Here is a 72,089-nt window from a genome sequence, read left to right on the forward strand (position 1 = left end):
TGAAACTATTTGTGAAAAGATGAAATGTGATTTTAGCTTCTTAGTGGGAGAACGGTTTGTCATAAGAGTAAACTGCTCACTCAGAGGCCCCGTCCAAGTGAACAGACATTGGTTGTAAACTTTGAAACACGCCCTTCTCTTCACCACGATATAAACCCGTTGACGAAAATCCAACTATGTGTTCCAAGGATGAGAGGACGACGGTCCCCACGTTGAAAGGGCTAAGATAATAACCTAACGAAATTAGCATCGAATTTAAACGTGAAGATGACGATCGACACGCCGAAAGGATGAATTTTGACTATACCAGTTAGTATATAGCATGAGCTTAAAGTGTGGCAACTTGGTATAAACTTTGAACTCTTATTCACTAAAGAAGTGATACCTCCTAGCCGATTGAGTTAGTGTGGGCTATGAAAGGACGAACGACATATTTGTTCTACCACACGACGACGGTACTACCAAGTATCCGTTCTACCACAAGAGATCCATGACAGACAACTCGGCCTCTATCTACGACCAATCTACCGAAGCGCAGCTCAGAGTAAATATTTATTGCATTTTCCTTTTTCAAATGGGCGGTTATTTAGAATGCATAAGATACTGTATTTACGATAGAATCGCTGCCTACGGCCCGGCCCGATAGAGACAAAACCTTTGTGTTCCTCAGTCTTCCCGCTCTTTCATTCAAAACCCAACCCCCTTTCTTTGTGTAACCAGCCGTCATACATGTTCCGTCCGCTAGGGACGGTTTCCTTTATGACATCATTTGTAATCAATGTATGATCCACTCTGTGTAGATGTAATTCTGTGTGATTATTTAGGTATTTAGTAAATAAATAATTTAATCACATTTTGTATTGCTGATTCAACTTGTTTCGTGAAGATAACCAAGAATTAACAACTTTCAGATGAGACTGAATGTGACGATTAAATATTGACTGCTATTGAGGTAAAATATTACCAGGTCTTTAAGAGTTTATTCGGAAGATAACAGCTCTATAAATATTATTTTGTGGTGCCCCGACTCTCTAGTTAATTACATTTACATGATTAGCTCAATCAGGTAATATTAATTACAAAGACATTATTTGATAGAATAGCATGTCATGTCACTTAATCCGGCATAGCCAAAGTCACGACATGAGTTATTATATGATGGTATGGATGGAAGGTCTGTGTAATAAGTTACATGACCCAACATCTGAAAATAAAATGTCTAAAATGTGCTTTTGATTCCTCATACCTACCGTAAGAGACAGTCTTCAGCAGCCCCTCTCCCCCGTCCTATCTGCAGTCGCATAGGTTGGGAATGAGACAGAGAGAGTCACACACAGCCTAGAGAAACCATTAACCTGGTGAGTCATCAAACGCTGTGAGCGTCCTCGAGTTCTATTTCTAGGAGCACCGTTTATAGCCTCTGTCCCTATCCCTCGCGCCTCTCTCTCCCACCAGCCTCTCTCTCCCTCGCGCCTCTCTCTCCCACCAGCCTCTCTCTCCCTCACGCCTCTCTCTCCCTCGCGCCTCTCTCTCCCACCAGCCTCTCTCTCCCTCACGCCTCTCTCTCCCTCGCGCCTCTCTCTCCCACCAGCCTCTCTCTCCCTCGCGCCTCTCTCTCCCTCGCGCCTCTCTCCCCCTCGCGCCTCTCTCTCCCTCGCGCCTCTCTCCCACCAGCCTCTCTCTCTCGCGCTTCTCTCTCCCTCGCTTCTCTTCAAGCTGCTTGAAATAACAAGGTCATGTCTCTACTTCCCTTCAGAAGTCCTCTTCCTGTGTCTTTACAGGATGTTGATAATAGCAGATGTTATGTAAGACAATAACTATATATTACGATAATAAAGAGCTTAAGGACAGAAAATGGCGGACAGAGATGAGACAGTTGATCAGAAAACAGAATCGTCACCAGGAGTAAGCTGCTGATAATTCCAAGTTGAATTTATTATGTTACATGAAAAATAGACATGTAATATATAGGACAGAGTTATCTTTGCTCGTTCCTTCTTTCTCTGACCCGGTAGAATCCATTTGAGAACAAATATGCCCTTAGCTTTAACACAACTATTCATCTGTCATATTTTGGAACCAGGTTTTTTTTTTTTTTTTTTAAATACAGGTTTTCAATTTACTCCATTAACAAGTAATTATAAATGTATTCACAACATGGCACTATATGGAAACAACAAGCCAAACTGACCACTCAGAAGTGACTGGCATAATCACTGTTACATGTATCTTTAGTTAGCTAGTGATGTTATTCTCATTGGTTTTGTTTTGTAGCTTTATCTCACACCCGATGACTTGTCTTCTATAGATGGACATGTTGGTTACCTCGGTTACGGGTCAGTGGAGGCTGGTGTGTGGAGATGTAGTTAAGGACAGGCTCGTCGTCACGCGTTTTCATACCGCTCCGTTTTATCCCGTTCCAGCCGTTAACAACGTGAGCCCGTCCTCCGATATCTACCGCTCCCACCAGCCTCCAGTGCTCCAGGTGAGGTGTCATCGTTAGCTACAGGCGATCTCTTGTTTGTCTGTTCTCACACCTGGTCTGTGTGTTGCGTCTAGTACAGGACGAGTTTGGATGATGTCATCTCTCACAGGGGTCAGGGGTCAGGGGTCAGGGGTCAGTTTGAATGTGAAAGGTCAGTTCATCAGATCACACACTATGATACTTGGTTTTTTCACAAACATGAAAATCGAAGCTGATATATTCATTTGAAGAGAAATTGATCCAAAAGGTTAAAGAAAACTGCAACACAGAATCTTCAGCTCTATCAACTTGTTATGTCCCTGATCACCTGGGGTTTCTCCTACAAACAAAACATAGCAGCTTTTAGTCTCCATTCCATCCCTGCTACGGGAATAACTAGAGCTCCGTTGTGTCTGAACTGACAGAACAGTAGTCTAGAGTAATGTGATGTACAGTGCCTTGCGAAAGTATTCGGCCCCCTTGAACTTTGCGACCTTTTGCCACATTTCAGGCTTCAAACATAAAGATATAAAACTGTATTTTTTTGTGAAGAATCAACAACAAGTGGGACACAATCATGAAGTGGAACGACATTTATTGGATATTTCAAACCTTTTTAACAAATCAAAAACTGAAAAATTGGGCGTGCAAAATTATTCAGCCCCCTTAAGTTAATACTTTGTAGCGCCACCTTTTGCTGCGATTAAAGCTGTAAGTCGCTTGGGGTATGTCTCTATCAGTTTTGCACATTGAGAGACTGAAATTGTTTCCCATTCCTCCTTGCAAAACAGCTCGAGCTCAGTGAGGTTGGATGGAGAGCATTTGTGAACAGCAGTTTTCAGTTCTTTCCACAGATTCTCGATTGGATTCAGGTCTGGACTTTGACTTGGCCATTCTAACACCTGGATATGTTTATTTTTGAACCATTCCATTGTAGATTTTGCTTTATGTTTTGGATCATTGTCTTGTTGGAAGACAAATCTCCGTCCCAGTCTCAGGTCTTTTGCAGACTCCATCAGGTTTTCTTCCAGAATGGTCCTGTATTTGGCTCCATCCATCTTCCCATCAATTTGAACCATCTTCCCTGTCCCTGCTGAAGAAAAGCAGGCCCAAACCATGATGCTGCCACCACCATGTTTGACAGTGGGGATGGTGTGTTCAGGGTAATGAGCTGTGTTGCTTTTACGCCAAACATAACGTTTTTGCATTGTTGCCAAAAAGTTCAATTTTGGTTTCATCTGACCAGAGCACCTTCTTCCACATGTTTGGTGTGTCTCCCAGGTGGCTTGTGGCAAACTTTAAACAACACTTTTTATGGATATCTTTAAGAAATGGCTTTCTTCTTGCCACTCTTCCATAAAGGCCAGATTTGTGCAATATACGACTGATTGTTGTCCTATGGACAGAGTCTCCCACCTCAGCTGTAGATCTCTGCAGTTCATCCAGAGTGATCATGGGTCTCTTGGCTGCATCTCTGATCAGTCTTCTCCTTGTATGAGCTGAAAGTTTAGAGGGACGGCCAGGTTTTGGTAGATTTGCAGTGGTCTGATACTCCTTCCAATTCAATATTATCGCTTGCACAGTGCTCCTTGGGATGTTTAAAGCTTGGGAAATCTTTTTGTATCCAAATCCGGCTTTAAACTTCTTCACAACAGTATCTCGGACCTGCCTGGTGTGTTCCTTGTTCTTCATGATGCTCTCTGCGCTTTTAACGGACCTCTGAGACTATCACAGTGCAGGTGCATTTATACGGAGACTTGATTACACACAGGTGGATTGTATTTATCATCATTAGTCATTTAGGTCAACATTGGATCATTCAGAGATCCTCACTGAACTTCTGGAGAGAGTTTGCTGCACTGAAAGTAAAGGGGCTGAATAATTTTGCACGCCCAATTTTTCAGTTTTTGATTTGTTAAAAAAGTTTGAAATATCCAATAAATGTCGTTCCACTTCATGATTGTGTCCCACTTGTTGTTGATTCTTCAAAAAAAAATACAGTTTTATATCTTTATGTTTGCAGCCTGAAATGTGGCAAAAGGTCGCAAAGTTCAAGGGGGCCGAATACTTTCGCAAGGCACTGTATGTCCAGTGTCTGGTGCATCTGATGTCCTCAGCAGCCCAGTGTCTTTATCACCCTGCCTTGTTAGATATAGATTCTATGTTGTGATTTATAACAACTGTCTATAGATTCTATGTTGTGATTTATAACAACTGTCTATAGATTCTATGTTGTGATTTATAACAACTGTCTATAGATTCTATGTTGTGATTTACAACAACATGACACACGGTGTGAAGCCAAGTGAGGTAGTGACAGAGCAGATTTTAAATATAATATTTATCCTTTAGAGATGTTTCAACTGTTTGATTAAACCTAAACCTATATATTCTACCTCATCTAGAAACTGAGGAGGATTCAGTTTGTTGTTTATTTTGTACGTAAATAAAACAACAACACAACCACAGTATCAATCCCCGTTGTTATTGCACCACTGTGGAGCACAAATCCTCTGTGTTAAAGGCTTTTTCTCCCTCTGTGCGCTTCCTGTCCGCTGTTACAATGAGCTGTGTTACTTTGAACTGAGTAGGAAATGAACATCAAATCACAAGCTAGTTACACCACAGCTGCTGTTGGTTACACCACAGCTGCTGTTAGTTACACCACAGCTGCTACTAGTTACACCACAGCTGCTGTTAGTTACACCACAGCTGTTAGTTACACCACAGCTGCTGTTAGTTATACCACAGCTGCTGTTAGTTACACCACAGCTACTGTTAGTTACACCACAGCTGCTGCTAGTTACACCACAGCTAGTTACACCACAGCTGCTGTTAGTTACACCACAGCTGCTACTAGTTACACCACAGCTACTGTTAGTTACACCACAGCTGCTGCTAGTTACACCACAGCTAGTTACACCACAGCTGTTGTTAGTTACACCACAGCTACTGTTAGTTACACCACAGCTGCTGTTAGTTACACCACAGCTGTTAGTTACACCACAGCTGCTGTTAGTTACACCACAGCTGCTGTTAGTTACACCACAGCTGTTAGTTACATTACAGCTGCTGTTAGTTACAACCACAGCTGCTGTTAGTTATACCACAGCTGTTAGTTACACCACAGCTGTTGTTAGTTACACCACAGCTGCTGTTAGTTACACCACAGCTGCTGTTAGTTATACCACAGCTGCTGTTAGTTATACCACAGCTGTTAGTTACATCACAGCTGCTGTTAGTTATACCACAGCTGTTAGTTACACCACAGCTGCTGTTAGTTACACCACAGCTGCTGTTAGTTACACCACAGCTGCTGTTAGTTATACCACAGCTGTTAGTTACACCACAGCTGCTGTTAGTTACACCACAGCTGCTGTTAGTTATACCACAGCTGTTAGTTACATCACAGCTGCTGTTAGTTACACCACAGCTGCTGTTAGTTACACCACAGCTGTTAGTTACATCACAGCTGCTGTTAGTTACACCACAGCTGATGTTAGTTACACCACAGCTGCTGTTAGTTATACCACAGCTGCTGTTAGATACACCACAGCTGCTACTAGTTACACCACAGCTGCTGTTAGTTACACCACAGCTGCTGCTAGTTAAACCACAGCTACTGTTAGTTACACCACAGCTGCTGTTAGTTACACTACAGCTGCTGTTAGTTATACCACAGCCTCTGTTAGTTATACCACAGCTACTGTTAGTTATACCACAGCTACTGTTAGTTATACCACAGCTGCTACTAGTTATACCACAGCTGCTGTTAGTTACACCACAGCTGCTGTTAGTTATACCACAGCTGCTGCTAGTTACACCACAGCTGTTAGTTATATCACAGCTACTGTTAGTTATACCACAGCTGTTAGTTATACCACAGCTGCTGTTAGTTATACCACAGCTGCTGTTAGTTACACCACAGCTAGTTATACCACAGCTGCTGCTAGTTACACCCCAGCTGCTGTTAGTTACACCACAGCAATTATAGAACAACAGTCGGCAGCAATTGCTTAGGCTCAATATAGATATTTTTGGGGGAAAAAGGGTACTCCATTCTTTCAATTCTTCATTGCTGAAGATGACACTCATAAATCCAGTCAAGGTGGAAAACCTACGCTAGACAGTGACTGACTGTCCCTAATAAAGAGTTAAATCAAAGGAGCTGTGCGATTACCTCTAGCCGTTAGTGGAGACAAAAGATTAAGAACACCTTCCTAATATTGAGTTGCAAGACAGCCTCAATTCGTCTGGGTTCACTGACTCCACAAGGTGTCGAAAGCCTTCCACGGGGATGCTGGCCCCTTGTTAACTCCAATGCTTCCCACAGTTGTGCCAAGTTGGCTGGATGTCCTTTTGGGTGGTGGACCATTCTTGATAAGGTTGAGCGTGAAAACCCAACAGTGTTGCAGTTCTTGACACATTGAAACTGGTGCGCCTGGCACCCACTACCATACCCCGTTTAAAGGCACTTAAATCTTTTGTCTTGCCCCATTCACCCTCTGAATGGCACACAGACACAATCCATGTCTCAATTGTCTCAAGGCTTAAAAATCCTACTTTATCCTGTCTCCTCCCCTTCATCTACACTGATTGAAGAGGATTTAACAACTGGCATCAGTAAGGGATCATATCTTTCACCTGGATTCACCTGGTCAGTCTATGTCATGGAAAGAGCAGGTGTTCTTAATGTCTTATCCACTCAGGACATGTCCTCTATATTAGCGGTTAGCTACCTTTTTGTTTACTGCCTACGTTCTGATGAGTCTCCCCAGAAGTACCCCCTCATTTGAGCAGTAGGCCTACGTTCTGATGAGTCTCCCCAGAAGTACCCCCTCATTTGAGCAGTAGGCCTACGTTCTGTTGAGTCTCCCCAGAAGTACTCCCTCATTTGACCAGTAGGCCTACGTTCTGATGAGTCTCCCCAGAAGTACCCCCTCATTTGACCAGTAGGTCTACGTTCTGATGAGTCTCCCCAGAAGTACCCCCTCATTTGAGCAGTAGGCCTCCGTTCTGATGAGTCTCCCCAGAAGTACCCCCTCATTTGAGCAGTAGGCCTACGTTCTGACGAGTCTCCCCAGAAGTACCCCCTCATTTGACCAGTAGGCCTACGTTCTGATGAGTCTCCCAAGAACCCCCTGTGGATAGGATAAGTACCCCGTGTGGATAGGACAAGTACCCCCTGTGGATAGGATAAGTACCCCTGTAGATAGGATAAGTACCCCTGTGGATAGGATAAGTTCCCCCTGTGGATAGGATAAGTTCCCACTGTGGATAGGATAAGTACCACATGTGGATAGGATAAGTACCCCCTGTGGATAGGATAAGTACCCCCTGTGGATAGGTTAAGTAACCCATGTGGATAGGATAAGTAACCCCTGTGGATAGGATAAGTTCCCCCTGTGGATAGGATAAGTTCCCACTGTGGATAGGATAAGTACCCCATGTGGATAGGATAATTACCCCCTGTGGATAGTATAAGTACCCCATGTGGATAGGATAAGTACCCCCTGTGGATAGGATAAGTACCCCTGTGGATAGGATAAGTACCCCCTGTGGATATAATAAGTACCCCATGTGGATAGGATAAGTACCCCATGTGGATAGGATAAGTTCCCCCTGTGGATAGGATAAGTACCCCCTGTGGATAGGATACATACCCCTGTGGATAGGATAAGTTCCCCCTGTGGATAGGATAAGTTCCCACTGTGGATAGGATAAGTACCCCATGTGGATAGGATAATTACCCCCTGTGGATAGTATAAGTACCCCATGTGGATAGGATAAGTACCCCCTGTGGATAGGATAAGTACCCCTGTGGATAGGATAAGTACCCCCTGTGGATATAATAAGTACCCCATGTGGATAGGATAAGTACCCCATGTGGATAGGATAAGTTCCCCCTGTGGATAGGATAAGTACCCCCTGTGGATAGGATACATACCCCTGTGGATAGGATAAGTAACCCCTGTGGATAGGACAAGTCCCCCCTGTGGATAGGATAAGTACCCCCTGTGGATAGGATACATACCCCTGTGGATAGGATAAGTAACCCCTGTGGATAGGACAAGTCCCCCCTGTGGATAGGATAAGTTCCCCCTGTGGATAGGATAAGTACCCCATGTGGATAGTATAAGTACCCCTGTGGATATAATAAGTACCCCATGTGGATAGGATAAGTACCCCATGTGGATAGGATAAGTTCCCCCTGTGGATAGGATAAGTACCCCATGTGGATAGGATAAGTACCCCCTGTGGATAGGATACATACCCCTGTGGATAGGATAAGTAACCCCTGTGGATAGGACAAGTCCCCCCTGTGGATAGGATAAGTTCCCCCTGTGGATAGGATAAGTACCCCATGTGGATAGGATAAGTACCCCATGTGGATATGTAAGTACCCTAGGGTGAGACCCACTGCTCTATACAGTGAGTCTGTTAGTTTCTTGGTCTAGGTACATGATTGTATCCCAGCCAGTAGATTTACATGAAAGGAGCTGTGTGAAACCTCCTGCAGCCTTAATTACACAGCGTTACATGAAAGGAGCTGTGTGAAACCTCCTGCAGCCTTAATTACACAGTGTTACATGAAAGGAGCTGTGTGAAATCTCCTGCAGCCTTAATTACACAGCGTTACATGAAAGGAGCTGTGTGATTCCTCCTGCAGCCTTAATTACACAGCGTTACATGAAAGGAGCTGTGTGAAACCTCCTGCAGCCTTAATTACACAGCGTTACATGAAAGGAGCTGTGTGATTCCTCCTGCAGACTTAATTACACAGCGTTACATGAAAGGAGCTGTGTGATTCCTCCTGCAGCCTTAATTACACAGCGTTACATGAAAGGAGCTGTGTGATTCCTCCTGCAGCCTTAATTACACAGCGTTACATGAAAGGAGCTGTGTGACTCCTCCTGCAGCCCTGAGTGTAAGTGCTGGAAACACAGGGTTTGTAAGGAGTAGTACTAAGATGACATAAGCTGACCTTTAGAAGGGTTAGGAACAAGGACACATGAACACCACTGATAATCTACCTCTCACCGCTACATTGACAACTGTTATGTCTCTGAGTTGGGCTGGACACTTTGCACTTTAGACAGGGTGACAGGGATCTTACTCTCCCCCGGAGTAGGGGCTCTGGTGACGGGATGGACCGTATTCTGGATATCAACCAGCCTCTCCTTAAACTTCTGTTGCAGGTACAGCTCCTCCTTGGAGTAGCTCTTAGAGAAGGCTGAGAGGAGGAGACCTACGGCCATCAGGCTGCCACCCACGCAGAACAGAACGGCGCCCGTCAGCTTGCACACGTCCAAGGCTCGGTTGAAGAGGACAGCGTGGCTGTCCACGAAGAGGAGCTCGTCTTCCCCGAATGCTTCGATCTTAGTCGGGGTGGCGTAGCCCACCAGTAGGACAATGAGGCCTGTCACCAGAATCAGGGTTCCTAACGCTAGACAGACCTGGGGGAGGGAGAGACAGGATCAGGGTTCCTAACGCTAGACAGACCTGGGGGAGGGAGAGACAGGATCAGGGTTCCTAACGCTAGACAGACCTGGGGGAGGGAGAGACAGGATCAGGGTTCCTAACTCTAGCCAGACCTGGGGGAGGGAGAGACAGGATCAGGGTTCCTAACTCTAGACAGACCTGGGGGAGGGAGAGACAGGATCAGGGTTCCTAACGCTAGACAGACCTGGGGGAGGGAGAGACAGGATCAGGGTTCCTAACTCTAGACAGACCTGGGGGAGGGAGAGACAGGATCAGGGTTCCTAACACTAGACAGACCTGGGGGAGGGAGAGACAGGATCAGGGTTCCTAACACTAGCCAGACCTGGGGGAGGGAGAGACAGGATCAGGGTTCCTAACACTAGCCAGACCTGGGGGAGGGAGAGACAGGATCAGGGTTCCTAACGCTAGACAGACCTGGGGGAGGGAGAGACAGGATTAGGGTTCCTAACTCTAGACAGACCTGGGGGAGGGAGAGACAGGATCAGGGTTCCTAACTCTAGACAGACCTGGGGGAGGGAGAGACAGGATCAGGGTTCCTAACACTAGACAGACCTGGGGGAGGGAGAGACAGGATCAGGGTTCCTAACACTAGACAGACCTGGGGGAGGGAGAGACAGGATCAGGGTTCCTAACACTAGCCAGACCTGGGGGAGGGAGAGACAGGATCAGGGTTCCTAACGCTAGACAGACCTGGGGGAGGGAGAGACAGGATCAGGGTTCCTAATATTAAACAGACCTGGGGGAGGGAGAGACAGGATCAGGGTTCCTAACACTAGACAGACCTGGGGGAGGGAGAGACAGGATCAGGGTTCCTAACACTAGACAGACCTGGGGGAGGGATGGATGAGAGACAGGATTAGGGTTCAGGATCAGGGTTCAGGGTTCCTAATGCTAGACAGACCTGGGGGAGGGAGAGACAGGATCAGGGTTCCTAACACTAGACAGACCTGAACAGGCAGATGTTTACAGTAACCTGGCTCAATACACTACCCAGACCATGTCAGGATGTTTACAGCACCATGACCCAATACCCTCCCAATATCTCTTCTCTCATATATATCATACCTTCCAGAGGACAGAGCTCCACCGACTAGGCGATCTCTGAATCTGAAAATCTTCATCGCGTTCCCAGATGGAGGCAGTACACTCCTCGTAGAACTGGTGGAGGTATGATCTGACGCCGTATCTCTGGTCGTGCTGCGTCTGTTCAGCGTAGTCTGACCCACAGATCTCAGCACAGGCTGAAGCCATCCTGACCCTTTCACCTCTGTCAGCTCTGTCTAGAGAGAGAGAGAGAGAGAGAGAGCACCACACTAACCTCACACACACCGGGTGCCACTGCCTGCACACAACACACACACACACACACACACACACACACACACACACACACACACACACACACACAAACAGTTTTATTATGGAGAGAGATACAATGCTGAATGATCAGCCACAGTGTTGCTCACATTTTGAATCACCCATCTGTTCCTGTTCAGGATATCAGGTTGTGTTACTGCCTGCTACCTGTTCAGGATATTAGGTTGTGTTGCTGCCTGCTACCTGTTCAGGATATTAGGTTGTGTTGCTGCCTGCTACCTGTTACCTGTTCAGGATATTAGGTTGTGTTGCTGCCTGCTACCTGTTCAGGATATTAGGTTGTGTTGCTGCCTGCTACCTGCTACCTGTTCAGGATATTAGGTTGTGTTGCTGCCTGCTACCTGTTCAGGATATTAGGTTGTGTTGCTGCCTGCTACCTGCTACCTGTTCAGGATATTAGGTTGTGTTTCTACCTGCTACCTGCTACCTGTTCAGGATATTAGGTTGTGTTTCTACCTGCTACCTGCTATCTGTTCAGGATATCAGGTTGTGTTGCTGCCTGCTACCTGTTCAGGATATTAGGTTGTGTTTCTACCTGCTACCTTCTAACTTCTACCTGTTCAGGATATCAGGTTGTGTTGCTACCTGCTACCTGCTACCTGTTCAGGATATCAGGTTGTGTTGCTACCTGCTACCTGCTACCTGTTCAGGATATCAGGTTGTGTCGCTACCTGCTACCTGCAACCTGTTCAGGATATTAGGTTGAGTTTCTGCCTGCTGCCTTCTACATGCTGCCTGCTACATGCTACCTGTTCAGGATATCAGGTTGTGTTTCTGTCTGCAACCTGTTCAGGATATTAGATTGTGTTTCTACCTTCTACCTGCTATCCTGCTTGTTCAGGATATTAGGTTGCGTTTCTGCCTGCTACACGCTGCCTGCTACATGCTACCTGCTATCCGCTACTTGTTCAGGTTATTAGGTTGCGTTTCTGCCTGCTACATGCTGCCTGCTACATTTCTACCTTCTACCTGTTCAGGATATTAGGTTGTGTTTCTACCTGCTACCTGCTACTTGTTCAGGTTATTAGGTTGCGTTTCTGCCTGCGACATGCTGCATGCTGCCTGCTACCTGTCCAGGGATATTAGGTTGTGTTTCTACCTGCTACCTGTTCAGGGATATTAGGTTGTTTTTCTACCTGCTATCTGCTGTTGCTGCCTATTACTTGCTACCTGTTGCTTGCTACCTGCTGCCTGCTACCTGCTACCTTCTACCTGCTGCCTATTACCTGCTATCTGCTGCATATTACCTTCTATCTGCTACCTGCTATCTGCTGCCTGCTGCCTGCTCCCTGCTGCCTGCTGCCTGCTCCCTGCTGCCTGCTACCTGCTATCTGCTGCCTGCTGCCTGCTCCCTGCTGCCTGCTGCCTGCTGCCTATTACCTTCTATCTGCTGCCTAGTAACTGCTACCTGCTGTCTGCTACCTGCTGGATGTTATGTAGACTCTCTCTGAATGAATAACACTTCTGTTGTCTACATGTAGTCAGTGTTGAAGGATGTTATGTAGACTCTGAATGAATAACACTTCTGTTGTCTACATGTAGTCAGTGTTGAAGGATGTTATGTAGACTCTGAATGAATAACACTTCTGTTGTCTATATGTAGTCAGTGTTGAAGGATGTTATGTAGACTCTGAATGAATAACACTTCTGTTGTCTACATGTAGTCAGTGTTGAAGGATGTTATGTAGACTCTGAATGAATAACACTTCTGTTGTCTACATGTAGTCAGTGTTGAAGGATGTTATGTAGACTCTGAATGAATAACACTTCTGTTGTCTACATGTAGTCAGTGTTGAAGGATGTTATGTAGACTCTGAATGAATAACACTTCTGTTGTCTACATGTAGTCAGTGTGGAAGGATGTAGTTGTATTTTTTGTATTTGGTAAATGATGTGTAAGCAGGGCTTATCTGTGAAAGAGACCTTGGTCTTTAAAATAGAGGTCAAATAAAATCGAATGTGCATATGGCAAAATAATGACTTTAAATATTCAGCATTTAGTATTATGCAAAATGCTAATAATGAGATATGCAATATGTATAGTTTGTGTACTCATTGACAATCTCTGTCATACATAACAAATATGTCTCTGAAGAGCCCACAGCGTCATTTGTTCCAATCCAATGCTTTGATGAGTAATATTTAATATAAACACAAACCTAGTTGTCAAGTCAACAAATACAGAAACGACAAACGTATCCGAAATATAATAACCTCTGTCATACCAATTATAAGGTCACGTGGATGCCAGTGGTCAAAACACCTGATCTTGTTTTGATCATGTTCTCTCACCGATTGGAACCCAACACATTCTAGAATCTCAAATAATTAACATTTAAACCGAAACACGAAGGAAAGTAACCCGGCAAAATGCGACCTTATTTTATAGCTCAATGACTGCGACGACAGAGCGAGAGAGAGAGAGAGAGATATCGCTGTCCATGGTGCTGAATGTGAATCCGCTCTACCCAAGGAGGCAGAGACGTAAGACATGACGCCATACTGCTCTGACACACACGTCCTTCCTTCGTCTTGCTTTCACAGTCCCCTTGAGACATCTTTTATCTAAGATAATAGCATCAAACCATGTAATCGATTAGGCTACAAGCTGTTATCGTCAAAGTAAACGGATTTGCTTTGGATTCTAAGCCACACCAGCCGCATGCTATAGGCTAAATAAAGTTGAGATTGGGAAGTCAACTGTCTATTTACAAAACTACAAACACTATTGATCTGAGTCTGACAACACGTCTTCTGTCTAGTTCTTTCAAAAATAAATACATAACTCGACAGTTAATCACACCCTAAATGTTGAGACAGTAGATCAAGACATTTTCTCGTTTTAAAGGTTACTTCCAGATGTTGAAAAGCCATACAGCCAATCATATTTCCACCACTATTATGTAATCCACAATCAGATAGCCCAGTACAGTCGTTTCCACTATAAACCCGTTTTAAAAAAAACGTTAAAGTGAATATCCGAATGCATTTAAGGCTGAAATATACCTGTCATAACCGGCTTGGAGAGTGATCACTCGCGGCTGTTCCTTCACTCAGGTCCCATCACTCTAGATTCTTAGCTCCGACAGTCGCCCTATCGATGATTCAGACTCACGCTGGCTTCTGCGCAGGCGTTAGATCCATGTCTTGTCGACTTGCCCAATAGAGGATAACAGTATAATGGCGTCATTTTTGTAGGCACTAACTACTCCGCCATGGTTCGTCGGACAAAGTATATGGGAAATAAGTTTTTTCTTAAATGATAAACGCTGAAACTAAGGTATGTGGTAAACACAGGCGTTGGAGATCTGATATGTTTTGTTCGGTGAGACAGTTTTCGTCAGTTTTTGTGAATTTTGAACCATTTATGTAATGTAAAACAACAACACATAAACGACATATAGGCTTCATAATTCATAAAGGTCATGTTAGTTGACTGACATTACCTCGTCGAATTTATAAGATGTCCTAAGCCTGTCTTAACTGTCTTAACCTCAGACCTAATTTTCGCCGTTTATCCCAAAACCATATTCTTTCCCCATTAATTTCTCTAGAGGTTACTCATTTCCGGGTTTTAGGACTACAAGCCGGTGATCCCTGTGGCAGATAGAGGTGGGGCGGTGTGATGATTGGTTGCGACTGGAGGTAGCCTGGGTTCATAATTCTGATGTTTTGAGCAGTTGTGTCTCGAAGTGCTTATACAGAAACCCAGCCTAAAAGAGCAAGCAATACAGAGGCAGAAGCACATGCAACGTGTGTATGATATCAGGGATTACATTTAAGATAAAAACTAAAGGTTGGTACATAAAACCTTATCCTGACTGTTATAACCTGAAGACCTAAAGCATTATCCTGACTGGGATAACCTGAAGACCTAAAGCATTATCCTGACTGGGATAACCTGAAGTCCTAAAGCATTATCCTGACTGTGATAACCTGAAGACCTGAAGCATTATCCTGACTGTGATAACCTGAAGACCTAAAGCCTTATCCTGACTGTGATAACCTGAAGACCTAAAGCCTTATCCTGACTGTGATAACCTGAAGTCCTAAAGCATTATCCTGACTGTGATAACCTGAAGTCCTAAAGCATTATCCTGACTGGGATAACCTGAAGACCTAAAGCATTATCCTGACTGGGATAACCTGAAGACCTAAAGCATTATCCTGACTGTGATAACCTGAATACCTAAAGCATTATCCTGACTGTGATAACCTGAAGACCTAAAGCCTTATCCTGACTGTGATAACCTGAAGACCTAAAGCCTTATCCTGACTGTGATAACCTGAAGACCTAAAGCCTTATCCTGACTGTGATAACCTGAAGTCCTAAAGCATTATCCTGACTGTGATAGCCTGAAGACCTAAAGCATTATCCTGACTGGGATAACCTGAAGTCCTAAAGCATTATCCTGACTGATAACCTGAAGTCCTAAAGCATTATCCTGACTGTGATAACCTGAAGACCTAAAGCCTTATCCTGACTGTGATAACCTAATGTCCTAAAGCATTATCCTGACTGTGATAACCTGAAGACCTAAAGCATTATCCTGACTGTGATAACCTGAAGACCTAAAGCCTTATCCTGACTGTGATAACCTGAAGACCTAAAGCCTTATCCTGACTGTGATAATCTGAAGTCCTAAAGCATTATCCTGACTGTGATAACCTGAAGTCCTAAAGCATTATCCTGACTGGGATAACCTGAAGACCTACAGCATTATCCTGACTGGGATAACCTGAAGACCTAAAGCATTATCCTGACTGGGATAACTTGAAGTCCTAAAGCATTATCCTGACTGATAACCTGAAGTCCTAAAGCATTATCCTGACTGTGATAACCTGAAGACCTAAAGCCTTATCCTGACGGTGATAACCTGAAGACCTAAAGCCTTATCCTGACTGTGATAACCTGAAGACCTAAAGCCTTATCCTGACTGTGATAACCTGAAGTCCTAAAGCATTATCCTGACTGGGATAACCTGAAGACCTAAAGCATTATCCTGACTGGGATAACCTGAAGACCTAAAGCATTATCCTGACTGGGATAACCTGAAGTCCTAAAGCATTATCCTGACTGATAACCTGAAGTCCTAAAGCATTATCCTGACTGTGATAACCTGAAGACCTAAAGCCTTATCCTGACTGTGATAACCTGAAGTCCTAAAGCATTATCCTGACTGTGATAACCTGAAGACCTAAAGCCTTATCCTGACTGTGATAACCTGAAGACCTAAAGCCTTATCCTGACTGTGATAACCTGAAGACCTAAAGCCTTATCCTGACTGTGATAACCTGAAGTCCTAAAGCATTATCCTGACAGTGATAACCTGAAGTCCTAAAGCATTATCCTGACTGGGATAACCTGAAGACCTAAAGCATTATCCTGACTGGGATAACCTGAAGACCTAAAGCATTATCCTGACTGGGATAACCTGAAGTCCTAAAGCATTATCCTGACTGATAACCTGAAGTCCTAAAGCATTATCCTGACTGTGATAACCTGAAGACCTAAAGCCTTATCCTGACTGTGATAACCTGAAGACCTAAAGCCTTATCCTGACTGTGATAACCTGAAGTCCTAAAGCATTATCCTGACTGGGATAACCTGAAGACCTAAAGCATTATCCTGACTGGGATAACCTGAAGACCTAGAGCATTATCCTGACTGGGATAACCTGAAGTCCTAAAGCATTATCCTGACTGATAACCTGAAGTCCTAAAGCATTATCCTGACTGTGATAACCTGAAGACCTAAAGCCTTATCCTGACTGTGATAACCTGAAGTCCTAAAGCATTATCCTGACTGTGATAACCTGAAGACCTAAAGCATTATCCTGACTGTGATAACCTGAAGACCTAAAGCCTTATCCTGACTGTGATAACCTGAAGTCCTAAAGCATTATCCTGACTGTGATAACCTGAAGACCTAAAGCCTTATCCTGACTGTGATAACCTGAAGTCCTAAAGCATTATCCTGACTGTTTTAACCTGAAGACCTGAAGCCTTAACCTGAAGACCTAAAGCATTATCCTGACTGTTATAACCTGAAGACCTAAAGCCTTATCCTGACTGTTATAACCTGAAGACCTAAAGCCTTAACCTGAAGACCTAAAGCATTATCCTGACAGGGATAAACTGAAGACCTAAAGCATTATCCTGACTGGTATAACCTGAAGACCTAAAGCATTATCCTGACTGTGATAACCTGAAGACCTAAAGCATTATCCTGACTGGGATAACCTGAAGACCTAAAGCATTATCCTGACTGTGATAACCTGAAGACCTAAAGCCTTATCCTGACTGTGATAACCTGAAGACCTAAAGCAGTATCCTTACTGGGATAACCTGAAGACCTAAAGCATTATCCTGACTGGGATAACCTGAAGACCTAAAGCATTATCCTGACTGTGATAACCTGAAGACCTAAAGCCTTATCCTGACTGTGATAACCTGAAGACCTAAAGCATTATCCTGACTGGTATAACTTGAAGACCTAAAGCCTTATCCTGACTGGTATAACCTGAAGACCAAACCATTATCCTGACTGGGATAACCTGAAGACCTAAAGCATTATCCTGACTGGGATAACCTGAAGACCTAAAGCATTATCCTGACTGTGATAACCTGAAGACCTAAAGCCTTATCCTGACTGTGATAACCTGAAGACCTAAAGCATTATCCTGACTGGTATAACCTGAAGACCTAAAGCCTTATCCTGACTGGTATAACCTGAAGACCAAACCATTATCCTGACTGGGATAACCTGAAGACCTAAAGCATTATCCTGACTGGGATAACCTGAAGACCTAAAGCATTATCCTGACTGGGATAACCTGAAGACCCAAAGCATTATCCTGACTGTGATAACCTGAAGACCTAAAGCATTATCCTGACTGTGATAACCTGAAGACCGAAAGCATTATCCTGACTGTGATAACCTGAAGACCTAAAGCATTATCCTGACTGTGATAACCTGAAGACCTAAAGCATTATCCTGACTGGCTTGCATTGCTAACACAAATCGTCAGGTCTCAGACAAGGTTATAGTTCACTGAATGACGTCCATTAAATATGCAGTGGGCTCCGAAATTATTGACACCCTTGATACAGATCAGCAATAATGACTGAGCTATATTGTATGCTCCAAAAATGTGGTGAATTATATTATTTTATACTAATACAATTGCTCGGAGAAAGAGATTTAGTTTAAAAATAAATATATTTTTTTCCCAAAAAGGTAGGGGTCAAAATGATTGACCCCCCGCTAACGATTCTTATAAATAAAGTGGCCAAATGTTTAGTATTTGGTCCCCATACTACTGACATGCAATGACTACATCAAGCTGGTGACTTTACAGACTGGTTGGATGCATTTTTAACAATTATTTTACCTTTATTTAACTAGGCAAGTCAGTTAAAGAACAAATTCTTATTTTCAGTGATGGCCTAGGAACAGTTCGTTTTGGTTGTGTTTCTGATTGTTTTGAGCCTAATAGAAATTAATGATACAAATTAAAAGTCCACCTCTATTAAATATACCTGTATGGCTCTACGGTAATGACCACCTCTATTAAATATACCTGTATGGCTCTACAGTAATGACCACCTCCATTAAATATACCTGTATGGCTCTACAGTAATGACCACCTCTATTAAATATACCTGTATGGCTCTACAGTAATGACCTCTATTAAATATACCTGTATGGCTCTACAGTAATGACCACCTCTATTAAATATACCTGTATGGCTCTACAGTAATGACCTCCTCTATTAAATATACCTGTATGGCTCTACGGTAATGACCACCTCTATTAAATATACCTGTATGGCTCTACAGTAATGACCACCTCTATTAAATATACCTGTATGGCTGTACGGTAATGACTACCTCTATTAAATATACCTGTATGGCTCTACGGTAATGACCACCTCTATTAAATATACCTGTATGGCTCTACAGTAATGACCACCTCTATTAAATATACCTGTATGGCTCTACAGTAATGACCACCTCTATTAAATATACCTGTATGGCTCTACGGTAATGACCACCTCTATTACATATACCTGTATGGCTCTACAGTAATGACCACCTCTATTAAATATACCTGTATGGCTCTACAGTAATGACCACCTCTATTAAATATACCTGTATGGCTCTACGGTAATGATAAGTAGATGGTACAACCAGCCCTGACTGGATGTGTGTTTCCATAGGAACTAGGGATGTAATCGTGCCAATCCTCCACAATGAGACAAGCAGTCCGATATCAACAGTTTGATTGAGGCCCAGAAACAGGATAGAACAAGCAGTGAGATCCCCTTTGCAACACCTCTCTGTTTTTGGACAAGATCTTGGACATGTTTCTAAATAATGATGTAAGAATCAAACAACTCCTATAAAGGAGAATGGACTGGAATTTAAACCCACCGATCAGGGTGGGATTTCACACACAACAACCTTACCTTACATTCTACAAAGTTGACATCTTCCATTGATTCTCGAACCCCTGACCAATCCCTCTGAATTAAATTCCCGTCAGCTTATTTATAGCTTCATTTTATTTATTTTTTTACTTGGCAAGTAAATTAAGAACATATTCTTATTCACAATGATGGCCTAGCAACAATGGGTTAACTGCCTTGTTCAGGGGCAGAATGGCAGATTTTTTTCACCTTGTCAGCTCGGGGGGATTCGATCAAGCAACCGTTTGGTTACTAGCCCAACGCTCTAACCGCTAGACTACCTGTCGCCCGTTGTGAGGGCGGACCAGGCTGTCTTAGATCTGAAATGACTCATCTGTGTGAGTCACACTGCATCATGGTACACGGAACACTTCCAGCTTCTGCAATTAACATGTAACACTGAGCAACACTGCTACCAGGAAGACAACACATTGACGTAGCGTGTGAAGCCAGCATTTAGGCGTCAGTCACTGGTTCCCGTTTCTCTCTTTTAACTGGAGCTAACAGACGAGGGAGAGGTGAGAAGAACACAAAACACCCAAACAGGATTCCTTTTTTACAAACACCTAATCAATTTAAAACAATCAATTACTATAATGAATCAACCCGTCTAGCAAATATGTGACCAGATTCCACTACGCAACAAATCAATTTATAAATGTCCATGTTGTGCTTATGATTCTGGTTTCTCAAGGCCAAATGATGAAAGGCTTACCTTCAGTAACACACAGTAACACACAGTAACACCTTCAGTAACACACAGTAACACACAGTAACACACAGTAACACCTTCAGTAACACACAGTAACACCTTCAGTAACACTAAGTAACACTAAGTAACACCTTCAGTAACAGACAGTAACACACAGTAACACCTTCAGTAACACACAGTAACACACAGTAACACCTTCAGTAACACACAGTAACACCTTCAGTAACACACAGTAACACCTTCAGTAACACACAGTAACACCTTCAGTAACACACAGTAACACCTTCAGTAACACACAGTAACACCTTCAGTAACAGACAGTAACACTAAGTCCACAACAGGACCACTGTATGTTGGTGCCTGACATCATCCTGGTTAATATAGTCCTGAACAGATGTTGTTTATCACCATGTGTTCCTGGTGGGTAAAGGCCTGTGTTGTCTTCCTGGTAGCAGTGTTGTTCAGTGTTACATGGACCAAGATGCAGTGTGACTCACACAGATGACTCATTTCAAATCTAAGAGTTCACCCTCACTATCAACACATTGTCTGTCTGGGGTCAATACTATCCTTCCAGCCTTGTTCACCCTCACTATCAACACACATTGTCTGTCTGGGGTCAATACTAACCTACCAGCCTTGTTCACCCTCACAATCACTACACATTGTCTGTCTGGGGTCAAAACTAACCTACCAGCCTTGTTCACCCTCACTATCAACACATTGTCTGTCTGGGGTCAACCTAATCAAATCAAATCATACAACAGGTTTAGACCTTAAAGGGAAACGCTTACTTACAAGCCCTTTAACCAACAATGCAGTTTGAAGAAAATACAAACAAAAAAGTAAGAAATAAGAAAAACAAATAATTAAAAAGCAGCAGTAAATAACAACAGCGGGGCTCTATACAGGGTAATACGGTACAGAGTCAGTGTGGAGGCTATATACAGGGTAATACGGTACAGAGTCAGTGTGGAGGCTATATACAGGGTAATACGGTACAGAGTCAATATGGAGGCTATATACAGGGTATTACGGTACAGAGTCAATGTGGAGGCTATATACAGGGTATTACGGTACAGAGTCAGTGTGGAGGCTATATACAGGGTAATACGGTACAGAGTCAGTGTGGAGGCTATATACAGGGTAATACGGTACAGAGTCAGTGTGGAGGCTATATACAGGGTAATACGGTACAGAGTCAATATGGAGGCTATATACAGGGTATTACGGTACAGAGTCAATGTGGAGGCTATATACAGGGTATTACGGTACAGAGTCAGTGTGGAGGCTATATACAGGGTAATACGGTACAGAGTCAGTGTGGAGGCTATATACAGGGTATTACGGTACAGAGTCAGTGTGGAGGCTATATACAGGGTAATACGGTACAGAGTCAGTGTGGAGGCTATATACAGGGTATTACGGTACAGAGTCAGTGTGGAGGCTCTATACAGGGTAATACGGTACAGAGTCAATGTGGAGGCTATATACAGGGTATTACGGTACAGAGTCAATATGGAGACTATATACAGGGTATTACGGTACAGAGTCAGTGTGGAGGCTATATACAGGGTAATACGGTACAGAGTCAGTGTGGAGGCTATATACAGGGTATTACGGTACAGAGTCAGTGTGGAGGCTATATACAGGGTAATACGGTACAGAGTCAGTGTGGAGGCTATATACAGGGTAATACGGTACAGAGTCAGTGTGGAGGCTATATACAGGGTATTACGGTACAGAGTCAGTGTGGAGGCTATATACAGGGTAATACGGTACAGAGTCAGTGTGGAGGCTATATACAGGGTATTACGGTACAGAGTCAATATGGAGACTATATACAGGGTATTACGGTACAGAGTCAATATGGAGACTATATACAGGGTATTACGGTACAGAGTCAGTGTGGAGGCTATATACAGGGTATTACGGTACAGAGTCAATATGGAGACTATATACAGGGTATTACGGTACAGAGTCAGTGTGGAGGCTCTATACAGGGTATTACGGTACAGAGTCAATGTGGAGGCTATATACAGGGTATTACGGTACAGAGTCAATGTGGAGGCTATATACAGGGTATTACGGTACAGAGTCAATGTGGAGGCTATATACAGGGTATTACGGTACAGAGTCAATGTGGAGGCTATATACAGGGTATTACGGTACAGAGTCAATGTGGAGGCTATATACAGGGTATTACGGTACAGAGTCAATGTGGAGGCTATATACAGGGGGGTGTACCGGTACAGAGTCAATATGGAGACTATATACAGGGGGTACTGGTACAGAGTCAATGTGGAGACTATATACAGGGTGTACCGGTACAGAGTCAATGTGGAGACTATATACAGGGGGTACCGGTACAGAGTCAATGTGGAGGCTATATACAGGGGGTACCGGTACAGAGTCAATGTGGAGGCTATATACAGGGGGTACCGGTACAGAGTCAATGTGGAGGCTATATACAGGGGGTACCGGTACAGAGTCAGTGTGGAGGCTATATACAGGGGGTACCGGTACAGAGTCAATGTGGAGGCTATATACAGGGGGTACCGGTACAGAGTCAATGTGGAGTTTATATACAGGGTATTACGGAACAGAGTCAATGTGGAGGCTATATACAGGGTATTACGGTACAGAGTCAATGTGGAGGCTATATACAGGGTATTACGGTACAGAGTCAATGTGGAGGCTATATACAGGGTATTACGGTACAGAGTCAATGTGGAGGCTATATACAGGGTATTACGGTACAGAGTCAATGTGGAGGCTATATACAGGGTATTACGGTACAGAGTCAATGTGGAGGCTATATACAGGGTATTACGGTACAGAGTCAATGTGGAGGCTATATACAGGGTATTACGGTACAGAGTCAATATGGAGACTATATACAGGGAGGGGTACCGGTACAGAGTCAATGTGGAGGTTATATACAGGGTATTACGGTACAGAGTCAATGTGGAGGCTATATACAGGGTATTACGGTACAGAGTCAATGTGGAGGCTATATACAGGGTATTACGGTACAGAGTCAATATGGAGACTATATACAGGGGGGGGTACCGGTACAGAGTCAATATGGAGACTATATACAGGGGGGGTACCGGTACAGAGTCAATATGGAGACTATATACAGGGGGGGTACCGGTACAGAGTCAATATGGAGACTATATACAGGGGGGGGGTACCGGTACAGAGTCAATATGGAGACTATATACAGGGGGGGGTACCGGTACAGAGTCAATGTGGAGACTATATACAGGGGGGGGTACCGGTACAGAGTCAATATGGAGACTATATACAGGGGGGGGTACCGGTACAGAGTCAATATGGAGACTATATACAGGGGGGTGTACCGGTACAGAGTCAATATGGAGACTATATACAGGGGGTACTGGTACAGAGTCAATGTGGAGACTATATACAGGGTGTACCGGTACAGAGTCAATGTGGAGACTATATACAGGGGGTACCGGTACAGAGTCAATGTGGAGGCTATATACAGGGGGTACCGGTACAGAGTCAATATGGAGGCTATATACAGGGGGTACCGGTACAGAGTCAATGTGGAGGCTATATACAGGGGGTACCGGTACAGAGTCAGTGTGGAGGCTATATACAGGGGGTACCGGTACAGAGTCAATGTGGAGGCTATATACAGGGGGTACCGGTACAGAGTCAATGTGGAGTTTATATACAGGGTATTACGGAACAGAGTCAATGTGGAGGCTATATACAGGTTATTACGGTACAGAGTCAATGTGGAGGCTATATACAGGGGGGGGTACCGGTACAGAGTCAATGTGGAGGCTATATACAGGGTATTACGGTAGTCAGAGTCAATGTGGAGGCTATATACAGGGGGGGGGTACCGGTACAGAGTCAATGTGGAGGCTATATACAGGGTATTACGGTAGTCAGAGTCAATGGGGAGGCTATATACAGGGGGGGGGGTACCGGTACAGAGTCAATATGGAGACTATATACAGGGGGGGGTACCGGTACAGAGTCAATGTGGAGACTATATACAGGGGGGGTACCGGTACAGAGTCAATATGGAGACTATATACAGGGGGGGGTTCCTGTACAGAGTCAATATGGAGACTATATACAGGGGGGTGTACCGGTACAGAGTCAATATGGAGACTATATACAGGGGGTACTGGTACAGAGTCAATGTGGAGACTATATACAGGGTGTACCGGTACAGAGTCAATGTGGAGACTATATACAGGGGGTACCGGTACAGAGTCAATGTGGAGGCTATATACAGGGGGTACCGGTACAGAGTCAATGTGGAGGCTATATACAGGGGGTACCGGTACAGAGTCAATGTGGAGGCTATATACAGGGGGTACCGGTACAGAGTCAGTGTGGAGGCTATATACAGGGGGTACCGGTACAGAGTCAATGTGGAGGCTATATACAGGGGGTACCGGTACAGAGTCAATGTGGAGTTTATATACAGGGTATTACGGAACAGAGTCAATGTGGAGGCTATATACAGGGTATTACGGTACAGAGTCAATGTGGAGGCTATATACAGGGGGGGTACCGGTACAGAGTCAATGTGGAGGCTATATACAGGGTATTACGGTAGTCAGAGTCAATGTGGAGGCTATATACAGGGGGGGGTACCAGTACAGAGTCAATGTGGAGGCTATATACAGGGTATTACGGTAGTCAGAGTCAATGTGGAGGCTATATACAGGGGGGGGTACCGGTACAGAGTCAATGTGGAGACTATTTACAGGGGGGGGTACCGGTACTGAGTCAATATGGAGACTATATACAGGGGGGGGTACCGGTACAGAGTCAATATGGAGACTATATACAGGGGGGGTACCAGTACAGAGTCAATATGGAGACTATATACAGGGGGGGTACCAGTACAGAGTCAATGTGTGGGGGTACCGGTTAGTTGAGGTAATATGTACATGTAGGTAGAGTTATTAAAGTGACTATGCATAGATAATAACAGAGAGTAGCAGTGGCGTAAAAGGGGGGGGGGGGGGGCAATGCAAATAGTCTGTCTGGGGAGCAATTTGATTAGATGTTCAGGAGTCTTATGGCTTGGGGGTAGAAGCTGTTTAAAAGCCTCTTGGACCTAGACTTGGCGCTCCGGTACCACTTGCCATGTGGTAGCAGAGAGAACAGTCTATGACTAGGGTGGCTGGAGTCTTTGATCATTTTTAGGGCCTTCGTCTGACACCGCCTGGTATAGAGGTCCTGGATAGCAGGAAGCTTGGCCCCAGTGATGTATTGGGCCTTACGTACTACCTCTGTAGTGCCTTGCAGTCGGAGACCGAGCAGTTGCCGTGCCAGGCAGTGATGCAACCAGTCAGGATGCTCGCGATGGTGCAGCTGTAGAACTCTTTTGAGGATCTGAGGACCCATGCTAATCTTTTCAGTCTCCTGAGGGGGAATAGGTTTTGTGGTGCCCTCTTCATGACTGTCTTGGTGTGCTTGGACCATGTTAGTTTGTTTAGTGATGTGGGCGCCAAGGAACTTGAAGCTCTCGATCTGCTCCACTACAGCCCCGTCATTGAGAATGGGGGCGTGCTCGGACCTCCTTTTCCTGTAGTCCACAATCATCTCCTTTGTCTTGATCACATTGAGGGAGAGGTTATTGTCCTGGCACCACACGGCCAGGTCTCTGACCTCCTCTCTATAGACGGTCTCATCGTTGTCGGTGATCAGGCCTATCACTGTTGTGTCATCAGCATGTAATGATGGTGTTGGAGTCGTGCCTGGCCGTGCAGTCATGACTGAACAGGGAGTACAGGAGGGGACTAAGCACGCACCCCTGAGGGGCCCCCGTGTTGACGATCAGCGTGGCGGATGTGTTGTTACCTACCCTTACCACCTGGGGGCGGCCCATCAGGAAGTCCAAGATCCAGTAGCAGAGCGAGATGTTTAGTCCCAGGGTTCCGTCCCTTAGTTTAGTGATGAGCTTTGAGGGACTATTGTGTTGAACGCTGAGCTGTAGTCAGTCTCATCTCTCTCTAATCCTACCCTCTTGACTGTTTACCCATACATTAGCTTGTTTGTTTGCTGGAGAAATTGCTTTTGACCATAGCCCTAGATTCTCTGCGTGCAAGTTGTGCTACCTCATTAAGGCAGTAATCTCTCTCTCTCTCTCTCTCTCTCTCTCTCTCTCTCTCTCTCTCTCTCTTGCCAAAGTGTACTTTGGAGATGAACTGATAAATCTACAATATTAACATAATTAAAATAAGACTAAACACTGTTGTCAATGGGACAATCAGTAACAACAACAATCAAGGGTCAAAATGACCATACGTCAAGCAATGACAATAACAATAACAATAACAATTACAATAACAATTACAATAACAATTACAATAACAATAACAATAACAATTACAATAACAATAACAATAACAATTACAATTACAATTACAATAACAATTACAATAACAATAACAATAACAATTACAATATCAATATCAATTACAATAACAATAACAATGCCAATTACAATGACAATAACAATTACAATAACAATAACAATTACAATGACAATAACAATTACAATTACAATAACAATAAGCATAGAGGACATTTGCAAGTTGGTTGGTCTGTCAGACACTGTCCTTCATTTTATGTCAGGCAGAAATGTGGTCTGCTGCCAACCCACAGCTCTCTGCGTCTTCCCCCAACAGGATGGGTAGTCTATTCTCATCAGAGAGGTATTTGAAACCTTGAATAAGGGGTTTCAAATTTGGGGAAATGACACTCTCTAATTGTTTTATATTTTTTTATATACTCTCTGTCTCTCTCTCAATTTCTCTCTCTCTCTCCCTCTCTCGTGCTCTCTCTCTCTCCCTCTCTGTGTACAAGCTGCTCCCCGAACGGTGAGGATGGTTTCTATGGTTACCGCCATTGGAAAGGTCACCTTCAGGAAGTTCCCAGTGAGTGCATGCAGACTCCTACCAGGAAGTCCTCAGTGAGCGTGTGCAGAATGCTAGCAGGAGAATCACCCTGGCCTGTAATTGCTGATAAAAGAAGATCTCATTAGACCAGGGGACGTGAGGAGGCTGTTATGCTGCTAGCTCAGACTCTTTGTCTCTTTCTGTGTCTCTGTCTCTCCCCCCCCGTCGCTCCTCTTCTATCCAGACATTCATTTAAATTGGTAAGGAACAACAAACTACCATTGAATTGGTTTATTATCACATTTTATTATGAAGGGGAAGTGGGATTTCATGAACTTCCATTACACAGTCTCTCTCAGATCCCCTCCAGCTCCTCCTCTCCTCTCCTCTCCTCTCCTCTCCTCTCCTCTCCTCTCCTCTCCTCTCCTCTCCTCTCCAGGCAGTAATTTAGATTGGGAAGGAACAACAAACGACCACTGGATTGGTTTATTATCACATTTTATTACGAAGACATATCTTTTATCTTCTTGTTGATCCAATATAAATGATAGTGGTGGAAATTGATCTTTGAATGTGAATGATAATGGCTGTAGGGGCAGTAAGTCATAAAATATTTCAGAGCCTCTCTTGGCCCATCCTTCCCATCTGCTAGGCCTAGTGTCAGAGACAGGCAGGGTGAAGGAGAGGGCCTCTCTTGGTCCATCTGCTAGGCCTAGTGGTCAGAGACAGGCAGGGTGAAGGAGAGGGCCTCTCTTGGTCCATCTGCTAGGCCTAGTGGTCAGAGACAGGCAGGGTGAAGGAGAGGGCCTCTCTTGGTTTCATCTGATAGGCCTAGTGGTCAGAGACAGGCAGGGGGAAGGAGAGGGCCTCTCTTGGTTTCATCTGATAGGCCTAGTGGTCAGAGACAAGCAGGGGGAAGGAGAGGGCCTCTCTTGGTCCATCTGATAGGCCTAGTGGTCAGAGACAGGCAGGGGGAAGGAGAGGGCCTCTCTTGGTCCATCTGATAGGCCTAGTGGTCAGAGAAAGGCAGGGGGAAGGAGAGGGCCTCTCTTGGTTTCATCTGATAGGCCTAGTGGTCAGAGACAGGCAGGGGGAAGGAGAGGGCCTCTCTTGGTCCATCTGATAGGCCTAGTGGTCAGAGACAGGCAGGGGGAAGGAGAGGGCGACTGTTATTCTAGTGCTTGACCCAGACATAGATATCGTATTAAATTACTATTCTAATTACTATTCTAATTGCTAATTCTAATTACAATTCTAATTACTATTCTCATTCCTATTTCTATGGTTCTGAATCACATTTCACTCACAAATTCGGTAGGTTTAAATAGGGTAGGTGTGTGGAGTAGACTAACTGTCATAAACTTTATATTACCAATGGGGACCCCTTGTGGCCAGATGTCGTATTGCAGTTTCCACATCCACTGCACATAATACCATCTATCCCCTTGCCAAACTGATTTATTTGTTCAACTGTGAATTACTTTCCCGGACAGTTCAATAAGAGATGTCATTAGGATGATAGATGGAGCGACATGCCGTGGGAAAGTTATCCATCACATGACCTTACCTTCTGATGTTGTTTTCATTCTTCAACATATTGATCCTGTCTGTCATTCTCAGACCTCCGGAGGAAGAGAGCAGGACTGAGGACAGAACGTATCTGTCAATATCTGAAGAGAGGTTTGTTGATGCTGCGTTGATGAGGACCAAGGGGTTACTTGGGGTCAAATCACGTTTTCATTTCAGTCAATTCAGAAAGGTCTATTGAAGAGAGAAGTGGAATATAAATAATTATTCACTTGGTGAATTGACTGACATTAAAACTGAATTGACCCTAACTCAACACTGTGAAATGTCACAAGTCGTCCAATCATTTTACAGAGTTACCCCGCTGTTCAGAGTTGGGGACATTCCCTTGGCTAAGCGAAATAGCAACTTAACAATTTAACTGCTTTTTACAATTTGCGCATTAAAAATGTAATATAAGCATAATGTATTCCCCTTTCTTAATGATAGAAAAAGATTGTTGCCCGAAGGCTGTATATTTTATTTGCCCTTCACAAATCAGGTTATGAGAGCCTTCAAGAGGCTTTCCTAACGGGTCTTGTAATAATTTAATAACAGACAGAAAAGCCCTCCAGGATATGAAGTAATCAGGCTAACACCTTAAGCAACCCCATTTTAATTTCAACAATTCTAATGGTATTTCTGAGTGGTCATCTGTCAGCACTATGACTTGACTTGACGTCCCCAATGGCACCCTATTCCCTATATAAGTGCACTACTTTTGACACCCTATTCCCTATATAGTGCACTACTTTTTGACCAGAGCACTATGGAAATCCTATGGACCCTGGTCAAAAGCGGTGCCATTTGGGATGCAGATATGATGTATAGAGGTGATATCTAATAGGCCGCTCCGCTCCGGCGTTACCGGGCAGAACATTAGTTATTAAGGTCGGACCAAAACAATTCATCATACAGAAAGGAGTTTTTCTTTAGCCTGTACGTTATTGATAAAGCTAACTGCTGGATGACTACTGTACCTGCTGGATGACTACTGTACCTGTTGGATTAATACTGTACCTGCTAGATGATTACTGTACCTGCTAGATGATTACTGTAGCTGTTGGATGATTACTGTACCTGCTAGATGATTACTGTAGCTGTTGGATGATTACTGTACCTGTTGGATGATTACTGTACCTGTTGGTTGATTACTGTACCTGTTGGATGATTACTGTAGCTGTTGGATGATTACTGTACCTGCTGGATGATTACTGTAGCTGTTGGATGATTACTGTAGCTGTTGGATGATTACTGTAGCTGTTGGATGAGTACTGTACCTGTTGGATGATTACTGTCACTGCTGGATGATTACCGTACTGTAGCTGTTGGATGACTACTGTAGCTGTTGGGTGATTACTGCAGCTGTTGGATGATTATTGTAGCTGTTGGATAATTACTGTAGCTGTTGGGTGATTACTGTAGCTGTTGGGTGATTACTGTAGCTGTTGGATGATTACTGTAGCTGCTGGATGATTACTGTAGCTGCTGGATGATTACTGTAGCTGTTGGATGATTACTGTAGCTGCTGGACGATTACTGTAGCTGTTGGGTGATTATTGTAGCTGTTGGATGATCACTGTACCTACTGGATGATTACTGGGCATAGTACCATTACCAAACACTACACTTACCAAATGAACACTCATTCATTAGAAACATCTTTATATCCATCCATCCTTTCACACAGTCCTTCCTCTTCATACTTACATTTGAAGAAAACCCTCCAAGCCCATCCCAGTCCAGCTAGTCCAGTCCAGCTAGTCCAGTCCAACCAGTCCAGTCCAGCTAGTCCAGTCCAGCTAGTCCAGCCCAGCTAGTCCAGTCCAGCCCAGTCCAGCCCAGCCCAGTCCAGTCCAGCCCAGCTAGTCCAGCCCAGCCCAGCCCAGCCCAGCCCAGTCCAGTCCAGCCCAGCCAACCAGTCCAGCCAACCAGTCCAGCTAGTCCAGTCCAGCCAACCAGTCCAGCTAGTCCAGTCCAGCTAGTCCAGTCCAGCTAGTCCAGTCCAGCCCAGCCCAGTCCAGCCCAGCCAGTCCAGTCCAGTCCAGCTAGTCCAGCCCAGCTAGTCCAGCCCAGCTAGTCCAGTCCAGCCCAGCCCAGTCCTGAAACCCAAAGGCAGGTGTTAGATTAGACAGTATAGAACATGAAAGAGACTCCAATCCTGTGATGGGACTGAAGAGGCAGAGGGAGGCAGGTGCAATGCGAGGCACACAAACACAAGCATGTAGGCACAATGAACAGCAACAGAATCCTTGGCTTTGTTTGTAAGGCGGCAGGCAGACAGACAGTCAGACAGGCAGGCAGAACGCCCCAACTCTTCAGAGAATGGTGCCTCCTGGCAGACAGTCCTGTAATTAGAGAAAAATGGCCAAAACCAAGAGTGGATGTCGCCCAGCAGCCAGCCATGTGTGTGTGCTGCCTGCCTGCATGGCTACCAAGGTAACGGAGGGGTGCAGAGAGAGAGAGAGAGAGAGAGAGGCTCCCGGATGCTTTTGTTGTCAAGAAAGCCCCAGAGATCCTCTTATCATGATGGGACTACTGCCTCTAAGCCTCTATCAAATAAATGAGCAATTATAGCCAGAGGAGAGAGAGAGAGAGAGAGTGAGAGAGAGAGAGAGAGAGAGAGAGATAGGGGGGTGGGAGAAATAGAGAGCGCAAGAATAAGATGCAGAGAAATACAAGCCACTATCCACTCCTACATAACTGTACTGATATGCAGTGTAAACTATTTATAATGATCAAATCAAATCAAATAGCACGTGTGTGTCTGTCTGTGTGTGTCTGTCTGTGTGTGTGTGTGTGTGTGTGTGTGTGTGTGTCCGTATGTGTGTATGTGTGTGTGTGTGTGTGTTGGAACCCTCTCAGAAGCCTGTTGGACTGTAGTCAGGCCCAGTACCAGAGAGGCAGGGAGGCATGAGGCAGGTGCAGGGCCTCTGGAAGTGTCTTTGAGCCCCACCCCAGTGATTTCACACAGCCAGACAGCTTCCATCCACACCGCCAGACAGCTTCCATCCACACCGCCAGACAGCTTCCATCCACACAGCCAGACAGCTTCCATCCACACCGCCAGACAGTTTCCATCCACACAGCCAGACAGCTTCCATCCACACAGCCAGACAGCTTCCATCCAACACCGCCAGACAGTTTCCATCCACACAGCCAGACAGCTTCCATCCACACCGCCAGACAGCTTCCATCCATCCACACCGCCAGACAGCTTCCATCCACACAGCCAGACAGCTTCCATCCACACCGCCAGACAGCTTCCATCCACACAGCCAGACAGCTTCCATCCACACAGCCAGACAGCTTCCATCCACACAGCCAGACAGCTTCCATCCACACAGCCAGACAGCTTCCATCCACACCACCAGACAGCTTCCATCAACACAGCCAGACAGCTTCCATCTACACCGCCAGACAGCTTCCATCCACACAGCCAGACAGCTTCCATCCACACCGCCAGACAGCTTCCATCCACACCGCCAGACAGCTTCCATTTGAGACAGCTTCCATCCACACAGCCAGACAGCTTCCATCCACACCGCCAGATAGCTTCCATCCACACCGCCAGACAGCTTCCATCCACACAACCAGACAGCTTCCATCCACACAGCCAGACAGCTTCCATCCAGCACCGCCAGACAGCTTCCATCCAACACCGCCAGACAGTTTCCATCCACACAGCCAGACAGCTTCCATCCACACCGCCAGACAGCATACATAAACTAGAGGAGGAGGAGGAGAAGTTGTTCGGTCTTATTAGATTTGAGAACTGCGGGGCCAATTTACACTGCATGGAAAATTCTGCTCCTTACAAATGTGTTTGGACTGGTTGGCAAAACATAGGTGGTTAAACCAAAGGGAAATGGAGGGGGTTAAACCAAAGGGAAATGGAGGGGGTTCAACCAAAGGGAAATGGAGGGGGTTAAACCAAAGGGAAATGGAGGGGGTTAAACCAAAGGGAAACGGAGGGGGTTAAACCAAAGAAATGGAGGGGGGATGACTGGGATGACTGTAGTTGGGTTCTGGGATGACTGTAGTAGGGTTCTGGGATGACTGTAGTAGGGTTCTGGGATGACTGTAGTAGGGTTCTGGGATGACTGTAGTTGTATTCTGGCCTGACTGTAGTTGTGTTCTGAGATGACTGTAGCTGTGTTCTGAGATGACTGTAGTTGTGGTCTGGTCTGACTGTGGTTGTATTCTGGCCTGACTGTAGTAGAGTTCTGGGATGACTGTAGTAGGGTTCTGGGATGACTGTAGTTGTATTCTGGCCTGACTATAGTAGGGTTCTGGGATGACTGTAGTAGGGTTCTGGGATGACTGGAGTAGGGTTCTGGGATGTCTGTAGTAGGGTTCTGGGATGACTGTAGTAGGGTTCTGGGGTGACTGTAGTTGGGTTCTGGGATGACTGTAGTTGTAGTCTGGGATGACTGTAGTTGGGTTCTGGTCTGACTGTAGTTGTATTCTGGGATGACTGTAGTTGGGTTCTGGGATGACTGTAGTAGGGTTCTGGGATGACTGTAGTTGGGTTCTGGGATGACTATAGTAGGGTTCTGGGATGACTGTAGTAGGGTTCTGGGATGACTGTAGTTGTGTTCTGGGATGACTGAATCTGTGTTCTGGGATGACTGAATCTGTGTTCTGGGATGACTGTAGTTTGGTTCTGGGATGACTGTATCTGTGTTCTGGTCTGACTGTAGTTGTGGTCTGATCTGACTGTAGTTGTGGTCTGGTCTGACTGTAGTTGTGTTCTGAGATGACTGTAGTTGTGGTCTGAGATGACTGTAGTAGGGTTCTGGGATGACTGTAGTTGTGTTCTGAGATGACTGTAGTTGTGGTCTGGGATGACTGTAGTTGTGGTCTGAGATGACTGTAGTTGTGGTCCTGGTCTGACTGTAGTTGTGGTCTGAGATGACTGTAGTTGTGGTCTGGTCTGACTGTAGTTATGTTCTGAGATGACTGTAGTTGTGGTCTGGTCTGACTGCATTTGCGTTCTGGGATGACTGTAGTTGTGTCCTAGTCTGAATGTAGTTGTGTTCTGAGATGACTGTAGTTGTGTTCTGGGATGACTGTAGTTGTGTTCTGAGATGACTGTAGTTGTGTTCTGAGATGACTGTAGTAGGTTTCTGAGATGACTGTAGTAGGGTTCTGGGATGACTGTAGTTGTGTTCTGAGATGACTGTAGTAGGGTTCTGGGATGACTGTAGTTGTGTTCTGAGATGACTGTAGTTGTGGTCTGAGATGCCTGTAGTTGTGGTCTGAGATGACTGTAGTTGTGTTCTGGGATGACTGTAGTAGGGTTCTGGGATGACTGTAGTTGGGTTCTGGGATGACTATAGTAGGGTTCTGGGATGACTGTAGTAGGGTTCTGGGATGACTGTAGTTGTGTTCTGGGATGACTGAATCTGTGTTCTGGGATGACTGAATCTGTGTTCTGGGATGACTGTAGTTTGGTTCTGGGATGACTGTATCTGTGTTCTGGTCTGACTGTAGTTGTGGTCTGATCTGACTGTAGTTGTGGTCTGGTCTGACTGTAGTTGTGTTCTGAGATGACTGTAGTTGTGTTCTGAGATGACTGTAGTAGGGTTCTGGTATGACTGTAGTTGTGTTCTGAGATGACTGTAGTTGTGGTCTGGGGTGACTGTAGTTGTGGTCTGAGATGACTGTAGTTGTGGTCCTGGTCTGACTGTAGTTGTGGTCCTGGTCTGACTGTAGTTGTGGTCTGAGATGACTGTAGTTGTGGTCTGGTCTGACTGTAGTTATGTTCTGAGATGACTGTAGTTGTGGTCTGGTCTGACTGCATTTGCGTTCTGGGATGACTGTAGTTGTGTCCTAGTCTGAATGTAGTTGTGTTCTGAGATGACTGTAGTTGTGTTCTGGGATGACTGTAGTTGTGTTCTGAGATGACTGTAGTTGTGTTCTGAGATGACTGTAGTAGGTTTCTGAGATGACTGTAGTAGGGTTCTGGGATGACTGTAGTTGTGTTCTGAGATGACTGTAGTAGGGTTCTGGGATGACTGTAGTTGTGTTCTGAGATGACTGTAGTTGTGGTCTGAGATGACTGTAGTTGTGGTCTGAGATGACTGTAGTTGTGTTCTGGTCTGACTGTAGTTGTGTCCTGAGATGACTGTAGTTGTGGTCTGGTCTGACTGTAGTTGTGGTCTGGCCTGACTGTAGTTGTGGTCTGAGATGACTGTAGTTGTGGTCTGAGATGACTGTAGTTGTGGTCTGGTCTGACTGTAGTTGTGTTCTGGGATGACTGTAGTTGTGGTCTGGTCTGATTGTAGTTGTGGTCTGGCCTGACTGTAGTTGTGGTCTGAGATGACTGTAGTTGTGGTCTGAGATGACTGTAGTTGTGGTCTTGTCTGACTGTAGTTGTGTTCTGGGATGACTGTAGTTGTGGTCTGGTCTGATTGTAGTTGTGGTCTGAGATGACTGTAGTTGTGGTCTGGGATGACTGTAGTTGTGGTCTGGGATGACTGTAGTTGTGGTCTGGGATGACTGTAGTTGTGTTCTGAGATGACTGTAGTTGTGGTCTGGGATGACTGTAGTTGTGGTCTGGTCTGACTATAGTTGTGGTCTGGTCTGACTGTATCTGTGGTCTGGTCTGACTGTAGTTGTGGTCTGGTCTGACTATAGTTGTGGTCTGGGATGACTGTAGTTGTGGTCTGGGATGACTGTAGTTGTGGTCTGAGATGACTGTAGTTGTGTTGTGGTCTGAGATGACTGTAGTTGTGTCCTGGTCTGACTGTAGTTGTGGTCTGGTCTGACTGTAGTTGTGGTCTGAGATGACTGTAGCTGTGTTCTGGTCTGACTCTCCAGGCAGCTTGTTTGTCCCGTCCCGTATTACATTAATATCATCATTACTATAAATAAAAAGTACCTGAGAGGGAGACATATTTCTCTGTGATAGACATTAAACATAGAAACATCCCTATTTGTACAATATTGAACTAAAAGGCAAAAACTGGGTCTAATTGACTATCTAAATGCATCTGGCAAAACACATTTACGTTCCGTAGAACATGGATGGGAGATTCTGAGGGAACCTGAGATGGGTGATTAAATATCTAATATTCAAGGGCTCTGGGAATGTAAATGAGTCAGAAAGTAATGTGAAATAAGCCCAGAAGGTATGGAAGTATGATGTACCCTTCTTACAACTTATATTTAGACAGGAAATAACTTGATTTGATTTAAACCGACAGCAGAAATTGGTTCTGCTGAAAGTCTGTTATCGTCATTCCCGGTGTCTTTCTCTGTGACAGTTATGTAATACAAATAATAATAATATTATTGTAATCCATAGTTATCATTTGCTGATGTATAATGAAACAACTGTATGATGAAACTATTTAATCTAGGAGGTGTGAGAAATGAAGAATAACCTTTTACTGATTTACAGTCCACACATCACATCATCTGAACATTCCTGTTTACCCTGCAGGGCCTGTCAAATTTGAAATGGGGGGGGGGGGGGGGGGGGGGTGAGAAAGAGAGAAAGAGAGGCAGAGAGACAGAGACAGAGGCAGAGACAGAGGCAGAGACAGAGGCAGAGACAGAGGCAGACAGAGGCAGAGACAGAGACAGACAGAGGCAGACAGAGAGACAGAGAGACAGAGACAGAGACAGAGACAGAGACAGAGGCAGAGACAGAGGCAGAGACAGAGGCAGACAGAGGCAGAGACAGAGACAGACAGAGGCAGACAGAGAGACAGAGAGACAGAGACAGAGACAGACACAGGGCCAGATACAGGGCCAGAGACAGAGACAGCTACAGGGCCAGAGACAGAGACAGAGACAGATACAGGGCCAGACACAGGGCCAGATACAGGGCCAGATACAGGGCCAGATACAGGGCCAGATACAGAGACAGACACAGGGCCAGATACAGGGCCAGAGACAGATACAGGGCCAGATACAGGGCCAGAGACAGACACAGGGCCAGATACAGGGCCAGAGACAGATACAGGGCCAGATACAGGGCCAGAGACAGACACAGGGCCAGATACAGGGCCAGAGACAGACACAGGGCCAGATACAGGGCCAGAGACAGAGACAGGGCCAGATACAGGGCCAGAGACAGATACAGAGACAGAGACAGGGCCAGAGACAGGGCCAGAGACAGAGACAGAGACAGGGACAGAGACAGATACAGGGCCAGAGACAGATACAGAGACAGGGACAGAGACAGGGCCAGAGACAGAGACAGAGACAGGGACAGAGACAGGGCCAGAGACAGAGACAGAGACAGGGACAGAGACAGAGACAGATACAGGGCCAGAGACAGATACAGAGACAGAGACAGGGACAGAGACAGGGCCAGAGACAGAGACAGATACAGAGACAGAGACAGGGACAGAGACAGGGCCAGAGACAGAGACAGAGACAGAGACAGATACAGGGCCAGAGACAGATACAGAGACAGAGACAGGGACAGATACAGAGACAGAGACAGATACAGAGACAGACACAGGGACTGTGAGAGAGCTGGAGAGAATCTGAGAGAGACTGTGTAATGGAAGTTCATGAAACCCCACAGTGAAAAAGCTGAAATTCACTACTTTCATTCATCTGCTTGCTCTGCCATCATATGTAGTCTGACAACGAAGTGTTTTACGATGTGTGTTTTCAGGACAACCAGGGCTACAAGTAGGAAACAAAACAATGGGACATTAACAGTTGGCATTCAAGAGTTTCTATTGACAAATGGAAATTAAAAAATTAAAAAGTCTGCCAAGAAAAAACCTGAAAAATATTATTTTTATATGACTGCTGTAAGTACTGCTGAATGCTGTAAGTACTGCTGTAAATGCTGTAAGTACTGCTGTAAATGCTGTAAGTACTGCTGAATACTGTAAGTACTGCTGTAAATGCTGTAAGTACTGCTGAATACTGTAAGTACTGCTGTAAATGCTGTAAGTACTGCTGAATACTGTAAGTACTGCTGTAAATGCTGTAAGTACTGCTGAATGCTGTAAGTACTGTTGAATACTGTAAGTACTGTTGAATACTGTAAGTACTGTTGAATGCTGTAAGTACTGCTGAATGCTGTAAGTACTGCTGAATGCTGTAAGTACTGCTGAATGCTATAAGTACTGTTGAATACCGTAAGTACTGTTGAATACTGTAAGTACTGCTGAATGCTGTAAGTACTGCTGAATGCTGTAAGTACTGCTGAATGCTGTAAGTACTGCTGAATGCTGTAAGTACTGCTGTAAATGCTGTAAGTACTGCTGTAAATGCTGTAAGTACTGCTGAATACTGTAAGTATTGCTGTAAATGCTGTAAGTACTGCTGAATGTTGTAAGTACTGCTGTAAATGCTGTAAGTACTGCTGAATGCTGTAAGTACTGCTGAATGCTGTAAATACTGCTGTAAATGCTGTAAGTACTGCAGTAAATGCTGTAAGTACTGTTGAATACTGTAAGTATTGTTGAATACTGTAAGTACTGCTGAATGCTGTAAGTACTGCTGTAAATGCTGTAAGTACTGCTGTAAATGCTGTAAGTACTGCTGAATACTGTAAGTACTGCTGTAAATGCTGTAAGTACTGCTGAATGTTGTAAGTACAGCTGTAAATGCTGTAAGTACTGCTGTAAATGCTGTAAGTACTGCTGAATGCTGTAAGTACTGTTGAATACTGTAAGTACTGCTGAATGTTGTAAGTACTACTGTAAATGCTGTAAGTACTGCTGTAAATGCTGTAAGTACTGCTGAATACTGTAAGTACTGCTGTAAATGCTGTAAGTACTGCTGAATGTTGTAAGTACTGCTGTAAATGATGTAAGTGCTGCTGAATGCTGTAAGTACTGCTGTAAATGCTGTAAGTACTGCTGAATGCTGTAAGTATTGCTCTAAATACTGTAAGTACTGCTGAATGCTGTAAGTACTGCTGCATGCTGTATGTACTGCTGTAAATGCTGTAAGTACTGCTGAATGCTGTAAGTACTGCTGAATGCTGTAAGTACTGCTGTAAATGCTGTAAGTACTGCTGAATGCTGTATGTACTGCTGTAAATGCTGTTAGTACTGCTGAGTGCTGTACGTACTGCTGAATGCTGTAAGTACTGCTGTAAATACTGTAAGTACTGCTGAATGCAGTAAGTACTGCTGAATTCTGTAAGTACTGCTGAATGCTGTAAGTACTGCTGTAAATACTGTAAGTACTGCTGAATTCTGTAAGTACTGCTGTAAATACTGTAAGTACTGCTGTAAAGTACAGAAATGGTTTACTCAGTGATAAATTAATTTCCAACTATTTAGTGACAACTGTGTGGAGTTTGTAGTTTGTTACAGTAACTATGTGAGCTTATTACAGTATAAAAAGTATGCAATCTCCATAGACAAACATCGTCAGTAAACTGGCCTTACCGAAGAGCTCAGTGACTTTCAACGTGGTATAAGATGGCATCTTTCCAACAAGTCACTTCGTCAAAACGTATGCCCTGCTAGAGCTGCCCCTGTCAACTGTAAGTGCTGTTATTATCAAGTGGAAACGTCTAGGAGCAACAACGGCTCAGCCGGGAAGTGGTAGGCCACACAAGCTCACAGAACGGGACCGCTGAGTGCTGAAGCGCATAACGCGTAACAATGGTCTGTTCTCGGGTGGAACACTCACTGCCGAGTTCCAAACTGCCCCCATGGAAGCAACGTCAGCACAATAACTGTTCATTTGGGGAATGGGTTTCCATGGCCAAGCAGCTGCACACAATCGTAAGATCACCATGCGCGATGCAAAGTGTCGGCTGGAGTGGTGTAAAGCTTCGCCGCCATTGGACTAGTGGAAGGAGTAGTGGAAACACGTTCTCTGGAGTGATGAATCACACTTCACCATCTGGCAGTCAGACGGACGAATCTGGGTTTTGGTGGGAGAACACTTCCTGCCCCAACGCATAGTCCCAACTGTGAAGAGGAGAAGAAATGGTCTTGGGGCTGTTATTCATGGTTTGGGCCCCTTAGTTCCTCCAGTGAAGGGTAATTAACACTACATCATACAGTGTCATTCTAGATGATTCTGTGCTTCCAACTTTGTGGCAAACAGTTTAGGGAAGGCCCTTTCCTGTTTAACATGTCAATGCCCCCGTGCACAAAGCGAGGTCCATACAGAAATGTTTTTGTCGAGATCGGTGTAGAAGAACTTGACTGGCCTGCACAGAGCCCTGACCTCAACCCCATCGAACACCTTCGGAATGAATTGGAACGCAGACTGTGAGCCAGGAGGCCTAATCGCCCAACATCAGTACCCAAACTCACTAATGCTCTTGTGGCTGAATGGAAGCAAGTCCCTGCAGCAATGTTCCAACATCTAGTGGAAAGCCTTCCCAGAAGAGTGGAGGTTGTTATAGCAGCAATGTTCCAACATCTAGTGGAAAGCCTTCCTAGAAGAGAGGAAGCTGTTATAGCAGGGCAGTGTGGGGGGGGGGGGGGGGGGGGTACAAACTCCATATTAATGCCCATGATTTTGGAATGAGATGTTTGATGAGCAGGTGTCCACATACTTTTGGTCATGTAGTGCATCTGTGACCAATAGATGCATATCTGTATTCCCAGTCATGTGAAATCCATAATTTAGGTTCTTATTTATTTATTTATTTATTTATTTATTTCAATTGACTGATGTCCTTATATGAACTGTAACTCTGTAAAATCTTTTAAATTGTTCCATGTTGCGTTTATATTTTTGTTCAGTATATGTTGACAATTTTAATTGGCTGATACGGAATTTGAACCGAATATAATCACAGCCACCTGGTGAGGATAGCGTAGGGCTAAATGGGACAGGTTATGTAATGGGAACAGCTAACATGTAGCCTTTGATTACGTGCATCTATGCCAACGATTTTAAATCGGCTTAAACTTAAACGTAAAACTTAAACTTTTTCTAAAATTGCAAAGTATTACCCCATTACAATTATACGACAGGTGAGTCTAATCCTGCATACTGATCGGTTAAAACTGCGTGCCAGCCAGTGTCTATTCCTCGATGTTCCACTTGCTAAGACTATAATGGTGAACTGTTTACTGTTCCATCTCACTGTGCTGTCCACGGTCTCATCAGCCCAGCCCATTTATAAAATCTCCAAGTTACCGACCGGTGGCCCCCCATTGATTTCATTAGTCTCACTCAGATATCATATTAAAAACTATAAACATTTCTCTCCACCCCAATGGCAAAAATATCTAGAATTGTAAAACGTGAGCAAAAAAAAGATCTGCCCTATTTTGCAAAATGTGTAGATTTGCAGCAAACAGTTTCAACATTTCGCTTAGGGCCCCCAAAAAGATTAGGGCCCCCAAAAGGCTAGGTCCCCCAAAAAGGCTAGGGCCCCCAAAAAGGCTAGGTCCCCCAAAAAGGCTTAGGGCCCCCAAAAAGGCTAGGGCCCCCAAAAAGGCTCAGGCCCCCAAAAATGCCCGGGCCCCCAAAAAGGCTAGGGCCCCCAAAAAGGCTAGGGCCCCCCAAAAGGCTAGGTCCCCGAAAAAGGCTTGGGCCCCCAAAAAGGCTAGGGTCCCCCAAAAAGGCTAGGGTCCCCAAAAAGGCTCGGGCCCCCAAAAAGGCTCGGGCCCCCAAAAAGACTAGGGCCCCCAAAAAGACTAGGGCCCCCCAAAAGGCCAGGGTCCCCAAAAAGGCTCGGGCCCCCAAAAAGGCTAGGGTCCCCAAAAAGGCTCGGGCCCCCAAAAAGGCTCGGGCCCCCAAAAAGACTAGGGCCCCCAAAAAGACTAGGGCCCCCAACAAGGCCAGGGCCCCCAAAAAGGCCAGGGCCCCCAAAAAGACTAGGGCCCCCACAAAGGCTCAGGCCCCCAAAAAGGCTAGGGCCCCCAAAAAGGTGAGGTCCCCCTCTGACTGCATGTGTGGGTAAGGATGTGGGTAGGCAAACCCGCGAGCCACTGCTGCCCCACATCATTAGTTCTGAATTTTTTGTCGCCCCCATCCCAATCAACGTTGCCCATCCCTGGTCTGAAGTGATTGTGCTAGCTGTGTAGTTGGCTAGCTAACAGGGGGGCGGGGGTTGCCATAGCAACCGGCCAATCGAACTAACAACCAGTGAGACAATACATTGGAATGACGAGCAGCCGGCTTGGGAAGCAGCCTCAGGACTATATCCTCGTGGAATGAAAATGATATGAATAAATATATTACTAATTATATTCTCCAAACCCACGGTTTCTCCAGCATTATCACTTCAATAACACCTCACTCAATGTCAACTAGAAAACATGTTTTTACACACACACACACACACACACACACACACACACACACACACACACACCTTCCCTGATTCCCTGAATGTGTGTATTTATCACCTGTTTCCTCTGGTGTGATTAACATTAGCCTGTGTTGACTTCTCCTCTCTAACCATCACAGACACATCACATCACATCACATCACAGACACATCACAGACACATTACATCACATCACATCACATCACATCACAGACACATCACAGACACATCACATCACAGACACATCACATCACGTCACATCACATCACATCACATCACATCACAGACACATCACATCACATCAGGAAGGCCATAAAGATCATCAAGGACATCAACCACCCGAGCCACTGCCTGTTCACCCCGCTATCATCCAGAAGGCGAGGTCAGTACAGGTGCATCAAAGCTGGGACCGAGAGACTGAAAAACAGCTTCTATCTCAAGGCTATCAGACTGTTAAACAGCCACCACTAACATTGAGTGGCTGCTGCCAACACACTGACACTGACTCAACTCCAGCCACTTTAATAATGGGAATTGATGGGAAATGATGTAAATATATCACTAGCCACTTTAAACAATGCTACCTTATATAATGTTACTTACCCTACATTATTCATCTCATAGGCATACGTATATACTGTACTCTATATCATCGACTGTATCCTTATGTAATACATGTATCACTAGCCACTTTAACTATGCCACTTTGTTTACATACTCATCTCATATGTATATACTGTACTCGATACAATCTACTGTATCTGCCTATGCTGCTCTGTACCATCACTCATTCATATATCCTTATGTACATATTCTTTATCCCCTCACACTGTGTACAAGACAGTAGTTTTGGAACTGTTAGTTAGATTACTTGTTGGTTATTACTGCATTGTCGGAACTAGAAGCACAAGCATTTCGCTACACTCGCATTAACATCTGCTAACCATGTGTATGTGACAAATACAATTTGATTTTGATTTGATTTTTTTTTTTATTTGACATCACATCACTGACACATCACCAAACAGACACATCACAGACACATCACATCACATCACAGACACATCACATCACATCACATCACAGACACATCACATCACATCACATCACACACATCACAGACACATCACAGACACATCACATCACATCACATCACAGACACATCACAGACAAATCACAGACACATCACATCACATCACAGACACATCACAGACACATCACAGACACATCACATCACAGACACATCACATCAAGTCACGTCACATCACATCACAGACACATCACATCACATCACATCACTGACACATATCATCACAGACACATCACATCACAGACACATCACAGACACATCACATCACATCACAGACACATCACATTACATCACAGACACATCACATCACATCACATCACAGACACATCACAGACACATCACAGACACATCACATCACATCACAGACACATCACAACACATCACAGACACATCACATCACATCACTTCACATCACATCACAGACACATCACAGACACATCACAGACACATCACATCACAGACACATTACATCACACACACACATCACATCACACACACATCACATCACATCACAGACACATCACATCACACACACATCACAGACACATCACATCACACACACATCACACACACATCACATCACACACACATCACATCACATCACATCACAGACACATCTCATCACATCACATACACATCACATCACAGACACATCACATCACATCACATCAGACACATCACATCACAGACACATCACAGACACATCACAGACACATCACATCACATCACATAACAGACACATCACATCACAGACACATCACATCACAGACACATCACATCACATAACAGACACATCACATCACAGACACATCACATCACAGACACATCACATCGCATCACATCACAGACATCACACACACATCACATCACATCCACATCACAGACACATCACAGACACATCACATCACAGACACATCACAGACACATCACATAACAGACACATCACATCACATCACAGACACATCACATCACAGACACATCACATCACAGACACATCACATCACAGACACATCACAGACACATCACATCACATCACAGGCACATCACAGACACATCACAGACACATCACAACACATCACATCAGACACATCACATCACAGACACATCACATCACAGACACATCACATCACATCACAGACACATCACATCACATCACATCACACAGACACATCACATCACATCACAGACACCTCACATCACAGACACATCACATCACATCATATCACAGACACATCACATCCCAGACACATCACATCACATCACAGACACATCACATCACAGACACATCACAGACACACACACACACACACACACACACACACACACACACACACACACACACACACACACACACACACACACACACTCCTGTTACCTCAGAGGTAACTCATCCTAGTAATGAGATTATCAGCCTGTCAGTGTGTCGGCTGCTCCAAATTGGCAGAGAGAGGCAGTTAACACCCCCCCCCCCCCCCCCACACACACACACACACAGACCCTCCCTCCCTTCCACTCACACACAGATCCTCTCTACCTCCCTCCCTTCCACACACACACACACACACACACACACACACACACACACACACACACACACACACACACACACACACACACACACACAGACACAAGGCCTCTCTTGCTCACACACACACAAGGCCTCTCTTGCTCACACATCGGCCCAGACAGGAAGGATTAGCATACACCTACGTGTGATAACACTGCCTTCCAAATGCACCCTGTTGCCTATATAGTGCACTACTTTTGACCAGGGCCCTATGGATTCTGATCAAAAGTGGTGCACTCTTTAGGGAATAAGGTATGACTTGGGACACAGGCAAAGAGAATGATGAGGATGATGATGGTCATAGAGGCCTGCCTGCCTCACATCTCCTCCCCCCTTCGCCGTGCCACACCGCTTAGTCTACACTCCTCAGGCGTAGTCAGGATGTCAAAACAAACCCGTTGGAACACGATAATGATGTTTGTATCATATCTCACGCTAGCTAGCTACACTGTGGTATTAAATATGATTAATGATGTTCGTATCATATCTCACGCTAGCTAGCTACACTGTGGTATTAAATATGGTTAATGATGTTCCTATCATATCTCACGCTAGCTACACTGTGATATTAAATATGATTAATGATGTTCGTATCATATCTCACGCTAGCTAGCTACACTGTGGTATTAAATATGATTAATGATGTTCGTATCATATCTCACGCTAGCTAGTTACACTGTGGTATTAAATATGATTAATGATGTTCGTATCATATCTCACGCTAGCTAGCTACACTGTGGTATTAAATATGATTAATGATGTTCATATTATATCTCACGCTAGCTAGCTACACTGTGGTATTAAATATGATTAATGATGTTTGTATCATATCTGACGCTAGCTAGCTACACTGCTAGCTATGTCACATCTGCTCCTGCAACGCCCTCTACTGCTCATCCTGTGTCTCCTTGACCTGCCGCCACTCCCCCAGTACTCTCTCCCTCTCCCTCTCTCTCTCTCTCTGTGTGTGTGATTGTGTGGGCGGAGACAGGTGTGCTGGAGTCAGAGTCGATCCCCACCAGCTGCAACCTGTTCCATAATCAAGACCTCTACAAATACTCAGCCCGGCCACTTCCACGCTGCCAGATCGTAATCTCTGCTCAGTCAGTCTACGTTTCTAGCCGTTTGTTACTATTTAGATCCTGTTATCCTGTTGTGTCTGTTTTCCTTGCCTGACGCTGTTTTCCTCTCCGCTACAGTTCTGCCCGCTCTGACTCTGATCCCGGTCTCCTGTCCCAAGTCTCGTCATCCTGCTACTCTGTCCTGGATTCCCCACTCTACTACTCCCTCCGGACCTGCTTACCCTGTCTCGACCCATCTCTCTCCAGCCTCAGCCTCCGCAGCTGGTTTCCAGTAACCCGCCCGAGCTTCCCCTGACCTGCACTCCATCCCCCACCTGGGGTTCAATAAATACCTTGGTTACTTCATCCCAGTCTCCTCGTCTGAGTCTGCTCTTGGGTGCCCCTGTTCCACTCCGCGTTACAAGCTAGCTACACTGGGGTATTACATATGATTAATGATGGGCGTGTCTTATCTCACGCTAGCTAGCTGCCTAGTGGAATTAAATATGCCTGCTACATTACAGGCAACTGGTTGCAATGCTTTTCTGTCACTGAGGAATCAAGGACATCTTTCCTGCCTGTTGCCGAAGAACCAAGGACATCTTCCGTGAAAGTACTTTATGAATTATTAAAGCTTTGTACGTCAGAGTGAGTTTTTGATGTGCTAGCAGGCCTGCAACATTCATGTCCGCTATGGAACACTGGATTATCCTGATAAATCCCCAAAATAAATTAAACCTGAAGACTGTGTATGTGAAATGTGACATGATAGACAGGTATTTCATTTCATGTTGACAGAACTTATAAGCATTTCTCAAAATGTGATTTCCTCCAGTTAAACTTAATCTCCATTTATATAGGCAGACCCTCTATTTACATATTTCCCTCAGGTCGTTGTTGATGTTAATGTGTCTTAAAAAAAAACCTTAGCCATTCTGTTCAGTTGTTTCTTCTATAGTCAAAAGCCATTCTCCGAATACTCCCACTTCCACAGTTATAAACACTGTGAATGATGCAGAATTCATGCTATAATCAAGGACATTTACAAACAGTCAAATTAAATCAACACATTAGATATTTTTTAGCTGTACAATCTAAATTTGCGATATGATCTATCATTGTTTAATTTGGATAACCAGCTTTCCAAATGCCAAGATGGAAGTAAGCAAAAAAAATAAATGCCATTTTAATCTTTCTATTCCATTTTAGCAGCACTCTGTTTAACTATAACTTAGAGTTATATAATTATATATATATAGTTATATATACATATAATTATATTTCGAGTTTTCAATTGTTGCCTGTAATAATGTTATTATTCAAAGTGTTGGCATTTTGCAGCCTGTCAATATACTTATTTTATATTTTACTAGGCAAGTCAGTTAATGAAGAACACATTCTTATTTACAATGACAGCCTACCCCAGCCAAACCTAGGCACCGCCTTATGGGACACCCAATGACAGCCAGATGTGATGCAGCCTGGATTGGAAACAGGTACTCTTGCACTGAGATACAGCATCTTAGACCACTGTGCCACTCGGGAGCCCAACGTCTATACACACTACAGCTGTGTCTCAAATGGCTCCCTATTCCCTATATAGTGCACTTACAGCCAGTCTTCTTCTGGCTGTGCCGGGTGGAGATTATAACAGAACATGGCCAAGATGTTCAAATGTTCATAAATGACCAGCATGGTCAAATAATAGTAATCACAGTGGTTGTCAAGGGTGCATCAGGTCAGCACGGCCATGTGAATTGGAGTGGATCATTTAGACAGGTTCCCTTGGCGTTCTTGGGTACAAGAACTATGGTGGCCTGCTTGAAACATCTAGGTATTACAGAACGGGTCAGGGAGAGGTTTAGAGGAGAGGAGCGTGATCACACAGTCAACAGGAACAGCCGGTGCTCTCACGTATGGTTCAGTGTTGCTTGCCTTGAAGCAAGCACGGAATTCATGTATTTTTATTTCACCTTTATTTAACCAGGTAGGCGATCTGGATAAGATAAAGCAAAGCAATGGGACAAAACAGAGTTACACATTAACAAACGTACAGTCAATAACACAAAAGAAAATACAAGTTTAAAAATATATTTACAGTGTGTGCAAATGTAGAAGAATAGGGAGGAAAGCAATTAATAGGCCCTAGAGGTGAAAATAATTACAATTTTGCATTAATACGGGAGTGACAGATGTGCAGATGATGATGTGCAAGTAGAGATACAGGGGGGCAAAAAAGCAAGAGGGTAAGTAATAATTTGGGGATGAGGTAGTCAGTCGGCTGTGCTATTTACAGATGGGCTGTGTACAGGCACAGTGATCGGTGAGCTGCTCAGACAGCTGATGCTTAAAGTTAGGAGAGGGAGATATAAGACTCTAGCTTCAGAGATTTTTGCAATTCGTTCCAGTCATTGGCAGCAGAGAACTGGAAGGAAAGGCGGCCAAAGAAGTGTTGGCTTTGGGGACGACCATTGCAATATACCAGCGCGAGCTACAGGTGGGTGTTGCTATGGTGACCAGTGAGGTGAGATAAGGCAGGGCTTTACCTAGCAAAGACTTAGAGATGACCTGGAGCCAGTGGGTTTGGCGACGGATATGAAGTGAGGGCCAGCCAACGAGAGCGTACAGGTCGCAGTGGTGGGTTGTATATATGGGGCTTTGGTGATAAAACGGATGGCACTGTGATAGACTACAGCCAGTTTGCCGAGTACTTTATTTAAACACACCGAAGAAGATGAATGTGGGGATATACATGGGGGGGGGGTTCTGTAATGGACAGAAACAGGGAGATAATAAATATGCTGTAAAGGAGATAAATACACTGGTGTAAGTAAATACACAGTATGCAGAGTAGGATAGAATGGGATATGGGATAGAACAACAAGCACTACATCTAATAATGACCTAATAACTATGCATTACATAGTAGAACCAGATTAATGACTAGCATGGCACTAGCGCAGTAAGATTAATGGCAAAGGGCTGTAGATTATACAAATAGGCTATTGCACAGCAACAAACAAGAGCAAGGGCTGTAAATATAAATATATAGGAAACAGGAAGTAGTAAACAGTGACTAATCATTTCCAGCCGGTATCAGTAGTAACATAATAACAACAGGAATGAGAACTACACAGAATACTGCTACTCTAGCACATACTGCACTGACAACAACAGGAATGAGAACTACACAGAATACTGCTACTCTAGCACATACTGCACTGACAACAACAGGAATAAGAACTACACAGAATACTGCTACTCTAGCACATACTGCACTGACAACAACGGGAATGAGAAGTACACAGAATACTGCTACTCTAGCACATACTGCACTGACAACTACAGTAACAACAACTTCCTTTGTTTACGCAGCCCGTGTCCACATGTCCACCCATGTTCCCTGAGTGGGAAAACACAGTTCAGGCCTCGCTGACACTTACCGTTTACACTTCAGAGAGCATGTAAGCGGATCCGACTGGATCTGAGCTAGTTAGGAGCATCTGACCAATCACAGGTTACAGTGCATTGGGGCACAGTCTGATTGGCTGGAAGGAGCAAGCCAGACATAAACAACAACACAGCGCCCTCGGCAGGCGGGTTCTGTAACACAAGCCCTGGCACATCAGCGCCAGCATAGTAGGATTCCATCTTATCGCTGTATTGACACTTGATTGATGGTTCGTCGGATGGCGTAGCGGGATTTCTTATAAGAGTCCAGATAGTGTGCCCGCTCCTTGAAAGCAGCGGCTCTAGCCTTTAACTCAGTGCGGATGTTGCCTGTAATCCATGACTTCTGGTTGGGACATGTACGCATGGTCACTGTATTCATGACGCCAGTGACTGATGTGTTAAACTCTTCAAAGCCATCGGATGAATCCCTGAACATGTTCCAGTCTCTGCTAGCGAAATAGTCCTGTAGCTTAGCATCCGCTTCATTGGACCACTTCTGTATTATATAAGCGTCTGTATATAAGCGTGTTACGGGTACTTCCTGTTTGAGTTTTTGCTTGTAAGCAGGAATCAGGTGGGTAGAGTTACGGTCAGATTTGCCAAAGGGAGGGTGAGGGAGAGATTTGTACGCGTTTCTGTGTGTGGAGTAAAGGTGGTCTAGAGTTTTTTTCACCTCTAGTTGCACAAGTGACATCTTGGTGCTTGTGTGTGTGTGTGTTTGTGTGTGTGTGGGTGTGTGTTTGTGTGTGTGTGTGTGTGTGTGTGTGTGTGTGCGCGTGCGTGTGCGTGTGCGTGTGTGTTCTGTGAGTGTTTGTATGTGTGTGTTTGTGTGTGTTTTGTGAGTATTTATACATGTGTGTGTGTGTGTGTGTGTTTTGTGAGTATTTATACGTGTGTGTTTGTGTGTGTTTTCTGAGTATTTGTACGTGTGTGTGTGTGTGTGTGTTTTGTGAGTATTTATACGTGTGTGTTTGTGTGTGTTTTGTGAGTATTTATACGTGTGTGTGTTTGTGTGTGTTTTGTGAGTATTTATACGTGTGTGTTTGTGTGTGTTTTCTGAGTGCTGCTTTGCAACAGACTGTTGTCTTGTGACACTTCCATTTCCATGGCAACTGACAAGAAATAAGAAACTCACTAACACAAATTAGTTCAATTTGCTGTTCTACAATCTAGAATGTACCATACTAACATCATTTGAGCTAATTGGCGAGCCAAAAGAAGCTAAATGTTTTTCACTTTATCAAAAGCAGCTTCCTGAGAAGTCAATTTGTTCCACAGTACATGTTGTCCTGGATACCTCCACACAACCGTGCCTGACCCATGTTGTCATTAATCAGCCACATCTGTTTGTGCTGTCTGAGTGACACAATACAATGAGTGACAAGGAGTTGGCACAAGGAGTTGACACAAGGAGTTGGCACAAGGAGTTGGCACAAGGATGTGACACAAGGAGTTGACACAAGGAGTTGGCACAAGGAGTTGACACAAGGAGTTGGCACAAGGAGTTGACACAAGGAGTTGGCACAAGGAGTTGGCACAAGGAGTTGACACAAGGAGTTGACACAAGGAATTGACACAAGGATTTGACACAAGGATTTGACACAAGGAGTTGCCACAAGGAGTTGGCACAAGGAGTTGCCACAAGGAGTTGGCACAAGGAGTTGCCACAAGGAGTTGGCACAAGGAGTTGACACAAGGAGTTGACACAAGGAGTTGACACAAGGAGTTGGCACAAGGAGTTGACTCAAGGAGTTGGCACAAGGAGTTGACACAAGGAGTTGTCTACTTAACTCCATTTTAGTGAGTTGAATGTTCCATTTCTTCACACTACTACAGCCGAAGAACCCCACTCCACTGAAATATAGTTCTCAGAGCTTGGTTTCCCCCCCCCCCCCCCCCCCAGGAGAACATAGTTAGACAGTGTCCAAGGCATGCAGCCTATAACTCCGCTCCCGCTCCACCGGTGGGTGGCCTGTATTAAATACAACCGGAGCAGATCTGACAGAAACCCTGAAGCTGACCTCACCACAGCACTACACTCTATCCTCAGCTAACGCTAGCTAGCTCCTCTAATTTACTTCTATGATAGATCTTCAACTGGCTGGGGATAATAAGGACGGCGCTGCCGGCCCTGTGTGAGTATGTGTGTGTAAGTGTGTGTGTGCGTATGTGCGTGTGTGTGTGTGTGTGTGTGTGTCTGTGCGTGTGCGTGGAGTGTGTGTGTGTGTGTGTGTGTGTGCGTATGTGCGTGTGTGTGTGTGTGTGTGTCTGTGCGTATGTGTGTGTGTGTGTGTGTGTGTGCGTATGTGTGTGTGTGTGTGTGTGTGTGTGTGTGTGTGTCTGTGCGTATGTATGTGTGTGTGTGTCTGTGCGTATGTGTGTGTGTGTGTGTGTGTGTGTGTGTGTGTGCGTGTGTGTGTGTGTGTCTGTGCGTATGTGTGTGTGCATGCGTGCCAATCCCCCTGCGAGTCTCATTTCTCTTGAATCCATCATCCAGACGTCACATTACCTAGCGCCATCTACAATCGCCCAGTGGTTTTCTACTTTAATTGTAGTCCTCCTCTACCTTCCCCCCCCTCCTCTACCTTCCCCCCCCTCCTCTATCTTCCCCCCCCCCCCTATATAATGAATGGCCTGTCCTCTCCTTATGGCCGTTAGAGAACACACACAGAAGCCTCGTTTAAACCCGCCGCTGAACATGCGTCCTTTGTCCTGATCTTATCCACATTCTGACTGTGTCACATTGGAGCCGTTGCATCTACACGTGGTAGTAAATGTGGCTCTTATCCGTCCACTGTGTCTTGGTCCCTCCCTGTACGCAAAAGATTTGACGAATATTCGTACAAAAACAAGTATTTATTTATTTATTTTAAGATACATAGATTTTGTAAGTCAACGGTGCCACCTGTCAATGATTTTAGAAGGCAGGATAATGATCATTTTCAATGGTTTCTCTTGGGAGATATCCAGACACAATTGCGTGCCTGACTTCCTCCGGTGGTTGGCAGGAAGATATGATCACAATCAGTGTCTTTTGATCGTCTAAACCTGTCTACAAATGTGGCCACAATCAGGGTGTAGACACAGTCAGGAAAAAGGATGTGTGTTATCGCCGGGTATAAACGGGGCTAGAGAGGAGAGAGAGAGAGAGACGCCTCCCTCCCTCCATCCTTCCCTTCCTTCGTCAACCCTCCTGTACACAATAGAGAGACTACTAGATGCCTCACTCCATCCCTTTCTCCTTCCACCCCCCTCCCCCCTGCGGCCCCCTGCACAATAGGAGTGGTAAGACTAGTGTTGTAAAGAAAGCCCAACAACGTGAAAAAAAACCTGTTGAGACACCCACTACCACTACCACCAATTCCACTACCCCTCCATCCACTACCATTACCACTACCACTACCACTACATCCACTACCACTCCATCCACTACCACTACCACTCCATCCACTACCACTACCACTACATCCACTACCACTCCATCCACTACCACTACCACTACCACCACTACCACTACCACTCCATCCACTACCACTACCACTCCATCCACTACCACTACCACTACCACTCCATCTCCTACCACTACCACTACCACTCCATCCACTACCACTCCACCCACTACCACTACCACTCCATCCACTACCACTCCACCCACTACCACTACCACTACATCTCCTACCACTACCACTACCACTCCATCCACTACCACTCCATCCACTACCACTACCACTCCATCCACTACCATTCCATCCACTATCCCTACCACTACCACTACCACTACCACTACCACTCCATCCACTACCACTACCACTACCACTACCACTCCATCCACTACCACTACCACTACATCCACTACCACTACCACTCCATCCACTACCACTACCACTCCATCCACTACCACTCCATCCACTACCACTACCACTCCATCCACTACCACTCCATCCACTACCACTCCATCCACTACCACTACCACTACCACTCCACTACCACTCCATCCACTACCACTCCATCCACTACCACTACCACTCCATCCACTACCACTACCACTCCATCCACTACCACTACCACTACCACTCCATCTCCTACCACTACCACTACCACTCCATCCACTACCACTCCATCCACTACCACTCCATCCACTACCACAACCACTCCATCCACTACCACTCCATCCACTACCACTACCACTCCATCCACTACCACTACCACTCCATCCACTACCACTACCACTACCACTCCATCTCCTACCACTACCACTACCACTCCATCCACTACCACTCCATCCACTACCACTACCACTCCATCCACTACCACTACCACTCCATCCACTACCACTACCACTCCATCCACTACCATTTCCACTCCATCCACTACCACTACCACTCCATCTCCTACCACTACCACTACCACTCCATCCACTACCACTCCATCAACTACTGCTACCACTCCATCCACTACCACTCCATCCACTACCACTCCACTACCACTCCATCCACTACCACTCCATCCACTACCACTACCACTCCATCCGCTACCACTACCACTCCATCCACTACCACTACCACTACCACCTCCTACCACTACCACTACCACTCCATCCACTACCACTCCATCCACTACCACTCCATTCACTACCACTACCACTACCACTACCACTCCACTACCACTCCATCCACTACCACTCCATCCACTACCACTACCACTCCATCCACTACCACGACCACTCCATCCACTACCACTCCATCCACTACCACTCCATCCACTACCACTCCATCCACTACCACTACCACTCCATCCACTACCACTACCACTACCACTCCATCTCCTACCACTACCACTACCACTCCATCCAATACCACTCCATCCACTACCTCTCCATCCACTACCACTCCATCCACTACCACTCCATCCACTACCACTACCACTCCATCCACTACCACTACCACTCCATCCACTACCACTCCATCCACTACCACTCCATCCACTACCACTCCATCCACTACCACTACCACTCCATCCACTACCACTCCATCCACTACCACTACCACTCCATCCACTACCACTACCACTCCATCCACTACCACTACCACTCCATCCACTACCACTCCATCCACTACCACTACCACTCCATCCACTACCACTACCACTCCATCCACTACCACTCCATCCACTACCACTACCATTCCTACCACTACCACTACCAATACCACTCCACTACCACTCCATCCAATACCACTCCATCCACTACCACTACCAATACCACTCCACTACCACTCCATCCAATACCACTCCATCCACTACCACTCCATCCACTACCACTACCACTCCATCCACTACCACTCCATCCACTACCACTACCACTCCATCCACTACCACTCCATCCACTACCACTACCACTACCACTCCATCCACTACCACTACCACTACCATTCCATCCACTACCACTACTACTCCATCCACTACCACTCCATCCACTACCACTACCACTACCACTCCATCCACTACCACTCCATCCACTACCACTACCACTCCATCCACTACCACTCCACCCACTACCACTACCACTCCATCCACTACCACTCCATCCACTACCACTACCACTCCATCCAATACCACTACCACTACCACTACCACTCCATCCACTACCACTCCATCCACTACCACTACCACTACCACTCCATCCACTACCACTACCATTCCATCCACTACCACTACTACTCCATCCACTACCACTCCATCCACTACCACTACCACTACCACTCCATCCACTACCTCTCCATCCACTACCACTACCACTCCATGCACTACCACTCCACCCACTACCACTAACACTCCATCCACTACCACTAACACTCCATCCACTACCACTAACACTCCATCCACTAACACTCCATCCAATTCCACTAACACTCCATCCACTACCACTACCACTCCATCCACTACAACTACCACTCCCAAACCATCCACTACCACTACCACTCCATCCACTACCACTAACACTCCATCCACTACCACTCCATCCACTACCACTACCACTCCATCCACTACCACTACCACTACCACTCCATCCACTACCACTCCATCCACTCCACTACCACTAACACTCCATCCACTACCACTACCACTCCATCCACTACCACTACCACTCCATCCACTACCACTACCACTCCATCCACTACCACTCCATCCACTACCACTATCACTACCACTACCACTCCATCCACTACCAGTACCACTCCATCCACTACCACTCCATCCACTACCACTCCATCCACTACCACTACCACTCCATCCACTACCACTCCATCCACTACCACTACCACTCCATCCACTAATTATCCATCCACTACCACTACCACTCAATCCACTACAACTACCACTACCACTCCATCCACTACCACTACCACTCCATCCACTACCACTACCACTACAACTACCACTCCATCCACTACCACTACCACTCCATCCACTACCACTCCATCCACTACCACTACCACTACCACTCCATCCACTACCACTACCACTCCATCCACTACCACTCCATACACTACCATTCCATCCACTACCACTACCTCCACCAATCCATCCACTACCACTACCACTCTAACCACTACCACTCCATCCACTACCACTACCACTACCACTCCATCCACTACCACTACCACTCCATCCCCTACCACTCCATCCTCTACCACTACCACTACCACTCCATCCACTACCACTACCACTACAACTCCATCCACTACCAGTACCACTCTAACTACTACCACTCCATCCACTACCAATGCATTCACTACCACTACCACTCCATCCTCTACCACTCCATCCACTACCACTACCACTTCATCCACTACCACTACCACTCCATCCACTACCACTCCATCCACTACCACTACCACTCCATCCACTACCATTCCATCCACTACCACTACCACTACAACTCCATCCACTACCACTACCACTCTAACTACTACCACTCCATCCACTACCACTACCATCCCATCCACTACCACTACCACTCCATCCACTACCACTACCACTCCATCCACTACCACTCCATCCACTACCACTCCATCCACTACCACTACCACTCCATCCACTACCACTCCATCCACTACCACTACCACTCCATCCACTACCACTCCATCCACTGCCATTACCTCTCCATCCACTACCACTCCATCCACTACCACTACCACTCCATCCACTACCACTACCACTCCATCCCCTACCACTCCATCCACTACCACTACCACTCCATCCACTACCACTCCATCCACTACCACTACCACTCCATCCACTACCACTACCACTCCATCCACTACCACTCTATCCACTACCACTACCACTCCATCCACTAACACTCCATCCACTACCACTCCATCCACTACCATTACCACTCCATCCACTACCACTCCATCCACTACCACCACCACTCCATCCACTACCACTACCACTCCATCCACTACCACTACCACTACCACTCCATCCACTACCACTACCACTCCATCCTCTACCACTACCACTCCATCCACTACCACTACCACTACAACTCCATCCACTACCACTACCACTCTAACTACTACCACTCCGTCCACTACCACTGCATTCACTACCACTACCACTCCATCCACTACCACTCCATCCACTACCACTACCACTCCATCCACTACCACTACCACTCCATCCACTACCACTACCACTCCATCCACTACCACTCCATCCACTACCACTACCACTCTAACTACTACCACTCCGTCCACTACCACTGCATTCACTACCACTACCACTCCATCCACTACCACTACCACTCCATCCACTACCACTACCACTCCATCCACTACCACTACCACTCCATCCACTACCACTCCATCCACTACCACTACCACTACCACTACAACTCCATCCACTACCACTCTAACTACTACCATCAGATCCACTACCACTACTTCTCCATCCACTACCACTCCATCCAATACCACTCCATCCACTACCACTACCACTCCATCCACTACCACTCCACTACCACTACCACTACCACTCCATCCACTACCACTCCATCCACTACCACTACCACTCCATCCACTACCACTACCACTCCATTCACTACCACTCCATCCACTACCACTACCACTACCACTCCATCCACTACCACTCCATCCACTACCACTACCACTCCATCCATTACCACTCCATCCACTACCACTACCACTCCATCCACTACAACTCCATCCACTACCACTACAACTCCATCCACTACCACTCCATCCACTACCACTACCACTCCATCCACTACCACTCCATCCACTACCACTCCATCCACTACCACTACCACTACCACTCCATCCACTACCACTACCACTACCACTACCACTCCATCCACTACCACTCCATCCACTACCACTACCACTACCACTCCATCCACTACCACTACCACTACCACTACCACTCCATCCACTACCACTCCATCCACTACCACTCCATCCACTACCACTACCACTACCACTACCACTCCATCCACTACCACTCCATCCACTACCACTCCATCCACTACCACTCCATCCACTACCACTACCACTCCATCCACTACCACTCCATCCACTACCACTACCACTCAATCCACTACCACTCCATCCACTACCACTACCACTCCATCCACTACCACTACCACTCCATCCACTACCACTCCATCCACTACCACTTCATCCACTACCACTCAAACACTGCCGGTCTGACTGATTTTTTCAGTGTGGACCGAATGCCATCATTTTTATCTGACTACTTTAGAGGGAGAGGAAGGTCCTTCCCAGGAAGTCTTTTTCAGTAGCATACACAAGATGGCAGTGTTATCCCATAACAGCTGGTGCTCTACCTTGTTCTTAAAGCATTACCTCATTTCTGTGGACCAACTTCCTCTTCCAGACACTCAGCTGCACACAGTTCATTATTTTTGTTCCATGAATGAAAAAAGTAACGTGCTGACTATATCAAATAAAACCCCCCAAAAAAATAAACGTTATTTGTCACATGCTCACACTACCACTACCACTCCATCCTCTACCACTACCACTCCATCCACTACCACTACCACTACAACTCCATCCACTACCACTACCACTCTAACTACTACCACTCCGTCCACTACCACTGCATTCACTACCACTACCACTCCATCCACTACCACTCCATCCACTACCACTACCACTCCATCCACTACCACTACCACTCCATCCACTACCACTACCACTCCATCCACTACCACTCCATCCACTACCACTACCACTCTAACTACTACCACTCCGTCCACTACCACTGCATTCACTACCACTACCACTCCATCCACTACCACTACCACTCCATCCACTACCACTACCACTCCATCCACTACCACTACCACTCCATCCACTACCACTCCATCCACTACCACTACCACTACCACTACAACTCCATCCACTACCACTCTAACTACTACCATCAGATCCACTACCACTACTTCTCCATCCACTACCACTCCATCCAATACCACTCCATCCACTACCACTACCACTCCATCCACTACCACTCCACTACCACTACCACTACCACTCCATCCACTACCACTCCATCCACTACCACTACCACTCCATCCACTACCACTACCACTCCATTCACTACCACTCCATCCACTACCACTACCACTACCACTCCATCCACTACCACTCCATCCACTACCACTACCACTCCATCCATTACCACTCCATCCACTACCACTACCACTCCATCCACTACAACTCCATCCACTACCACTACAACTCCATCCACTACCACTCCATCCACTACCACTACCACTCCATCCACTACCACTCCATCCACTACCACTCCATCCACTACCACTACCACTACCACTCCATCCACTACCACTACCACTACCACTACCACTCCATCCACTACCACTCCATCCACTACCACTACCACTACCACTCCATCCACTACCACTACCACTACCACTACCACTCCATCCACTACCACTCCATCCACTACCACTCCATCCACTACCACTACCACTACCACTACCACTCCATCCACTACCACTCCATCCACTACCACTACCACTCCATCCACTACCACTCCATCCACTACCACTCCATCCACTACCACTACCACTCCATCCACTACCACTCCATCCACTACCACTACCACTCAATCCACTACCACTCCATCCACTACCACTACCACTCCATCCACTACCACTACCACTCCATCCACTACCACTCCATCCACTACCACTTCATCCACTACCACTCAAACACTGCCGGTCTGACTGATTTTTTCAGTGTGGACCGAATGCCATCATTTTTATCTGACTACTTTAGAGGGAGAGGAAGGTCCTTCCCAGGAAGTCTTTTTCAGTAGCATACACAAGATGGCAGTGTTATCCCATAACAGCTGGTGCTCTACCTTGTTCTTAAAGCATTACCTCATTTCTGTGGACCAACTTCCTCTTCCAGACACTCAGCTGCACACAGTTCATTATTTTTGTTCCATGAATGAAAAAAGTAACGTGCTGACTATATCAAATAAAACCCCCCCAAAAAATAAACGTTATTTGTCACATGCTTGGTAAACAACAGGTGTAGACTAACAGTGAGATGCTTGGTAAACAACAGGTGTAGACTAACAGTGAGATGCTTGGTAAACAACAGGTGTAGACTAACAGTGAGATGCTTGGTAAACAACAGGTGTAGACTAACAGTGAGATGCTTGGTAAACAACAGGTGTAGACTAACAGTGAGATGCTTGGTAAACAACAGGTGTAGACTAACAGTGAGATGCTTGGTAAACAACAGGTGTAGACTAACAGTGAGATGCTTGGTAAACAACAGGTGTAGACTAACAGTGAGATGCTTGGTAAACAACAGGTGTAGACTAACAGTGAGATGCTTGGTAAACAACAGGTGTAGACTAACAGTGAGATGCTTGGTAAACAACAGGTGTAGACTAACAGTGAGATGCTTGGTAAACAACAGGTGTAGACTAACAGTGAGATGCTTGGTAAACAACAGGTGTAGACTAACAGTGAGATGCTTGGTAAACAACAGGTGTAGACTAACAGTGAGATGCTTGGTAAACAACAGGTGTAGACTAACAGTGAGATGCTTGGTAAACAACAGGTGTAGACTAACAGTGAGATGCTTGGTAAACAACAGGTGTAGACTAACAGTGAGATGCTTGGTAAACAACAGGTGTAGACTAACAGTGAGATGCTTGGTACACAACAGGTGTAGACTAACAGTGAGATGCTTGGTAAACAACAGGTGTAGACTAACAGTGAGATGCTTGGTAAACAACAGGTGTAGACTAACAGTGAGATGCTTGGTAAACAACAGGTGTAGACTAACAGTGAGATGCTTGGTAAACAACAGGTGTAGACTAACAGTGAGATGCTTGGTAAACAACAGGTGTAGACTAACAGTGAGATGCTTGGTAAACAACAGGTGTAGACTAACAGTGAGATGCTTGGTAAACAACAGGTGTAGACTAACAGTGAGATGCTTGGTAAACAACAGGTGTAGACTAACAGTGAGATGCTTGGTAAACAACAGGTGTAGACTAACAGTGAGATGCTTGGTAAACAACAGGTGTAGACTAACAGTGAGATGCTTGGTAAACAACAGGTGTAGACTAACAGTGAGATGCTTGGTAAACAACAGGTGTAGACTAACAGTGAGATGCTTGGTAAACAACAGGTGTAGACTAACAGTGAGATGCTTGGTAAACAACAGGTGTAGACTAACAGTGAGATGCTTGGTAAACAACAGGTGTAGACTAACAGTGAGATGCTTGGTAAACAACAGGTGTAGACTAACAGTGAGATGCTTGGTAAACAACAGGTGTAGACTAACAGTGAGATGCTTGGTAAACAACAGGTGTAGACTAACAGTGAGATGCTTGGTAAACAACAGGTGTAGACTAACAGTGAGATGCTTGGTAAACAACAGGTGTAGACTAACAGTGAGATGCTTGGTAAACAACAGGTGTAGACTAACAGTGAGATGCTTGGTAAACAACAGGTGTAGACTAACAGTGAGATGCTTGGTAAACAACAGGTGTAGACTAACAGTGAGATGCTTGGTAAACAACAGGTGTAGACTAACAGTGAGATGCTTGGTAAACAACAGGTGTAGACTAACAGTGAGATGCTTGGTAAACAACAGGTGTAGACTAACAGTGAGATGCTTGGTAAACAACAGGTGTAGACTAACAGTGAGATGCTTGGTAAACAACAGGTGTAGACTAACAGTGAGATGCTTGGTAAACAACAGGTGTAGACTAACAGTGAGATGCTTGGTAAACAACAGGTGTAGACTAACAGTGAGATGCTTACTGACGGGTCCTTTTCCAGCAACACAGATTTAAAAGATAAAATAAAATATACAGTTAAAGGGAAATAATGAATAAAAACACAGTGAATAATGAATAACAATCATGAGTAAAAAATAACAGGGCTATATACAGGCAGAACCAGTACTGAGTCGATGTGCAGGGGTACGAGGTAATAACATGGCTATATACAGGGAATATGAGGTAATAACATGGCTATATACAGGCAGAACCAGTACTGAGTCGATGTGCAGGAGTACGAGATAATAACATGGCTATATGAGGTAATAACATGGCTATATACAGGGAATACGAGATAATAACATGGCTATATACAGGGAATATGGGGTAATAACATGGCTATATACAGGCAGAACCAGTACTGAGTCTATATGCAGGAGTACGAGATAATAACATGGCTATATGAGGTAATAACATGGCTATATACAGGGAATACGAGATAATAACATGGCTATATACAGGGAATATGAGGTAATAACATGACTATATACAGGCAGAACCAGTACTGAGTCGATGTGCAGGGGTACGAGGTAATAACATGGCTATATACAGGGAATATGAGATAATAACATGGCTATATACAGGGAATATGAGGTAATAACATGGCTATATACAGGGAGTATGAGATAATAACATGGCTATATACAGGGAATATGAGGTAATAACATGGCTATATACAGGGAATATGAGGTAATAACATGGCTATATACAGGGAATACGAGGTAATAACATGGCTATATACAGGGAATATGGGGTAATAACATGGCTATATACAGGGAATATGAGGTAATAACATGGCTATATACAGGGAATATGAGGTAATAACATGGCTATATACAGGGAATATGAGGTAATAACATGGCTATATACAGGGAATATGGGGTAATAACATGGCTATATACAGGGAATATGGGGTAATAACATGGCTATATACAGGGAATATGGGGTAATAACATGGCTATATACAGGGAATATGAGGTAAAAACATGGCTATATACAGGAAATATGAGGTAATAACATGGCTATATACAGGGATTATGGGGTAATAACATGGCTATATACAGGGAATATGGGGTAATAACATGGCTATATACAGGGAATATGAGGTAAAAACATGGCTATGTACAGGGAATATGAGGTAATAACATGGCTATATACAGGGATTATGGGGTAATAACATGGCTATATGCAGGGAATACAAGATGATAACATGGCTATATACAGGGAATATGAGGTAATAACATGGCTATATGAGGTAATAACATGGCTATATACAGGGAATATGAGATAATAACATGGCTATATACAGGGAATATGGGGTAATAACATGGCTACATACAGGGAATATGAGGTAATAACATGGCTATATACAGGGAATATGAGGTAATAACATGGCTATATACAGGGAATATGGGGTAATAACATGGCTATATACAGGGAATATGAGGTAATAACATGGCTATATACAGGGAATATGAGGTAATAACATGGCTATATACAGGGAGTATGAGGTAATAGCATGGCTATATACAGGGAATATGAGGTAATAACATGGCTATATACAGGGAATATGAGGTAATAACATGGCTATATACAGGGAATATGAGGTAATAACATGGCTATATACAGGGAATATGAGGTAATAACATGGCTATATACAGGCAGTACCCGTACTGAGTCGATGTGCAGGAGTACGAGATAATAACATGTTTATATGCAGGGAGTAGCAGTACCAGTATCAGTCGGCGTATGTAGCGTGTGTATGTGTGTGTGTGTATGTGTCAGTGTAACAATGTGTGAGTGTGTGGGTAGAGTCCCGTGTGTGCAGTGTGAGCCAGTGCAAATGGATCAATGCAAGTAGTCTGGTTAGACATTTGATTAGCTAATTAGCAGCCTTTCTTTAGAGGTCTTATAGATTAAGGGTAGAAGCTGTTCAGGGTCCTGTTGGTTCCAGAATTGGTGCACTGGTACTGCTTGCCATGCGGTAGCAGAGATATCAGTCTATGGGTTGGGCTGCTGGAGTCTTTGAAAAATGTTTGGGCCTTCCTCTGACACGGCGTAGTATAGAGGTCCTGGATGGCAGGGAACTCGTCCCCAGTGATGTACTTGGCCGTACACACTACCATCTGTAGCGCCTTTGCGGTCGGATGCCAAGCAGTTTCCATACCAAGCGCTGATGCAGACCAGTCAAGATGCTCTCGATGGTGCAGCTGAGTAACGTTTTGAAGATCTGAGGGTCCATGCCAAATCGTTTCAGCCTCCTGAGAGGGAAGAGGCGTTGTCATGCCCTGTTGTTTTGGCCCATGTTAATTCCTTAGTGTTGTGGACACTTTAAACTCTCGAACCGCTCCACTACAACCTCATCGATGTGGATGGGGGCGGATGGGGGCAGTTGCAGAGGGAGGTGTTCAGTCCCAGGGTCCTGAGCTTGGTGATGAGCTTATAGGGCACTATGTTGTTTAATGTTAAGCTGTAGTCAATGAACAGCGTTCTTACACATGTATTCCTTTTGTCCAGGTGGGTGAGAGCAGTGTGGAGTGCAATTAGAGTGGGTCCAGGGTGTCTGGGATGATGGTGTTACTGTAAGTCATGAGCAGCCTTTTAAAACATTTCATGGCTATAGATGAGTGAGTGCTACGGGGCATTCTTGGGCACAGGGACTATGGTGGTTTGCTTGAAACAAATTGGTATTGCAGACCCTAGTCAGGGATAGGTTGAAAATGTCAGTGAAGACACATGCCAGATGGTCAGCTCTGAGTATGTGTCATGATATTCCACCTGGCCCTGTTTAAAGGTCCTACTCATATTGTCTACAGAGAGGGAGATCAACTGGAACAGCTGGTGCTCTCGTTCATGGTTCAGTGTTTCTTAACTAGAAGCGAGCATAGAAGGCATTTAGCTCATCTGGTAGGCTAGCGTCTCTGGGCAGCTCGCGGCTGGGTTTCTCTTTGTAATCCCTCAAAGTTTTCAAGCCCGGTTACATCAGACGAGCGTCAGAGCCGACGTAGTAGAATTCAATCTTCGATCTGTATTGACACTTTGCCTGTTTGACGGCTTGTCAGAGGTCTTAGCGTCTGGATAGTGTCCCCGCTACTTGAAAGCGGCAGTTTGTAACCCATGGCTTCTGGTTGGGGAAGGTACGTAAGGTCAGGGTGTGGGACCACGTCGTCGATGCACTTATCTATGAAGCCAGCGTTTTTTTAATATATTTTTTATACCTTTATTTAACTAGGCAAGTCAGTTAAGAACAAATTCTCATTTTACAATGACGGCCTAGTAACAGTGGGTTAACTGCCTGTTCAGGGGCAGAACGACAGATTTGTACCTTGTCAGCTCGGGGGTTTGAACTTGAAACCTTCCGGTTACTAGTCCAACGCGCTAACCACTAGGCTACCCTGATATGTGATGTGGTTGAAACTCTTCTGTATGACTAAGAGTTCATTGTGAAGGACTACAACATCAAGAGTGACATGTTTACAATCCCATCTGAATATTGCTGTAATCTGGTCACAGGACACATTTATACTAGTTGGTAGGAGGAGGCCATAGCTTTTCAGGCCAGTTATATAATGACCAAAAGTATATGGACACCTGCGTAACAGTCTCCACTCTTCTAGGAAGGTTTTCCACTAGATGTTGGAACATTGCTGCGGGGACTTGCTTCCATTCAGCCACAAGAGCATTAGTGAGGTCGGGCAATGATGTTAGGCGATTAGGCCTCCTGGCTCGCAGTCGGCGTTCCAATTGTCATTGGCGGTGAGCTTTACACCACTCCAGCGGATGCTTGGCATTGAGCATGGTGATCTTAGGCTTGTGTGCGGCTGCTCAGCCATGGAAACCCATTTCATGAAGCTCCCAACAAACAGTTATTGTGCTGACGTTCCTTCTAGAGGCAGTTTGGAACTGGACAGAGGATTTTTTACACGCTACACGCTTACGAGATCTTCAGTTTCTTGGCAATTTCACGCAGAACAAGAATAGACTGATGAGTTTCAGAAGAAAGGTCTTTGTTTCTGGCCATTTTGAGCCTGTAATCGAACCCACAAATGCTGATGCTCCAAATACTCAACTAGTCTAAAGAAGGCAAGTTTAATTGATTATTTAATCAGAACAACAGTTTCCAGCTGTGCTAACATAATTGCAAAAGGGTTTTCTAATGATCAATTAGCCTTTTAAAATGATAAACTTGGATTAGCTAACACAACGTGCCATTGGAACACAGGAGTGATGGTTGCTGATAATGGGCCTCTGTACGCCTATGTAGAGATCCCATTAAAAATCAGCCGTTTCCAGCTGCAATAGTCATTTACAACATTAACAATATCTACACTGTATTTCCGATCAATATGATGTTATTTTAATGGACCAAAAAATGTGCTTTTCTTACCAAAACAAGGACATTTCTGAGTGACCCCAAACTTCTGAACAGTAGTGTGATGGTCTATTATAAATCTAAATAAGTACTTTTTTTTTTTTGTTGGCAACACTCATTTCTTATAAACTCATCAGTCTTGCTAGGACGCTCCATCTACACTCAGCTAGTCGCCCTGTTGGTGGCCGATACAGTATTACAGTACACCCAATTTACAGGTCAACATGAGAGGTGGACAACAAAAATCATTACGGTTTGATTCATATATCAGTTGTTTTTTTAATGTCCACAGACCTTAGTTTAGAGTCTGACCAGGTCCTGTAGGTAAACACCTCAAGGATAGATCAATGTCAGCTCACTGGGAAAAGGAAACCCAGACTACCTCCCAAATAGCACCCCCCTTTTTCCCCCCTTTTATAGTGCACCATATTTGTTTCCACCGGAGCCACCATAGGGCTCTGGTCAAAAGTAGTGCACTACAAAGGGAATATGGTTCCATTTGGAACACCGGCCCTGTCTGAAGGGGGGAAAAACCCACCAGAGCTTCGGGCCACTGCAGAGAGTCATATCGGGATGTCTAGAGCTCTGGCAGTACGGTTTCAAATAATGAATTCCTTAATGTACGAAAGGAATTACAAAAACGATCCCCAGTGGTCCAGGACTGCCAGGAAGTGTAAAATAATGGAGCAGTTGGTTTCTAGTAGGTTGATATCTTCTCCAAATGTCCTTTTTCCTTTCCATTTGGTGGTCTTGTGACTTTGAGACCCGGGACTGCAACCCAAACAGAACCCTATTCCCTATGTATAGCGCTCTATGATGTCTCTGGTCAAAAGTAGTGCGCTGAAAAGGGGAATAGAGTGTGATTTGGGACTCAAGTCTGGGTCTGGGAGCCGATGATGGAACTGTGGTGGGACATAATCTAGAGCCGTGTCAAGGAAATGGACCTCGGGAGAATACTCTCCCTCTCCGATCATTTATCGTCACATCCAATCACTGAGGTCGTAGATTAATATCACTACCCACCTACCTAACGGACCAAATGGAGGTATGAAAAGTGACACTGTGATAAAACAGGATGGAAGCAGGGTGTAGTGGCGGGAACCGGGTTCCTGAGATTTACCGGGATTTCCCTCCCGCACCCGCTCTCTTTTCCCTGGGAGAAAACCTGTAATTATTTCTCAAATGGAATTGTTAAATTATATAATTATATGTATATATTATATGTATATATGTATATATTATATTTTCATATGGCCTTCTCTGCTCTGCTATCTGCATGTTCAATAATCAACACTCACGGTGTCTGTCTGTCTGTCTGTCTGTCTGTCTGTGTGTGTGTGTGTCTGTGTGTGTGTGTGTGTGTCTGTGTGTGTGTCTGTGTGTGTGTGTCTGTGTGTGTGTCTGTGTGTTTGTGTGTGTGTGTGTTTCTGTGTGTGTTTCTGTGTGTGTGTGTGTGTGTCTGTGTGTGTGTGTGTGTGTGTGTGTGTGTGTCTTTGTCTGTGTCTGTGTCTGTGTCTGTGTCTGTGTCTGTGTGTGTGTGTGTGTGTGTGTGTGTGTGTGTGTGTGTGTGTGTGTCTGTGTGTGTGTGTCTGTCTGTGTCTGTGTGTGTGTCTGTGTGTGTGTGTGTGTGTGTGTGTGTTGTAGTCATAAACCGCAGGATGTATGGGTGCTGAAATTAAAACACAAAATAATCATATTCTGAAGACGTTGTTGAAAAAGAAGGTGAGAACTGGGTGTCTTTTACTGAACTAGAATTGAACAGGCAAAGTTGATGTTTTTCTGTCTTAAATAAAAGTAGTAAGTGAAAAGAATAACGTCTGGACTTGTTAATTTAATGTTATTATATAGTCCCAGTTTGCGTAGGCAAAAGGCTCACGTTTCATCATTTTATGATGTAACTAAATATTCCCCCTGATAACCAGGTGTACAGAGAGAGAAACCAGCCACAACCTTCCCAAATCCCCCTGATAACCAGGTGTACAGAGAGAGAAACCAGCCACAACCTTCCCAAATCCCCCTGATAACCAGGTGTACAGAGAGAGAGAAACCAGCCACAACCTTCCCAAATCCCCCTGATAACCAGGTGTACAGAGAGAGAGAAACCAGCCACAACCTTCCCAAATTCCCCTGATAACCAGGTGTACAGAGAGAGAAACCAGCCACAACCTTCCCAAATCCCCCTGATAACCAGGTGTACAGAGAGAGAGAAACCAGCCACAACCTTCCCAAATTCCCCTGATAACCAGGTGTACAGAGAGAGAAAAACCAGCCACAACCTTCCCAAATCCCCCTGATAACCAGGTGTACAGAGAGAGAGAAACCAGCCACAACCTTCCCAAATTCCCCTGATAACCAGGTGTACAGAGAGAGAAAAACCAGCCACAACCTTCCCAAATCCCCCTGATAACCAGGTGTACAGAGAGAGAGAAACCAGCCACAACCTTCCCAAATCCCCCTAATAACCAGGTGTACAGAGAGAGAGAAAGACAGCCACAACCTTCCCAAATCCCCCTGATAACCAGGTGTACAGAGAGAGAGAAACCAGCCACAACCTTCCCAAATCCCCCTGATAACCAGGTGTACAGAGAGAGAGAAACCAGCCACAACCTTCCCAAATCCCCCTAATAACCAGGTGTACAGAGAGAGAGAGAAACCAGCCACAACCTTCCCAAATCCTCCTGATAACCAGGTGTACAGAGAGAGAGAAACCAGCCACAACCTTCCCAAATCCCCCTGATAACCAGGTGTACAGAGAGAGAGAAACCAGCCACAACCTTCCCAAATCCCCCTGATAACCAGGTGTACAGAGAGAGAGAAACCAGCCACAACCTTCCCAAATCCCCCTGATAACCAGGTGTACAGAGAGAGAGAAAACAGACACAACCTTCCCAAATCCCCCTGATAACCAGGTGCACAGAGAGAGAAAATACCCAGATACCCAGCGTTAAACCATGAAGAGAAAGCAACGTGGAGGCAGACTATCAGTCCTGGGCTTTTCCTGTAGTGCTGTCATTGGTGCTACTGTCATTAGTGATTCTATCATTAGTGATGCTGTTAAATGGATGCTACTGCCATTGGTAATGCTGTCATTAGTGATGCTGTCATGGGTAATGCTGCCATTGTTGATACTGTCATTGCTGATGCTGTCATTGCTGATGCTGTCATTGCTGATGCTGTCATTGGTGATGCTGTCATTGGTGATGCTGTCATTAGTGATTCTGTCATTAGTGATGCTGTCATGGGTAATGCTGTCATTGGTGATAGTGTCATTGTTGATACTGCCATTGCTGATGCTGTCATTGCTGATGCTGTCATTGGTGATGCTGTCATTGGTGATGCTGTTCATTCGTGATGCTGTTCATTCATTGGTGATACTGTCATTGCTGATACTGTCATTAGTAATGCTGTCATTGCTGATGCTGTCCTAGGTAATACTGTCATTTGTGATGCTGTCATTGCTGATGGTGTCGTTGCTGATGGTGTCGTTGCTGATGGTGTCCTAGGTAATGCTGTCATTGGTGATACTGTCATTGGTGATGCTGTCATTGCTGATGCTGTCCTAAGTAATGCTGTCATTGCTGATGCTGTCATTGGTGAGACTGTCATTGGTGATGCTGTCATTGCTGATGCTGTCATTGGTGATGCTGTCATTGCTGATGCTGTCATTGCTGATGCTGTCCTAGGTAATGCTGTCATTGGTGATGCTGTCATTAGTGATGCTGTCATTGCTGATGCTGTCATTAGTGATGCTGTCATTGTTGATGCTGTCATTGTTGATGCTGTCATTGGCGATGCTGTCATTGGTGATGCTGTCATTGGTGATGCTGTCATTGGTGATGCTGTCATTGCTGATGCTGTCATTAGTGATGCTGTCATTAGTGATGCTGTCATTGCTGATGCTCTCAAGCAGAATATGAAAGCAGTCATATGGATTCACAGGGTCAGGACCATGAGGTTGGTCAATCACGAACGCTACAACTATTAGCTGACAACAAATAAATGAGTTAGCCTGTAAACATATTAGCTCCTCAGCCTAACCCTCTGATGTGTAGCGTGTCAGTGTGTTAGGGCCAGACACAACAGACAGAACAGATTGTCCCTCGCTCTGACACACACGACAAATAGAACATTCTAGTAACACGCCCACCAGGCCAGCCAGAAAAGGGATTGGGTTATTTCAAAGATGAATGTGGCTCCCAGCTTTTAGGCACACACAACACAAGTCCAGTGAAAGGGAACATTGCATCATTTGATGGGGCATTTCAAATGTCCCTTGGGAAATAGCTGCCTGGAGCTAAATGAAATATATATGGTAGTCATAGTGGGTTTTTGGATGCAGCCCACAATTCACTGTGCTGTGCCACTGGTGCTGCTCTCCCAGACAGTTGTCCTTGAAGATGTGGTTTAACTTGTCTGTAGTGGTGACATTTAGTCCTGTCTCAGTCCTGTCTATTATATCTAGTTCTAGGAATCTACAACCCTATGTTTAGTCCTGTCTATATATCTAGTTCTAGGAATCTAGAAGCCTATGTTTAGTCCTGTCTCGGTTCTAGGAATCTAGAAGCCTATGTTTATTCCTGTCTATTATATCTAGTTCTAGGAATCTAAAACCCTGTTTAGTCCTGTCTATTATATCTAGTTCTAGGAATCTAGAACCCTATGTTTAGTCCTGTCTATTATATCTAGTTCTAGGAATCGAGAACCCTGTTTACTCCTGTCTATTATATCTAGTTCTAGGAATCTAGAACCCTTGAGGACTGACTGTTTTTGAGTAGCACTGCATACTCACAACGAGGCTTGAGCGAATCAGAGATTATTTTGATAAACAGTGTGATAATATACTGTATCTCTAAATGAACTTTAGGTACAACATAGTCAGACAATAGACAGTTACAACACAGTCAGACAATAGACAGTTACAACACAGTCAGACAATAGACAGTTACAACACAGTCAGACAATAGACAGCTACAACAGTCAGACAATAGACAGCTACAACAGTCAGACAATAGACAGTTACAACAATCAGACAATAGACAGTTACAACACAGTCAGACAATAGACAGTTACAACACAGTCAGACAATAGACAGTTACAACACAGTCAGACAATAGACAGTTACAACACAGTCAGACAATAGACAGCTACAACAGTCAGACAATAGACAGTTACAACACAGTCAGACAACAGACAGTTACAACACAGTCAGACAATAGACAGTTACAACACAGTCAGACAATAGACAGTTACAACACAGTCAGACAATAGACAACTACAACACAGTCAGACAATAGACAACTACAACACAGTCAGACAATAGGCAGTTACAACACAGTCAGACAATAGACAGCTACAACACAGTCAGACAATAGACAGTTACAACACAGTCAGACAATAGACAGTTACAACAATCAGACAAGACAACTACAACACAGTCAGACAATAGACAGTTACAACACAGTCAGACAATAGACAACTACAACACAGTCAGACAATAGACCGTTACAACACAGTCAGACAATAGACCGTTACAACACAGTCAGACAATAGACCGTTACAACACAGTCAGACAATAGACAGTTGCAACACAGTCAGACAACAGAAAGTTGCAACACAGTCAGACAATAGACAGTTGCAACACAGTCAGACAACAGACAGTTACAACACAGTCAGACAATAGACAGTTACAACACAGTCAGACAATAGACCGTTAAAACACAGTCAGACAATAGACAGTTACAACACAGTCAGACAATAGACAGTTACAAAAGTCAGACAACAGACAGTTACAACAGTCAGACAACAGACAGTTACAACAGTCAGACAATAGACAGTTACAACAATCAGAAAACAGACAGTTACAACAGTCAGACAACAGACAGTTACAACAGTCAGACAACAGACAGTTACAACATAGAAGACAACAGACAGTTACAACA

The 72,089-nt window shown here is 45.0% G+C and overlaps 1 protein-coding gene and 1 long non-coding RNA gene across 2 annotated transcripts; one reads left to right on the forward strand and one right to left on the reverse strand.

The window, feature by feature from the left end:
- Window positions 1–8,227: 8,227 nt before the first annotated feature.
- LOC139395774 (neurensin-1-like) lies at window positions 8,228–11,218 on the reverse strand. Its single transcript, XM_071143135.1, has 2 exons — window positions 11,033–11,218; window positions 8,228–9,921 (listed from the first exon to the last, which is right to left on the reverse strand). The coding sequence occupies exons 1-2, from the start codon at window positions 11,216–11,218 to the stop codon at window positions 9,523–9,525; spliced, it is 585 nt and encodes a 194-aa protein (XP_070999236.1). The 3' UTR covers window positions 8,228–9,522.
- A 16,295-nt stretch (window positions 11,219–27,513) lies between these two features.
- Window positions 27,514–45,925, forward strand: LOC139395775 (uncharacterized). The gene is made up of 3 exons (XR_011630582.1): window positions 27,514–27,689; window positions 29,050–29,109; window positions 45,875–45,925. It is a non-coding gene; the product is annotated as an uncharacterized lncRNA (long non-coding RNA).
- Window positions 45,926–72,089: the final 26,164 nt, after the last annotated feature.

Source organism: Oncorhynchus clarkii, unplaced genomic scaffold (assembly GCF_045791955.1).
Source record: "Oncorhynchus clarkii lewisi isolate Uvic-CL-2024 unplaced genomic scaffold, UVic_Ocla_1.0 unplaced_contig_10504_pilon_pilon, whole genome shotgun sequence".
NCBI lineage: Eukaryota > Metazoa > Chordata > Actinopteri > Salmoniformes > Salmonidae > Oncorhynchus > Oncorhynchus clarkii.

Bases quoted from the DNA above. Each gene is read 5' to 3' on its own strand.
- LOC139395774 (XM_071143135.1), bottom strand. From the start codon at position 11,218: ATGGCTTCAGCCTGTGCTGAGATCTGTGGGTCAGACTACGCTGAACAG. The intron at 9,922-11,032 runs GTATGATATATA...TCCCTCCCCCAG, and splicing joins GGAGCTCTGTCCTCTGGAAG to GTCTGTCTAGCGTTAGGAAC.